This window comes from Lissotriton helveticus, chromosome 8 (assembly GCF_964261635.1).
Source record: "Lissotriton helveticus chromosome 8, aLisHel1.1, whole genome shotgun sequence".
Classification (NCBI taxonomy): Eukaryota; Metazoa; Chordata; class Amphibia; order Caudata; family Salamandridae; genus Lissotriton; species Lissotriton helveticus.
Genome location: NC_136069.1, coordinates 237,341,126 through 237,413,214, shown reverse-complemented (window position 1 = coordinate 237,413,214; position 72,089 = coordinate 237,341,126).

Sequence of the window (72,089 nt, the reverse complement as noted above, 5' to 3'; positions counted from 1 at the left end):
CAATCTTATTGACCTCTCGCAGGTCAATAACGAAATGGTAGATATCTTGGTGAGCATCAGAAGAATCTAAGGGCATCTTTTAAGGATAGAAAGAGTAGGGCTGTAACAAACATTAGCCACTGTCTCTTTAACTACACCAGACTTACTCAAATCCTGAATTATCTGTAGGAGAGCCTTTTCACCAGCCTGCGAAATCTTGTACAGAGAGATATTCAGCAATTTGACATTATCCTTGATCTGAATGAACACCTGCGGTATCTGAAGAAAACTCATATCCGTGTCCCCTGTAGCCCACAATGTGTGGGGTACTGTTCTAAATTCTGCTGGAAGTGGAGCATCCTTGGCAAACCATTGTTTGGCAAGGGCCAGCTGCGGGCCAATTGTCATATATACACCATCAGGGGAACAGAAAATTGTCACATGTAGACTTTTTAACAAATCTAATCCTAGCAAATTTTCCCTACAATTGGACGTCAATAAAAAAGGGGAATCAACCTTGAAGGGACCAATAGTCAATTTAAGAGGTTTGGAAATATGACTAGCAACCGACACACCTGAGAAACCAATTGAAACATTATTTTGGCCAGACAGAGCTCTCCACAGGATTAGTGAAAGGGAAACAGAGCTATTCATAGCCGCTGTGTCAACCAGAAATTTCTCTGTGATGCCCTGCAAATCAGCGGTGATGTAGGGTCCGCGTTGTTCTATAGGCACTGGAACTGGTCCCTCGCCCTGTCCCTGGCTGTCCTAGCTGTGGGACAACACAGTCACCTCATCAATGTCATAGTCCTTGTGATAATACTGCCGGCTCCGAGTGCCATCAAAATAATTTCCACTCTGTCTATGGAGCAATGCATCCCCGACTGCATCCCTTTTCGGCCTCCTCGTCCTCTTCCACGTCTCCAAATCATCGACCCCTCAGAGCCTCACCTTTTTGCAACAACTCCGGACACTAATTCCACCAGTGTCCCTCCTCTCTACAATTTGCACATTGGTTACTTCCCGGGAGGCACTTGAGGTACCACCCCTGTTAGTCCAAGGTTACCGCTGAGTTGATCCTGAACCCCCTCCTCTGCCCCTCGCAACTTGTAGCAGTAACACTCTTGTCTTTAAATCTTTTGCCTTTTTCCCCACCTTCTCTTTATCCTCATTCTCTCTATGCTCATAATACTGTGCCATACTCAAAATCACTGATGGGGAAGACGTAGTCCAAGTGCTCTCCAAAGCCTGCAGCCTAGCTGCAATCTCAGGAAGCAAATTAGTTACAAATCTATTAACAAACAAGCGAACACCACCTTCCTGCGATAAGTCTTGACCACTGAAATCACAAAACACTCCCTCAAATCTGGTAAAGAAATCAGACACACTTTCATCTTTCTTCTGGCGACGCTCAGTCAACTTATCCCAGTCCACTTCCTTTGGAGGAATAAGGGAGTGCATGTAAGTTATAATATGACCTGGTAAGGCTAACAGCTCTGCTTTCGGCTTGTCACCAGGCTTGCGTTCTCTATCCCATGCCTTAATCTCATCCCATGTGCCTCCCAATTCCAGTGCATGATCCTGCGTAAGAACCTGCCTCCATATATCTACTGGTACCAGCAGCCCGAACAATAATTCAATATCAGCGAGTGTCATCACGGTGGTGGAGGCCAGCTCTGTCAATTCCTTGTAATATGCAGTTGGGTTTTGTCGAGGGTCCGGCAGCTGGCTCTTTAGGGGCAGGACCTCACTCCTCTTCCAGGGAGTGTAGATCCACTGTTCCTAAAACCGAGTATCAACTCATGGGCGAATTATTGTATTTGTCAAGTTGCGCAGTTCTGGTACTTCAGGATGATAAATAGTATGGACTTCCCTCTTAGGGTGCTGTGCTCCTAATGGTCAGAACCTTTTGGAGCAGTCTGCCTCGGTAGCCCACTAATGTCACATTGGCAAAAACTTCATTTGGATCCATACCCGTAGCATAGACCCTGTCCTGAAAGTCATATATAATCTGCAGTGCAACACCCTGGGAACACTTCCCATAAGCCTATTAATGTATCTGACATGTGCTTAAGAGCAAGTTGCTGTAACAACGGCTCATAGTCTTTCATCACACTCCACATGTACTCTACAGTATAAATCGCATTCCAAGACCAGGGGGCTGCCTGATTCGCCACCATTGTCTGTTCCTCATCGCCCACAGCAAAACGCACCTATACTCCATACGATCTTGCGCTGCTGCCCAATATCCTTCAAGCATCCCGCCCACAGTCGTATCAACATTTGGCAGCGTTTGAGGTGTCACACCTAAGAGGGAAAGATTAGATGCTGAGAGAGGAATCATCATGTAAGGGACAGCGCTGTAGGTGTGGAAAGAGCTGTGGTTGCCGAAGCAGAATCAATGGACAGGGTAGGGCACCTAGCAGCAACCCCTCAGGTTACTGGCGTGTAGAAAAGGAAAGCAAAGGGGTCAGGCTGAGGCAGTAGAACTGGATGTAGGAAATTCTGGGAGGGTGGCATGAGGGGCCGGAAACCGGGACGTCGGCACTGTTGAGTATATCCGTTCAGGGGCATATAACGAGGTGGGGGACGAGAATCCAATAGCTCCTCAACAAAATCTTCAGTTTCTTCCCTCGCAAAATAACATTTATCAGTCTGTAAGCGAAACTTCCTCTTTGCACATTCTATGCCTTTCGCTAGCTTTTCCCTCTCATAGGCCACAGCTCTCTGTGTTATTGGCTGTGTCTGTTTTTTCCTGGCCTGTTTCTCTGCTCTCATACACTGCTGCTTCGCTTCTTTCTGTCACACTCTTAAAGAATCAAATATCGACTGCCTACTTTTTCTAGCAAACAATTTGTCCCGCAAGAATGTTTCCTCATCAAACGAGCCAGCAAGCGGCCATTGCAGTTCAGTATTGTCCCTCTTATATTTATGCCAAATCGCGCTAAACATAATAGGGGCAATACCGTGCTTCACGCGTACGTAAATATTTGGGGAACCCTCCCAAGGTGCAGGCTGGCTTTCTTCGAATCGAGTGTTAGTGGAACAACATCGACATCAAAACACCCAAACTTACTTAAAAAAGGCATCTTGATATTAGGCACATTCACTGTCCCCAATGGACAAATATAAAACCAACAAATAGGGAGAGCAAAGTAAACAAGAGAACAACAGTCCAAAACCAAAACGAAACAGACCACACACTGCAGCCTGAGGACTGCACTGCGTTCAAGAAGACAGGCTTTAGCCCCATACCTATTCAAACATAGAACGAATTACCAAGTGGCCTGTCAGATTACTCTGTGTCCTTTCCAAGGGCCTGAAAACCCCATAAATTTAAACAAAAATAGTCTGAAGACTGAACCAAAAGACACAGCTCATTGACTCTTGTCGTCCAAACAAGGCAGTCCGCAAACTGAACCCAAAACAGTCCGGAGATTGTACCAATACAAAGGAACAGGCCACAGACCCAGACCTTTTCAAATCCAAATCCAAATCCAAATTACCAATTGGTCTAGCAGATTACCTGAGAGCAGTCGCGGTACCTGGTCCGCCAAACTGACCAGACACCTCCCCGGTCCCTGTGACCCGATTACGGGTGAGAGGGCCACTCTTTGTGGGGTCCTTGTTCGGGCGCCAACTGAAGGTCAGGGCACTCTAAGTCCTGCGGGTTAGTCCGGCCTTCACCCTACGATGGTTGCCGAGCGGGACTAACTCCCCACGGCGTGCTAATACATTATAGACCCTTCTGCAGATTTCAGCCACGCCTCTTGTGGAAAAGTACTGGCTTCAACGTCTCCTAACGTGGGAGCAGAACTACACATGCAGAAAGGAATCAATGAAAAGAACATCTATTCATTAGCAAGTCAGGCTTCAACCTTGGACAGGAGAGAGAAAATAATAACAGTGTGCAGTTTTACAGTTCTGCGGAAGCAAGCGAAAAACAACATGACGCCTAGTGTGGATGCGTCCCTAACATACTTCCAGTAGCAGTAAAATACAGAATGGAGGCACACAAGCCAACAAAGCTTACGCAGAGAGGATAACTTAGTGGGTTGCATAATGCGAATACAAATGGCGTCTATTTAGCCACATAATGCTAACATAACATAGTACGTATAAAGGCACAGTAAGAAAGGAAATTTAAAACCTAACATACCACAGCAGGACAGCAAATCTACTCAACCAACAAGGCACACTTGGAGAGACATTATCTGGCTTTGTCCCACTCAGGGCATTTGACTGATGAAGGGTGTTACCCAGAAACCGGTCCCAGGATGCTTGTTTCTGGTTCACGGAAGACCTGGCTTGGCAGTTCGGGCTGGACTGTTCCCATGAGGCTCAGGGTCAAGACTGATTTGCATATAGCTGGGTCTGAAGTGAGGTCGAGAAGTGAGCTAAAGAATGATGATGAATTCAACCCACATCTGTGACTGGGGGTGAGTGTCTGAAAAGTTTCAGCACTCAGCCCATCATCGTCTTGTGTTTGCATTTGGTGCCAAAACCAGCAGCTTCATTAGGAGCTCAATAATGACATATCTGACTTTGAGGAACCCTCACCGGACATTGTCTTGGGCCATGCCTCCTTAATAGAAGATTTTAAGTTTCATTTCAGAGACTAAGTCCAAGTATAAAAAATGCCATTGTGATGATATACTTAGTATGCTCAACCTGTTTTTCATCTTGATCAGCCTCTGTTTCCCTTTGCCATACTTTAATGACCTGGTGTGTTTTTGGACATAGAGTTGCTCTCCATTTTTCAAAATTGGTTTGGGATTTTAATATGTTGTGTTTTTTACTTGAAAATGATTGGTCCCACTCAAATTTAAGACATACTATTCTGAAAATGGCATGCTGGTTCTGCAATAGCCGCCAGTGTCTGAGCAGAAATTCTCTCAGTTCTGTGGTTTGAGTGAATCAGAGATCACCTCCTCACAATTTAATAACCTAATTTATTATGGAGTTCAGATTTCATTATTCTATCTCATATTATATATTACAGATGGCAGCTGCAGATACAGATTGATCTGGGATCCCATCAAAAATAACAGGTATAAATAGTAAACACATTTTGGAGGTAATGTAGAACTTAATGAGGGTTTGGAAATTAGCTTTCTTAATAGAGGCTACTATATTGCGCAGAAAAGATTTCCAAAATAGTATTTGTGTTTCCAATCCTGATTTATATATATTGTTTTTGTTCTATTACCTTCTTAAATACTCATGAATTGCCACACCAGATGTGAAACTCTTTTCCTCAAACCAACTTTATTTGATGCTTTATTCATCTGCCCAACTTGTTCTCTAAAAGAAATTGTAATACTTCTGAAACTTACTAATGAAAATAAAACCTTTTTTCCCCCAGACCCCAGACCCAACTCCCTAGTCACTACGAGGTCTATACACAAACTGCATTTTGTAGTACGTTTAACAGTACCCCAACAGTACTACTAACATACTTCACTTGCCTTTTTTAGGAGTGGATATTTCTGCCCCAACTGTGGACTCTCTGCATACGTAATTACATGTTTTAGTTGTTAATGTGAGAGGGAAATGAAGGAGTGCCTGGAAAATTGAAAATATTTAGTACTGAATTGGAGGAACTAAGAGAGGAGAAAGAAGGGGTTTAGGGATGCTTAGGGAGGGGTTTGGTGAGGGATGTGTGCCCACCCACAAAAGAGTAGTCACAGACTGCATCAATAAAGTTACTAAATGCTAAAATGAATCAAAACAATAAATGTACTCCAGCTCAGGGTTCAGGACACAGAGTTTGAGTAAGCCCAGCCCCACACACAGTCAACTACTGCAACACCCTTCCATAGAAATTGATTTCGGTAGTGACTTAAAAACAAACCGTTAGGAAATAATATTACATTGAAATACATTATTTAAATTAGTGAAACATATAAACTAATTTAATTGCATGTTGAAAACAATCAAGTATTTTCTTTTAATATTTTCATTAACTTCTTTTGGTTTAAACATTAATATAATAATAAATGTATACAAACAAATGAAATTACTTTTATTTCATTTTGCTAATCACTTTTAATAATACATACTAAAACATGTATATGCTTAATTTAGGTGAGTTTTTTTAATGTACACTTCAGAAAACAATATTTTAATTTAAAGCAGGTTAATATATTAAAAATATTTTTCCTCACAATTCTTTTGAATGTAAATGAATATACGTATTCCTCGATTTTGCTTCAACAAATTCTCTTACGCTCTTTGGGAAAGGGTTGTGCATTGCATTCACTTGCTTTGGCATGCACAATTAGCTCCACTTGAAACTTTAATAGACTGTCATTTTATGTCCATGCGTTATTTACTTGGACAACATAATCAATTAGTAAGGTGAGCCTAGCCGATGGCAAAGAGCACTGCAACATTACAATGTAATCTAGAAACCGGAAGAAAAACTATCCATGTTTTGAATTGAATAAAACATTAACAGCAACAATTTTCATTCAACAAGCACACATTACCTTATGTAAGAAAGGCTTACACAAGTGATGTCTTTGGAAACAGCAGACTTGAGAACCTTTAGAATTTAATTAAAAAATTATCTGGCACTGTGGCTCATAAAAAACCCATGCAACTCGAATATCATTCATATCATCCAGTGCATTGGTTTTTAGTGGGCTTATTTAGACCAGGGAAAGTAAATGATATCCGGGAGAGGAGATTGTCCTTTAATTAAGCCTTAAAAGGTTGCAGTTACTAAAACAAAAGCTTGTGGCTGGTTTATTGATCTTGGTATCTGTCGCCAGTTCAGCACATTTAGTTGATGGTATTGATCGGAAAAGCACTAACAAATAATGGAACAATAAAAGAAAAATCCAATCCTCGAATACTGCAAGATCAATTAGCCGGAGGGAAAGAGCTGACTCTATCCTATTGTTAAGAAATGTGTAATATTAATTTATATTTCAAAGTCCATAAGAAGGAACAAAAATTGTAAGGTGTGTTAGTGAAGAGCAAGTGTATAGGTTTATTTACAAGCCCCGTGCACCACGAGTAGATCACTTTTAAGATGGGGGGAAGTGACATACTGGCAGCGCAAGGGGCTTGTAAATAAGCCCAGTTAGGATTAATCAGCGCTTGAAGACGTGCAGTGGTGGCTGGCATTATTATCGGGTGGCGGGTAGGGTGCACACTGCCGGGGGTTGAGAGGTGAGGAATAACATAACATCCAAACTGACCTTCACGCACCAGTCCCACGTCTCTGCTCCTGCTGTCCTTGTCAGACGCAGGCACAGGTAGCGCAGAAAAGGCCCCCCTGACCAATCACAATGCTGCAATGAAGTGTTGTGATTGGTAAGCACTCAGGTTCCCCAGATCAATCGCAACGCTGCAATGCAGCATTGTAATTGATTTGAAGCGTCCTGGTTGTACAATCAACCAGGGAATGGGAGCCTGGGTTTGTTCTCCATTCAAGCTGTAATGCAGCCCCCATGGAGAATGGGAAAGTGCGCATGACTGGTTTGGGTGGCCCGAGAGGTCCGACCAAACAGTCATTAGGCACATAGAATTGGGAGAGCAGAGCAGCCCTGCCCACCGCAAAGGAAACATAAAATGATAATAACTTCAAGTTATTATCATTTTATATTTACTTTACTTCACTGCTGTAAATCAGTGGGGCGATGCTCCTCCTTTATAGTGGAGGAGCCATCCCTTTATACTTGTTGTCAATGGACTATCAATACATTGATAACATGTTGTAGTTATGACACTTCTAGGTTATCATAACCTCCAGGTCAACGTGCATGCTTCACTCCATTTGCTGATGCCGGAATTAAACTCTATTGTCTATCCAAGCTAAAATGTCATCCCAGTCTCTCATTCTTTCATTTCTGTGCAATACATAAAAGTAATTAGTGCACTAGGAACATGTGATACGTGCGTACAAATTAACCAGACTAAACAACGTGTTACTTTTTACCCAGGGGAGAAAATGGCAAACATATAATAAGCAGTAAAACGAACAAGTCCCTATAGATACCACGCAATGGATTGTTATCAATATATCACCATAACTCAAGAGATCCTCACAAGAACAAACCACATTTTATTAAAAAAACATATGCAAATAGACAAAAGTAGTCTTATAAAATGTATACAATTTATTGCACGTAATATAAAATATCATTTGTAAATTACAGTGCCACAAGAAGAAATTAAAAGAGTGTAAGTACACTTCAATAATCATATAATACAATTAATAAAGAGACGATCAAAAACAAATAGTTGTAAAACAGTTAAAAACAAGTTGTCGACGCAGTGTTTCGTTTTTTTGTAATGACACCTTCATCAGGACAAGTTTCTATACAATAAGTAAAACATACAATTAGATACAGTAATTTCATCATTTTTTTTAAATACATTTTTGTTTATTCTATCTCTACAGATATTAAACACTATCATATAACAATAATGAGAGCATCTCTCACACTGAACAATATAACAGGGCACATTGAGAAGTGGTTTTTGGATTCTTGAGTTATGTGCGGTCTCCAAAAACAGTTCTAGGTTGTGTGAGCTAAAACTTTTTTAATAGCTACAAGGTCTTGATCTTAGGTGTACCTCTTAGTTGTACATACCTTATTAGTTGAAAAGATTTCATTAAAATTAAAATAAGTTCCTCTGTAATCAATTTGAGGGGCTTTTCATAAACCTTCAGGACACCTCCTTATGGTTTGGGTGTAGGTTTTCCGACATAGATACCTTTGTAAAAAATAAACCATAAAGACTCTCTAAGAGATCGTTTTCATACTGTTACGTTCGTGATCTTTTTGTGTCAGATTAGAATTTTAATCAATTCATCTACATGCCACTGAATTACCTTAAGGTTGGTTCTTGTCTTCTTTTTATATTTAGAGGGCAAAGGAGCCACCATAGTAGGGTTTTTTTCGAAGTTCTCTATGGTTTAAAAAAACAAACGATGATATCCTTTGTTTTTTGATTAACTAGATTTTAGTCACTTGTTTTTTCATTGTTATACCACACTTACCCTTAAAAGCAGGGATTCAGCGTAAGGGACTCGAGCATGACTGGATATTGTCAAGTATTTGCGAGCTGTCACTCAAGGGTTATAGAGAGCGGTCTTTTTCAATTCACCAACTCTGCAATAAAAATATATTTGCTTTTATCCATTCCCTATAGTGCAGCTCTCCATTATAGGCTACGTATTAAGAGTCAAATCACAGTTTCTTAGTTTAGAATGACTCTTCTTGTTGGGCCCATTTCTATTGGGTAACTGTCCCCCTATATCGTACCCATATACTTCTCTTTTTGCTTGCTCGAAATATACTCCTTCTACGCACAGCATTCTCAATTTTATTGTCAATGCTAGACCGTTCGTAATGGTGTTTATACAGTCGTCATTGTAGCTATGCTGGGCATTTCAAAATTCAAAAAACTAATGATCACCTTGCATTAGTATTAAAAATGCTAAAAAGACCGTAATGGTATTTAAACGGTCGCTATTCCTGCTATGTTAGTACTATCAAACTTTAAGAAAACAAACTGGTCACATAACATTTAACAAAAGCCGGCCTCCTAAGTTCTCGTATTAATTCTAAACTTAAACGGTAGACACCAGCGGACAGCTCTCTTTCCGTCGGGCTTACCTTTCTACTGGTATTCGGCCTTCCTGCTCCTATTGCACCTCGTCTGGTCGGGCTATCCATTAGTGGTGTTTGTTGGTATTAGTTTATATACCGACCAGAACCGCGCGTTTTTAATCGACCTCGCGACCTACTGGTGTACCTGAAGATTGTGATTCTCAAGGATATTTTTATACCGGTGATGGCTATTTTCTTTTCAATGGGATTTTATCAGTTATTATAGGTTTAAACCTAGACCCAGGTAGCCTAAACAGGCCATTGGAGCAATTGATGGAACCCATGTTGCTTTGGTACCACCACAGGCCAATGAACAGGTTTGTCACAACAAGAAACACTTCCACTCCATCAATATCCAGGTGGTGTGTTCGGCTGACATATCCTTCTCGCACGTCTGCACACAACACGTTTCCCTGGCTCGGCACATGATGCTTATATTCTGAGGAACAGCGTTATCCCCAATTTGATGTCTCAGCTGCAACAAGACTGGGTCTGGCTTGTTGGTAGGTGACGTTTTAAGCTGGTTGCTGACACCACTGCGCAACATTATCATCCCAGCAGAAGTGCGGTTTAATGAGGCCCATGGTAGGAGCAGGGAAGTGGTGGAACAGAATTGTGGGCTATTGAAAACCAGATTCCGCTGTCTGGAACGCATAGGAAGAGCCCTCCAATATGCCCCATTAAAGGTGTGCAAGATCAGCACAGCTTCCTGCATGCTCTACAACCTCGTAATACAGAAGGCAATACCGCTCATGCTGAATGACGGAGACCAGCAGCCACCAGAGAGGGAGGATCCAGGCTTGGGACATGATGACAGTGGTGATGAGGATGATGGCACAGATTTGAGACAAAAGCTTATCTACAACCTTTTCACATGAGTGTAAGTATGCAATGAGAGGAGGTGACAAACCCAAATTGTTTGTTTGTTGCTTGTGTACAATGTATATGTATGCCTGTGAGTATATGATAGTTGTCCTGAGGTTTTCATTGAGATTGTTCAATTACATTTGCAGGTTAACATATATACAGTGCTATCCTCAATCCTAGCTAGTGTTCACAGTGACATTTTATTGCTTTAACTGACATTGTGAGTTACCTTATTACCGAGTTCATGACTCTTTTCTATGTTTCTCCTTAACAGGGTACTTTGCCATGTCATCTGCAGAGTTGTGACATCATCAGACCTATGTTGCTGTGACATACTCCGACATTGAACTGTTGCGGAAACCCCTGGCATGCACTTCCTTCAGACCTGTTTGTCATTTGATGTGGTTTTTAGATCCTTTCAGTACTGTGATCATGGGCAGAGTCATTCTGCAGAAATTGGGGGATTGGATGACTGACAGGGGGGTGCTCTCGAATCTACAGTACGGATTTAGGCAACATAGAAGCACCATGGATCAATGCCTGAACCTACATCTTTTGATAAAAAAATACACCATAGTGAAAGAGGGTCTCCTATATCTTGGGTTCATGGACCTTTCGTCAGCTTTTGACCTGGTGAATCGTTCCAAACTGTGGAATATCCTCCTGGAATTGGGGATAGAAGCGTCTTTAGTTTACTTCTTAAGTGATCTCCATCAGAACCTTACTGCAGCAGTTGGGGTCACGCAGGAGGGAAGGTGCACAAGCCCTTTTAACTCTAGGCGGGGTGTCAGACAAGGCTGCATTCTGGCACCCCTCCTATTTACAATATACATCAACGGACTGGAGAAATCCTTGACTGGGGTTGGGGCAGACATTCCGCGTGCAGGGGGATCGGGTATCCCGGTCCTCCTGTACGTGGATGACGCAGTATTAATTGCCCGGACAGGGGTGGGCCTTCAGAGGCTGCTGGATAACTTTGGCACCTTTATGGAGTCATTAGATTTAAAAGTTAATAGCAGCAAATTACACGTAATGATTGCGGGACGCGGAAGGAAGATCAGTAAGGTCCCCACATTCAGATGCCTGGGTAACCACCTTTCCAGGGTACCAGCTTTCAATTACCTAGGTGTCCTATTCGATGAGAAAGGTAATTGGCTCCCCCAGGAAAAACACAAAAGTAATGCTGTTACAAGATCTACATCAGCTCTCCTTAACTTTGCAAAAAAATTGGGAGCGAGACCCATGGAAGCAATGCTAAAAATATACAAGTCCAAATGCTGTGCTATTGCATCCTATGGGGCCTCTATTTGGGGCTACGCCCCTGTAGGGAAAATTCAACTTGTGGAAAATAGATTCCTTAGGTCTCTGTTATCGGTCCCACAGTCAACACCAACTCTATCTATACACTCGGAGCTGGGCCTAGGCTACATTTCAGATCAATTAAAGATAGCGCCCCTGATTTGCTGGGCAAACACGTGGCTCAATGAGGAATTCACACTTAATCACCTCATTCTTAAAGACTGTCTGGTACTGGAGAAAGCTGAGGAAATCCCATGGCTGGCATACGTTAGAGCGGCGTGTGCCAGACTGGGCCGACCAGGATTGTATACAGCCCCAGAGAGTATTAAGAAAGAGGATGTGGCTTGGATCAAGCATAACTTTAGAATCTTGTTGGAGGCAGAAAGAGAGGAAGTGGAGCTAAAAAAAAGGGTGCTAGAAGTATTTACCTCTTGCAGTCGTCCCCTTTTATAGAACCTTACTTAAGGATTGTCACAAAACCTTTCCATCGTTTTTTGTTGACAAGATTTAGATTTAATTTAATTCATCACATTTTAGGTTCTTTCGTGCATTGGGCTAAACCGGAAGATTCTGCACCATGCTCCTGTGATAACTTCTCCACCCAAGATTCACTCCATTTAATTATGTTTTGTGAAAAGTACTCTGTGCCCCGTAAAAAAATGTATTGCCTGTATTAAGAGAAGCAGGATTTTTGCAAGTGAGACCAGCCCTCATATATTTGCAGCTATTGGGCAGTGTGCATATCATTTTTAGCGTAGCTAGCTTCCTGGTGGCAGCTGTGAGGATTAATAAAAGCTTTGGGAATACTTGCTTTTTACAGGATGCAGCAGAAGGGAATGGGGGTATTTAGCTTTTCTGAGCGCCCAATAGAGACGATACAAGGTGTTTTTCGAGAACAAATTGTAATTTGTAAACATGAGTGTATATATTTGAACATTTGTAATTTTTGCACATTCCGTCGTTCGTATAGAGTGTACATCGATAACGTGGTCGATTAAGTGCTGCTACAAAGTTTGCTATTTGCACAAAAATTTGCATAAATCATGAATTGTATATGTTTTGCATATGCTTTGAATAGCTGCTAAAAAACCAGACCTGTCCGTTTGTATATAATAACTTTTAAAAAATTTAAAATTTGTATGTATAAATTTTTGATGCTGCTTTTATGATTTTAATTAATCGAAATAAAGACTTTTGACTGACTGACAGTACTGTGTGATGTGATCTGACTTTGTGTTAAGGCGCTAGGTTGTATCTGGAGAACAAACCTGTGTTCCGCATTGAGGTGTGCCTTGTCTGTTAACACACAGCCAATGATTTTTAGAAACAATAATGGACCATTATGAGCTGGTTTGCTCATAATGCGGGTTGAATGTGCTGGCCAATGGTGATAGTTTTGTGTACATTAGACTTCCATTGAATCTGTACCAGGTACTATGGGTTGTGTGATAACCTGATTGTGTCTTTCTATAATGCTGTGCCAAGGTACATTAACTCACAAGCCCTTATTTTACTTTTTGGAAGTGATTTATTACCAATGTTGTTGACACTTTTTTCCTTGTGATTTGTGAGTCATTAAATTATATCCATTTTGGATTCAAAGTTACAACATGAACAAGTATTTTGTGAAAAGTGTTTTATTTTTGTGCATGAAGGTAGGAGATAATTCTACACATTGGTAGTGTGCTCAAAACCAAATAATAGAAAAGTGCAGATAGGATTTGAAAGTGTTTTCCACAGTTATTTTAGTCCAAAGTCCAACTTTGACCCTCCACCCAATGTGGACAGTTTGATGACAGTCAACAAAGTGAATGCTTGGCACACAATGGAGGATATCAGGGGCATATTGTCACTTTCTGGGGTTGATGCATTGTTCAACACCATGTAGCAGTGACAGTCTTCTTGTAAGTACATTACCCCACACTGCCAGGTAACCATATGCCCAGATAAGCGATTTGGGATGGGTGTGAGAAGGAGTGTTTGCTGTCACTACAACTCCCATCAGACCTGCACCCACACACCCACGTTCCCACACAGCGCAAACAGCACACCAGAAATAGTTACATTCAAACAATGAGGGGTAGTGTGGTATCAAGATGTCTAATAGTGGTGCCTGGTGTCAGAGTACACAACAAATCCCAGCATGATGCTCGGAAGCAAGCCACCGTGGCACTTGTTTCCTCAAGACTGGACTACTGCAATGCACTCTATGTGGGTATCAATAAGAGCCTTATCCATCGCTTGCAGATAGTTCAGAATGTGGCGGCTAAGATGGTCCTCAATCTTCCCAGGCTTTCCTCAGCATCATTGGCCAGAAGAAACCTGCATTGGCTGCCTATCCAGTCTAGGATCTCTTTTAAGATCCTTTGTCTCGCCCATGGGGCTTTGTACGGCACTGGCCCAGAGGGTATTAGGTCCCTCCTCCACTCTTATTCCCCCTGTAGAGTTCTCCGCTCATCCAACAAGAATCTTCTCTTCGTTCCCAGATTTACAAAAGCAACATGGGGAGGTAGAGCTTTTCTACTGTAGTACCTAGGTTATGGAACTCCCTTCCCCCTGAACTTGCAGGGCAACCTTCCCTTGTGCTTTTCCGTAAAGCATTAAAGACTTGGAGGCAGATTTACAAGGCACTTGCGCCACGTTCACGTCGCCGTTGCGTCACGCAACGGCGGCGTAAACGTGGCGCATCCCTGTGACCCATTTACAACGTGACGCATCTAGGCAGATGCGTCACGTTGCAAAGCCCTGCGGCACATGTGGGCGTTCCGGCGCAGGGTGGGCGTTCCGGGGCAGGCGCACCTCGCAAAAGTGATTGCGTGAAATCTACAAGATTTCACGCAGGCACTTGTGCGACGCTGCTACGTCAATTCCTTACGCCTGCTTGAAGCAGGCGTAAGGACTGACGCTGCACGTTAAGTATAGGGCACACCCGAGCATTGCTGGAGTCGCGTCGCGCTTGCAACGCGACTCCAGCGATGCGCCGCCCTTACGTCACGAGATGCGTCACGCATCTACCTACCCTTGCTCCACAGCGCGCCGCATTGTAAATGCGGCGCATCCGCTGTGACGCAAGGGTAGTTTTGCGTGACGCATTTGTTCTGGCGCATCCCTGCTGATTTGCAGAGATGCGCCAGAACTCATAAATATGCCCATTGGTTTTTTGTTGAGGCATACCCGTAATGGTACACAAGGAGAATTACAGACTAGATGATCTGCTTGGCGCCTTGATGTCCTTGGGCTAAGTTGCGCTGTATAAGTTTCCCTTCATTCATTCATTCATTCATTCTTCTGTTCAACAGTCCCCAGTGTCAGTCATATTGCCAGTACATTTCCACTCCCCATCAAACACAGCATGATCCCAGGTGTGCTGTTTGAGCTGGGTGAGAAGCTGTTTGTAGGACAGAGCTGATGGGAAATATAGTCAGTGCAAACAATCCTCCTCCCAGGCAGCCCAACAAGGCCACCAGGAAGAGTGATGTCCTGACAATGAGGAAAGTGTACATTCAAGATGTCTGACACTGGTGCCTGTTGTTTGTCTTGACTGCAACACCCATCAAGGCCATCTGCCCTAGACACCATGCAGCAGTGTTAGCCATCTTGCTAGTACATTTCCACTCACTGTCAGGAAAGCATAGTTCCCGGTGGGCTTGTTGGGCTGTGTTGTAGGAAAAGTGTTTGCTGTCACTACAACTCCCATCAGGCCCGTGCCCACACCCACCTTTCCAGACATCCCAAAAAGCCTACCGGTGACTCAGCTTTCCTGAGAGTGAGTGAAAATGTGCTGGGAAGATGGCTGATGTTGCTGACTGGTGTTTGGAGCACAAAGCCTTGTTATGAGTTTGTAAGAAGTATGTACATGGTAAGAGTTTTATGCATTTTCAATTTCATTTCAGGCCTGTTGTTTATCAGTGTGACATACACATCACATGCTCATTGACTCTAGTTCATTTTTAATTTGGAAACATTCATTTTTTATAACTGTATTCCTTACAGTGATGTCTTTAGAGGTGCAACTGGTAACTTTCGTGGAATGTCGAGTAGGTACTTACCAGACTCTGACGCTTCAGGTATTCCATATATGCAATCTGGCGGAAGGATGGCACGCACCTTCTCCTCCAGGAAGTGAAGTACAAAGATGGTGCAGGAGGTCCTCTGCCAGTCCACTGGCTTTTAGCATTTTCTTTAGCTAGCAGTTTTTTTACCCTCCTTCTCACATCATAATACCTACTCCCGATAGCTTCCATTGTGCGCAGGACAGGTGCTTCAGCATTGAGGCACTCTCAGACCAGGAGATCCGCCACTTGGAGACCTGGTGTTCCTAATTTGGAGGGAGTCATTTACAATGGAAAACTCCTTTGTTAGGGGAGACCACCAGGTCACACTCAAACTTCCTATAATGGAGAGTGGCTTAAGTGGGCTATATTGTATGTAGCAGTTGATGGTTCAGAGAGTCTCAAGGAAGAAGGAAGCATATTAAAAAAAAGATCAGGTAGCGCTAAAAAGGACTAGAGGCAGACCTCCTTGCATACTTCTAAAGGGGACAGGACTATTACAAATTAGGACATTGACAGGTGTTTGATGGCACTAAAGTTCTAAAAGACAAGCATTAAATTGATTAAATACTTACTTTGATATGTCTCTTTTCTTCCATTGGGATGCCTGCCTAAATGTTGTGTCCATTACACAGGCAAACAAACCTAGACCAGTACTGGAGCTGGAGTGCAACTATACGCTAACTTTATTGACCAGAGGTCTTACAATTCACAGTTAACAGGAACACAGGGGCACAGTGGAACATGGGGGACAAGATAGCCTGCACTACTGTTTTGCCACACACAGTACTAATTCTTGGGCAGAGCAAGCACCAACTAACATTGCTGTACAAGGTCACACAATCCATGACTAAGACAAATATGGAAGATGTGAGATAGGAATGGAAAATAAAGCTAAGGTACGTTTGAAGATATGGCTTTTGAGCTTCTTTCTCAAATACAATAGTGAAGTGGTGAGACTAATTTGTGGAAGTATGTTTTTAGATCATTGGCACATAGCACAAGACCACTTACTTTTGGCTTTTATGTGTTGCACTTCTACATTTCAAATGGGATTATGTTGTGGTTTTTGGTGTCTTGCTCTGGTCTCCTCGGAAAGTTAATTTTTCTGCAAGTTATGGTCAATCTCTGGCTTGTACTACTCTATAAGTGATGTAGGCAGGCTGGGGCAGCAGCCAGGTTGCATCTACTATGGTGTATTTTAATGGCATGAACTACAACAAAAAATGCACAACAATTTGGAAAGTGTTTCTCAATTTGCACCCCAGAAACCAAGCTATGTGATGTAAAAAAAAATCCAAACAAGCATGTTTCCTAAGAGGAGCCGAACAAAAGGTTCAAAGTCTGGAGAACATTCCCCTTTATGGATGGAATCTAGAAATTGAGTACCACAGTGCAGTCATTGACTTCAAATACCCTGGATGCTGAAGGAAAATTTCTATGAATCATAGCAAGCCCTCTCTCATGTATTGTAAAATAAAATTTCCTGAATTGCTTCTCAACATTTCTTGCTTATCAAGTACTCTAACATGGAACATGTTGCAGTGCCAAAGTCACTAAAAGTATTGTCCAGCCTACTCTCAAGGAGATGGTTCACATCTATACCAATTATGCTGAACACTTTGTAGACAAGTGTGTTCTCAGGCTCTAGTTTTTTGATTATGTCCATTATAGCAGTAATTTTTTCCTGTTAAAATCAAGGAATGCAGTAGAGTGTACTTTTCTCACATCACTATTAATAAATGACCGCAGATCCTCAAGTTTCTTGTCTTTGGCATCGTCACTAAGCAAAAACTCTGTAAACGGTCGCCCCATGGATAATATAACGTTCATGGCCTCTATGATTGCGAACTACCGGCTAAATGACACAGTTGGGATGACTTTTTCTTTGATGTCCCCAAAACACTGAGAGGCATATTTACAAGAAAGTGACGCATCTGTAGAGATGCGTCACTTTCCCTGAGCCACCATGCAAAACCCGTGCTTCACCATGAATGTGCCGTATTTACAATACGACGCACCATGGTGCAAGGATTGATGGATGTGTCAGAAATTCTGGCGCATCTGTTGACAGAAAAGAGGCGGATTTTTTCCTTCCGGAATGGCTGTCGACTGTGCTACCCAAGGGAGTTCCTAGGGACCCCACTGGCATATAGAAAGTTTCCACCACTAGCTGGGCCTGGGACAAGCTGCGACGGGTCACCGCGGCTCCCTTATTATACTGTTCCAACTTGCCAGTCCCAAACGCACGTTGGTTTCCAATCACTGGCGAAAAACTGATCCAGCACACCTTAACCAAGTTTGACATTACCACACTGTGGGATTTCTATCCGGAGGGGCATAATCTTTCACCGTCAGAGGATGCCCGTTTTCAGGCAAGCACATTAATGGACAACTTCATACTAAGTCGTATCCGTTCTTCACTGCGCTCTGCCCTGCCTGGCTTCCCCTCAAACCGGAATCCTTCCCCCACTTAACACTCATAATAGAAAGCCCTACTGGGGCGCACCTCATTTCCAAGCTAAGCAAAGCCTACGCTTCCCTATGGCCCTCGCATGACGACAGGGATCGCGCAGACTGGGAGACTGACTTGGGGCACCCTAGCACGGACAATCAGTGGGCTAAATGTTGCACAGTCTCACTAAATAGCAGACATAAGCTGCTCATTAAAAGTTCCTGCATCGAATTTACTCCACCCCAGCTAAAGCACACAGACCAGACCCTGCCAGACCACACACATGTCGCAAGTGCACAGCCCCGCACTCCGACTTCGCTCACCTCACATGGACTTGCCCCAAACTCCACACATACTGGGAGGAAGTACACTGCACATTAGGTGCCATTATGAAACTGACCCTTGCCCCCATCCCGGAAGTAGCATTGCTGGGAAATACCGTGAACTTTCCCAAAAAGGTCTGACGTTTTGCATCTCTCCGTTTATTGTTCGCCAAACGCGAAACTGCATTACTCTGGGGTCGCAGAGCCTTGCCCACCCTGGCAGGCTGGCTGCGAAGCCTGGCTTATTGCAACACTAATTGTGAGTTATATGCTTTTCTCCTACCCGGGACTTCTCGGCCAAAAGACATCTGGGGCCCCTTACAGACTGTACATAAACAATCTGCAGCAACATCCCAGCTCCCAGCTACACAACGGCATAGTCCCAGAAGGTATGGAGTGATGCGCTTACCTTCACGCATCATTGGTCTGGTATGTTCGGTTTGAATCCCTCAGGCGGTCTGCCTGGAAGTTTTTATGCCTTACGGTATCCAGGGATATATAAACGAGTTCGTATCTTAAGCCATTCAATGCTACCTATTGGACTTTGCTGAAATGGGTTAGCTTGGAGCACTTTCATCTCTTTGCAATGCGCTATTGTTCACCAGGGTATTTTCTACCTGCTTCATGTCGAAACTATGGTATAGTGTGGCACACAGTCCATGTGTTTCTCTCTCTACATACTCACTGTTGTCATGCCAAGAACGTATCTTTGTCCATCTATGCTTGTAATATTTGATCTATTGCCAAAACGATAAATAAAGTAAAACAACATATTTTTATGAGTTGATCTTGAGTGTTCAAAAAGAACTTATTCGACACAGAATACTTTTTAATAACAAATTCTGTTCTTTGCAGGGGTTAACTACCCGTGAATCACACAAAGTTTGAAAAAAGAGAGAGAAAATGGAATTGATGTTTTTTTCATCCTAAATAATATATTTAATAACAGGCATCATTTGAAACATATTGACAAATAAACACAATACAGAAAATGTGAAAACTATGAATCATTCATTTTCCTATTGTCTTTGTTACAGAATAATTTTAATGGAATTTGTAGACCCTCGAGTTCTATATGCAGATTGATGTTCCAGAACGACAGATCTTAACACAATGTGAGCTTTTCAGTTCTAGTTAAAGGACAGATTATATTATTTAGGGATTCTGATAAATGAGCTGGCTTTTTACTTTCAAAATAACAGAATTGCATTAGATTACAAATATCTAAGCAAACACAAAATGTAAATACTTCTTGCTGTTTAGCAACCGAGCATTCACTTTAAGATTTCGTTTCACTCGGTCAAATCTCCCTGTGTTGTGCACAATTACCGCGCAAACATGGCTACAGAATACTGGAGTATGACATTCTGGCAAGCTGCCTATTAGAAATATATGATACATTCTTCCTTTCGTTCCTTGCTGACTCACGGTTTGTTTTTGCTTTTTCTACACTAATGATCTTCTAATTTGAATAATTGCACTCTGCACAGCCATGGAAAAGCGACACAAATGTTGAGTATAGGCATTTGCATATGTGATGCTAATAAGACCCCAAGGGGCAGTATGTGTGTTTTTATTTTAGAAGATTCTCAGAGCAGGGTACATCCCTTGTGATTTTGTATGCATCCGTCTTTTTTACAGTATACTAAGTAGCTTTGTGCTGAGTTTTCTGAGGATACTTCTTTTCTGATATGCTGCAACTGTATATTGTCAACAAGCGTGGAAGAAGAAAAGAAAGACTTTTACATTGTTTTTGGATATGGATATAATTACATTTACCCTTGTAATTCGCACCCAGACACTGTGTTATATTTATAATTGAATTATGCGCCCATGTTTGCTCTGTCATTCTTTCTGTATCCCTAAAAACATTTTAGCACTGTTCTCAGCAACCCTATAATTCCCTCTTTCACTGTTTTCTTTTATTCCATAATATTTCTTCATTGATCTTGTGCATGTTTTTATGCTCTGTGTCCTATTCAGATATGGGAGGCCTACACATGTTATTGTTATCAACTCTTTGCTTTTAGGACACACTCTTCCCGAAATAAACATTACATCACATTTAATGTTTATATTTTAAATACCGTGTTCTAGTGGTTGAAAATACCTTATTCTAAGGGTTTTATTACGAGTTTGGCTGTGCTCCCGCGGAGTGTCACACCAGCGCTCCAGGGGAGGACAGCCAAACCCATCTACACACCACCAGCCAGATCAGGAGTTCAAACCTAGTCTGGCGGGCGGTGCGGTGCTGGAGTGGTCCCATGACAGTGCCTTTTAAAAGCTCATAGGAGAGCCTTAGCAAGGCACCTCCATGGGACCACCGCAGCGCATTCAGGCATGGCTTGGAATGCACTATGTTCTGCTGTCCATGCTGGGCAGGAACTTGGGGTGCAAACATACAGGGGTGAACAACATGTGCCCCCCTGCACACCTTCCCAGCCCAGAGGAAACAGGGGGCCCACCTCACCACCATTCTTTCCATGGCAGGCACACCTCCATGGAAATGATGGCGGTGAGGCAACTGGTAATAGGCTTGGCGGTGCCGCAGAGGCACCGCCAGGATATTACTGCCTCTGACCGCTCCACTGTACAACTGCTACAGGATAATGGATCTTCAGCAGTTGCAGTTGTTCTGTGGTGGTCCAACCGCCAAGTCAGAATATGGTGGTTGGACCACCAGTCTGGTGGTTGACAGACTGCCAAAGTGAATATGGACTGCTGTAGTCGTAATAAGGCTCCAAGTCTCAAACACATAGCTCACACATAAACCAAATAAGTGCAGTGTAGTTATAAGAAATTACCACAAAATTATACATAGTTATGCTCTAAAAAATCAAACTTGAAAATGTTCAAAACACTATTGTTCACATTCAGATTTGAGGTTTTAACTACGCTAGCTACAATCAAAAGCGGCTCCCCAAGTGACCCGGTGCCCTTACGCAGCCTAAAAAAAGTGGCCCCGACGATCGCCCCTCCTTTAACCAACCTCATCAACTCCTCACTGCTCCAGGGAATAGTCCCCCCTAGCTGGAAAAAGGCCGCTGTCAAGGCGCTCCTTAAAAAACCCTCATTAGACCCCCTGGACATGGCCAGTTATAGGCCAATCTCCCTCCTCCCCGGAATAAGCAAAATCAGTGAAAAGCTAGTCAACAGAAAGCTCTCGCAGTTTCTGGAGTCCAACAAATTGCTCAGAAGCTCGCAAACCGGATTCCGTCCTGGTCAGGGCACGGACATTGCCCTGCTCGCGGCAGTGGAGGAGGCCAGAATCATTTTGGATGCAGGAGGATCAGTGGCAGTGATCCTCCTGGACCTCAGTGTGGCCTTTGACACTGTCAACCATCGGGTCTTAATCCAGCGACTAAAGAACATTGGTGTGGAGGGCACTGCCCTGGCCTGGCTCACATCATTCCTAGACCACCGCTCCTTCCAGGTCTGGGAGAACGACACCCGCTCCCCCACAACCCTCCTCCAATGTGGAGTGCCCCAGGGCTCTTCATTAAGCCCAACATTATTCAATGTCTACATGTCCCCATTGGAGGAGGTGGTCATCCCGTTTGGTGTGAAAATTATCAACTACGCGGATGACACCCAATTAGTGGTGTCTCTATCTCATCCCAACCAGGAACCTGCAAACCTTCATAGCTGCCTCTCCGAAATTCAGGGTTGGATGAACAGTTCGTCGTTGAAACTCAACGGATCAAAAACAGATATCCTACTCCTTGGCCAAAAGGGGCCCTCCCTCCCCCCTAACATCTGGCCCCCCTGTGTGGGCGAACCACCAGCCCCCAAGACAGAGATCAAGAGCCTGGGAATCTGGCTAGAAAAAGACCTGTCCTTTAAGACCCACGCCAAAAAAATCGCTGGGGTCTGCTTCGGGCTCCTTAAATCTATTAGGAAAATTCTGCCCCTGCTCCCTTCCATCTCCCAGAAATTGCTCATCCAAGGCCTCATTCTTTCAAAGCTGGACTACGGCAATGCCATCTTTCTGGGGGCCCCCGACGCTACCTTAAACAAACTGCAAAGGATCCAGAACGCTGCGGCCCGGATTCTTACTAACACTCCGGCCAGATCCTCGGCCAAACCAGCCCTGAAGCTTCTTCACTGGCTCCCAGTGAGAGAACGAGTTACATTTAAGGCCCTTTGTCTGTCCCACAAACTCCTGCAGGATATAGGCCCCCCCATCCTTAAAAAAAATCATTAGGCCCTACAAAGCTACAAGATCTCTTCGCTCTGACCATGAACACCTTATCATTATTCCCAGAGTGAAGAAAGCGCGCACGGGCGGACGGCGCTTTTCCGTCAACGCGGCCCGCCTGTGGAATGCCCTACCCCGTAAGATAAGGATGGAACCAGAATACCTCCGTTCAGAAAACTTCTGAAAACCCACCTGTTCCCTTGATCTCCATCCCTCTCTTCTCTCCTTTTGTTATCCTCCTGATTGTCCTGATCTTAGCGCTGGGATGCTTATGGGTTACTACGCGCTTTACAAAACCCTAAATAAATAAATAAATTTGGTATTTTGCACAAATAATTACCTGAAAGGTCCATTCGGGTACAAAATATACATAAAATGTATGTTTATCGACCCAATTAAAGGAACTTCCTCTTACATTTAAAACACTCTTGGTAATCAGATTTATAGTTTCACACTCGAAAACAGTCAGCTCGGGTACGTAATCTACCTGAACTGACACTCGTGTTTATAAATTACCTAAACCGTAATTCTCGCAATAAAATCACTTCTCAAATTACATGCTGTGGTGTAATGGTATAACTCAGTAATTTTTTGTACATTTCATTACCCAAAATTACAAAAAATACACCATCCACTTCAGCATAAATAATATTTTGCAGCAGCGGCACCACCAGCATATCATGGGCCTCAGACAGCTGAGCCATCGCCAAGTATTGTGGATCCCTCGCGGCCGCAGTGGTCCTATAGAGGTCCAAACACCACAGTCCTAATGCTGCAGGTGGGCCACCAGTCTGGCAGTTTGCAAACCGCCAACACAGGTTAGGCAGTCCATTGGTCCGCCAAACTCATACTATGGGCCATCTTAAGACTTTTTGGGCTAAAATCATTGGAAAGATTGATTTAAGAATGGGGGTCTAATGGTCCCTCAAACAATGTTCTCCACACGCCTGACCTGCTTATAACCCTTAGGTGAATATGTGGGTTATGCCAACAACACAGAAAACTACAATTTGTATTTATTAGTTGTGTTGTGCTCTTCAGAGCAAGGTCCGTTCAGCAGGGTGCTATTACGACTGGCTCTCTTTGTTTTCTCTCTAAAATTACTTTTGTATGGAATGTTCCTGTGAACCTATCTCCAGACCTAGCTACTTCATATGTCTGTCTCCCTGTCTCAATACATTCCTGCCTCATGTAGTAATATTGGCAGAAACAATGACATATTTGAAATAATATATATTTTTTATGTTGGCTTCAGTTATAGCTCATTCATATTTAAACTGCAAGAGACTTCTAACAATATTTTTAAAAAGCCATAATGACATATACCCAAGCTCACAATGGCAATTTGATGAAAAAAAGTTCAAGGAACATTATGCATATCCAGTAATAATGTAATTGTGGTTGAATTAATGTGATGCTAACTGGCCATGGGAGTTAGGGAACAATTTAATTCTCTGTTTAGATGGCATAATAGAGTTTAGATGGCTATCATTTGAAGGAAAATGGCAGAGGCTCAAATTTTGAGGAAGGTGAGTCAACACCAGAAAATTGCAGATTGTTATAGATTTCCATTCACCAACTCATACTGCTAATATTGAAAGAAAAGTCAAAGGATTCTTTTCAAAATAAAGAAATCAGAAAGAAAACATCAATAGCAGAGGCAGCTGCAACAAAGTAAAGCTGCAGTGGGCCAGACTTGTGTCTCATAAAACATTGGCCCGGGAGGTGAAGTAACCACAAAGAGTGTGGTGTTTGCCTTTGGGAGCTGCAAGGACTGTGCTACAGTCTCATGGGTGCCCCTAAACCACACAAAAAATGTGTCACTTAGGTCTTCATTATAAATTTGTTGGTGCGGGACTGCCCGGTCCCACACCACCAAACCCATGGTTGAATCACCTGCCAGATAAGGAGTTTTCTCCTGTCTGGTGGCTGGACCTTTGGCTTTCCTATGGCAGGGCCTATGAAAATGGCACCACAATGGGAGCTTCAAAATCAGTACCTGCACGGCATGGACTACTGCAGTCCATATCGTGCAGGTATTAGGGTGCACGCACACAGGGGGGTTAAGATGTGTAAGCCTACATACACCCCATGGTGCAGATGCAGGAAGGGGCCCTGTAGGACCCCTTTGTTTCCTCATTAAATGGAACAATGGGCAGTACTACCATTAAAAGTGGGGTGATGAGGAAATTCATAATATGCTTGGTGGGGCCACAGCATCCCAGCCAAGCATATACGGCTGCCTCAAGACTGCCGTGCCACCACCAGCGATCCCGTATCTCTGTCAGTTGCAGTGGCCCCAGGGCGTACCTACCGCCTTGATCGTAATAGGGCTGTTGGAAGACCACCACTACCGCACTCCTGCGAGTTTAGCGGCTGTGGACCCCCAGACTCGTAATTTGGCCCTTAACATCTCCTGGAGTTGCACTGGTGTCATCTGGAGAAGTCTATCTTGCAATTAGACTTTTGAGATCTGTAAGGAAATCAGACACTGGTTGGGCGGGTGGTTGTGTATTGCTTGGGTATGAGTGAAAATACTGACAGGTTGCTAGGCAATCTGATGTAAAAAGAGAGGTATGGATTATCACTACAAAGTTAATTAGTAGTAAAATATTCATCATTGAAAATGTGTCCAACCCAGTAAGAAATGTGATTTTGATTGTAAAAGAGCTTAGATTATCATAGTGATTGTAATGTACTGAAACTGTCTTTTGATATTGAGCTGTTCATTCTTCGTGGTTGCATTTCTTGTGAATTAAAGTATGCCAAAGCTAATAGGTATGTGTATCTAATAGTGAAGAGAATGTTTTCAGTGACAAAATATCGAAATCACAAATATCATGGTATATAAATATCGGGTCAAAAATATTGTGCACAAAAATATGGTTTTTCTATACTTATAATGTAAATGACACTAATATAAATTACAATCATATCGATTTTAAACATATATATAATTATAAAGATAAAAATTAAATAAATTAACATTTAATAGTAATATAATGTAAATTAAATATATTGAAATAACTAGAAAATATATTTAATGTTAAGTTTATTTATAAACACACACACATGTATATGTGTATGTTTATTAAAACCGATACAATTTAAAACTATTATTAAAATAATAATTTTAATTTACATTATAATTTACTATTTTTTGTAAAGTTCATATATATATATATATATATATATATATATATATATATATATATATATATATATATATATATATATATATATATATATATTCACTGAAAAAAACATAGGTTTCACACTCGTTATAGTTAGGAATTAGCATTTAAAAAACCTTTCAAATTCACTGAAAAAACTATAGGTTTCACACCAGTTATAGTTAGCTGAACATTTTACTCATACAAAACCATTGAAATTCCCACGTTATAGTTAGTTGGACTCACTATAACTCGCGCGCCCGTAATCTACTGCTGATGATGTCACATATTACATCATTAATGATTACATTTTTTCCTGGTGCGCTCAGGGTGCGCGCACCGGTAAGCTCTCCCAAGATTGCACCGAGAGCGCTATTTCAGCGTTCGTAAAAAAAAATATCCATGAAAACAGAATAATAATGGAAGACATTTAGTATCATACTTATAAAAGCAGTATTTTTGATTTACGAAATGAAAATGATTTAGCATTTCCGTAAAGCTATCAAAACATCACTCAGGCGCGCCGCGTAAGCGCCCCCGGAAGCGCCTACGTTCACGCTGCGTGAGCGCCCCCGGAAGCGCCTACGTTCGCGCCGCATGAGTGCCCCCGGAAGTGCTCCGGTGCGTGCAGCGTAAGCGCGTCAAGTCGTGTGACCTTAAAATAACTCTTTTCATTGGTTGCTAACAGTTTTTTTTTACAAATAATGAAATCCCCACCCATTTCCTTCACTTCTTCTTTCACTTTTGTGACTGCAAGACCTGCCTTTTTGCTGTCGGATCTTTGTGGGAATAAAATCTTGGATTATCATGGCTGCCAGACCATCCAGCAGTGAAGATGACTCCAATGAATTTCTTGATGAATAGGCTCCTCAGCCGAAAGTAAAAGAACACTTTATTTGGAAGTTTTTTTCTATTCCTGATGACCAGAAGAAAGTAAATGCTCCAAAAGTGGAGTGCAGGATTTGAAACACTGTCGTGTCACGGGGTCTATAAGATTTCACTGCGTCACTTTAAGGACTCTGTTGTGTCAAAATCTTGCATCTGCCTCACAGCAGGCGTAAGTCTGATGCAGGTACTTTCACATGAGACTTGCCCCAATGTGAAAGGATGCATTGCTGGAAATTATTTGTGGGTAATAGAAAAAGACTGAGAAAAGTGGAGTGAATAAATTAGAAGACAGAGGATTTGAGAAAAGGAGTTATTGAAGTGAAGTAAGAAGAGTAAGAGAAAGTAAAAGATTGAAAAAGCAAAGGATGGGAAGAGAGAGGATGGTAAGTAAAAGAGAACGTATCAAAAAAGGAGAGTGTGTGACTATAACTAAGTTATAGGGAGAGATCTCGACAGAAGACGAGTGAGAGACTAAAGAGATGGAGAGAATGAGGTAAGGGGAGTGTAGAAGTAAGAGGACAGAGGGAGTAAGAGAAGGAGTTAGTGAAGTGGAGTAAGGAGAGTAAGGGAAGGGAAAAGAGTAAAGGAATGAAGGAAGGGAAGAGAGAGGAAGGAAAGTAAAGGAAAAGGTCTGAAAGAAGGTGAGTGTGAGAGAGGAGTGAGGAAAAGGGGAGTAAACGTGGGGATTCAGAATAAGTGAGGCAATCGCAATAAGGGAACAGAGGTGTGGGAGCATCAGAGAAGAGTAGTGAGGTTAAGGAAAATAGTATAGAGAAAATAAATATTCTACATCAAACTTACCTTATAAGTAATATCAATTTAGTTTGATATTTTCATTTAAATTTATATCTGTGAAAGACAAAACAAAATAAGTTACAATATTTATAATATATATTTTACAATACAAGAGACAAAGTAGGAGATTAACAAGGGTAAGTGAGGGTGAGTGAAATGCAGGAAGGTTGATGAAAAAGGAAAAATAAAGAGAGAATAAAAGCAAGTGAGCTTGAGACAAACGAAGTAAAGGAGTGAGAATATACAGCTAGTAAAGGAAAGAGTGACACAAAGGAACTGAGTAAGAGAGTAAAGCAAGGTAAGGAAGGGAGTGTGGGTCATTTTTTGGGAGTAAGCATGACGGAAGAGGAGTGATAGATTGAAAGGATCCAGAGACTGAAGCTAAGAGACAGGCTGTGATGGAAAGGGAGTGAGGATGTGAGAGGATATAGGAAAGGACAAAAGAAGTGAGTGATGTGTAATAAGGTGAATGAGATAAGGAGCATTATTGAGGGAATAAAGAAAAGAAACAAAGGGAAGGGGAGTGAAGTAGAGTGACTGACAGCTAGAAATTGGTGGATGGGAGAGAGGTAATGAGCCGTGAAGGAGTGGTTAATGAGAATAAGTGTGGAAAATGAAATAAAGGAAGGGAGGGGAGGGAGAGTCAAAAAAGGCAAGCGAGGGTAAGTTAAGAGAAGTGATAGAGGGTGGAAATAGGTAAGTGAGTATAAGAGAACGGGATAATATTATATATTTAATAATACAAAATACAAAATAATTTCAACAACATGTTAAATGGTTTATTTTTGCTATTTTCAGAATATATTGAATTTCACTTATAACAGTGACTTCAAAGGATATTGAGGTACATTTGGAGCATACTCTCTTCTTAACCTATTATATTCTTTTACACAATTTAGATCTGCATTAATCTTTGTCTCATCAAAATCAATCAAGTACAATCCAGATAAAGTTCTCACTCGAGATAAAGCAACATATGCCATGCCCTCCTTGAACACAGAATTTCCAATATTCACCAAAGCAGTATCAACACTTAAACCTTGAGATTTATGAATAGTTACTGCATTTGCTAAAGAAACAGGAAACTGTTTTCTGCAGACATATAAATCTTTCACTAGCAAAAAGCGAGCAGAACAACGAGTGATTTGTTGTACTTCTTCAATACCATCAAATTTAATTTTTATAATTCCAATTCCATCTCTATTTCGGAGATTCACAAAATCTACAACATGACCCATTGCTCCATTTACTAAACCTCTTTCCACATATAAATTACGTCGTAAAATTATACGACAATTTAAAGATGCATACAGAGTCTTTTCCATACCAGCAGTTTTGGATATTGTCTTCTCTAAAGAATCCAATTTTGTTTTCAATTTTTCTGACAAAATAATAGTGGCTCCTTCATGTTCTATTTTATCAATAGCTTCCAGTTTCACAATCTCTTGATTTTCCAACTTTAACATTTTGGTGTTGAAGATTGAACATTCTTGCAGAGTTGGCATCAAGCATATGACAGACTTGTTTTCAGGAATTTTCTTTAAAATATTCTCTGGAAGAATATTTTCCTTTGGAAACAAATTTGAAATTAATCGTGCATGTAACGCTTCTTTGCCATGCTCAGTTAGTTTTCCAATTCTTACATCTTGTAGAATATTTTTATAATCTTCATCCTTTGCCTGTCGCATATTTTGAAGCAGTTCTGCATATTTGAAATTTAGCCATATGTTAACATTTCCAATGCTTCCTAAACACTTCCTGGTATCTTCATGAGGAAGCATTTTAAACACTGGCTGTCCTTTCACTGGAGTTAGTTGCAGTAAATCTCCAAAAACAATGATGTGTTTTCCTCCAAATAACACATCGTAGTCTGTTTTAAGAGTTTCTTGCATTCTTAAATGCACAAAAGCAAGCATTATATTTGATACCATGCTTACTTCATCAATGATAAGAAGTTTAATTTTCTTTAGTACTCTTGAAACTTCACAACAAGCTTCTCCAGATAGCTTGTGGTATTGTAATTTGTTATCATGCTCCACTGGCAGCATCAATAAGCGGTGTAAAGTAATTCCTTTAATGTTGTGTGCTGCCAACCCAGTTGGAGCAGTAACAACACAAGAGAGCGATGATTCCGTTGTTTTCTGCAAAAATGTTGCAATCACTTTAATCAGGAAACTTTTCCCAGTTCCTGCTTCTCCACTGACATATAGTCGGATGGGCACAAATGATGTACATGAGCACTCTTTTTTCTCATGTGATAAACCATGCTCAATTTGTTGTGAGACTTCGTCATATATTTGTCTCTGCTCAACGTTTAGTTCTTTTTCCAAATCTTCTAAATCAAGTACATCCTCCTGAGCTTGTTCCATGGCTCTTTCAACTTCATCCATGGCAGTGGCAGCTTCATTTTGTATAATTGGTCCTCCTAGTGGATCCTGACTCAATGAAGCAGAACTCTGACTGTCTTGAAAACTGTCTCTAGCAATCTCTGCTGCAATTGTAGCTTCTTGCTGTATTTCCTCGTTCAACATTGGCAGATAACTTGAAAAAACAGGACATTCTATGGTATCTTTGGTTGCATTGAACGAATCTTCATAAGTAAGAAAATCTCCAAGTAGTTCCTCTTCTCTACGCCAAGGTTTAAAGAGTTGTAAAAGTGCTAAGTAATACAATTCACTTTTGTCTGGAGAATCACAACTCATTTTTCGATGATTAATCAAATGGCCTTTTCTTTGTTTTACTAAACAGCCTTCACATCCAATTACAGCATATACACCTTTATTGATGTCTTCTGTGACGTTCCTTTTAAAAGTGTAGGTTTGCAGAACTTCATAGAGACAAGCGTTCTCAAGGTGAGTACTTCTATTTGGATAGTATGTATCCAAAATGTTTGTCTTCAAAATATCTGTACTGTCTGGTTCTTTCTCCGCCAAATACTCAATTTCTTGTACAGATGTTAAAACTCGGTTTCGTGTTGCAGCAAGACCTAGACTCACCCAAATGATGGTTCTAGATTTGGCATATAGACTTGCTGATGACAACCGATCAGAACATTCATACGCTCCAATTTCTCGATGCGACAACATCTTTAGACTGTAACTGTATAATTTCTTGCTGAGACTCATTTCATGTGAAATTTCTTCCCACATTTCCTTCAGTTCCGTCTTTTCTGATTTTGTGATGTAAGACGTCACATATCGAGCCACAGCAATAGAGTTGTCAGCCACATATTGAATATCCATGTTCGCATTCCACATGGATAAAATGACTGGGTTGTAGTCATTTATGAATTTGGATTCCTCATTTCTTCTTAGGTTGTATGTATTTTTGGGTGATTTTCTTGTCACAGTATGTCGCAGAGAAGACATAAAATTGTTGACTCTCCCTTTCGATGTTACTGGACGTGGAAATGCAAAACGACATTTCGTGTAGAACTTGTCCTTGGATTTGTATTTTCAACGACAGTATTTCCCACAACGATGGCTTTGAAAGCGTAAAACTTGATGTCTTAAATTCTTTTCTTCTGTACTTTTCGGAACAGCACATGTAGAATACTGCTCAATAAAACTCATCACTTTCTCATCTGAATCTGTTCCAAATTTTGGTGCATCTTTAATCCATAGCAGCATATGTATATGAGGAGCACCTCTTGCTTGATACTCCTTTCTCCAAAAGAAATCCAACACCTCACCAAGCGGAGGATTTTTTATGTTTGTAATAAAAGACATCATAGCTTCAAACCTATGATTGAAATACCTGCATGCATTAACTGGATCCTAAGAGCACAGTTCTCCAGGTGTCTTGTATTCAATATTTTCAATGTTTTTATTTGCCTCTCGTAGAAATTCAAGTAAGTCTTCCCAAGCATACTCAGCACAGCTAAGAGTGAGGAACCATGTAGGAGTTCCTAAGTTTCTTAGCATACATTTCAATTCCCCATGACGACGGTACCAATACTCGTTAGTACCATGTTGACATGCCATGAGATTAATTAGCTGAGATTCCAAAACACTGTCTTGCAGTTTGACTTTATCCATAAAATCCCTTGCCGAAACATTTTGTAGATGTGCTCCACTTTTCAATATATGGTTTACTGCATAGGAAAGTCTAGACAAGTCACTCTCAAACAGTAGATGGAACAAATATGGAATGCATTGACGAAACCTTGGATCTTCTGCATATAATCTTGAAGTCCGGTATTCAGATGCAGGAATTTGAACAGGTCGGTCGTCATATCGTCCACCTTGACCTGTGGGAAACAATTGGGGGAAACAACGAGCTTCTAAACTTCCTTCCCATACACTAATGGGACTTCCTTCGGCTTTTTTCATCTGAAACAAGTCAATAGCATTCCCCATTACTTCTTTGGAATGCAATGGATGAACACTATAATGTTCGTAAATTTCTTCACTTCTAGAGACATCAACTTTTTCTATTTGTCCAGTAGAGACATCAGTGTCGTCTTATACAGTTGTTTCCTCATCTCCCACATACACATTTTTATAGTAATGATTATTTTTTACCAGATACAACATTGCCTTCTTGACTTTCCTAACATCCACTAATTCTTGCCAGATTTTCTTACTTTTTGTCGGAACACCATTAACTAGAATAACCAGAGGTTCCTCTTCTACTTTTTCAACACCAATGGTATCAATATTTTTCTTAAAATCTAGAGGCAAATTAACAACTCTTCCCTTTAATCCTCTCTGTAAATCTGAAGGAGGCAATTTCCCTGTCTTAGGCTCCATGCGAACAATAGCCTGAAAAGGATGCACACATTGAATCAGAATAGACTCAGAGGTATTTAAATCCATCAATTCAGAAGGAATGTCTACCAACTCCAGATTATTATGAACACCTCTAGCAGGCATTTTATTTTCATTTAATTTATTATAGCAATATGTACAAATACGTTGATCAGAGCCCAAATCTAAACAATTTTCAACCAACAAATAAGTTGCAAAATCCTTCCACTCATTATTATTTATCTTTTCGCTTTTTACATATAAATCAACTAATCTAGTCTGATGCTTATAATGAGTCCGTCGACAACAAACACAAGAAAAATTAGGCCTTTCACTTGAATTGACCTTAAACTTTATAATTTCATTTTCAAATTTGTCTGTACTTAAAATCTCTACATTCTCTTCTACATTACCTTCCATTACTGTATCAATTTCTGCACTAACCTCTTTTTCACCAAAGTAACAAAACTCAATTTCATCACAAATGTTTTTGACATCTAATTCAGTTCCATGCAAAAGAGCACTGTTTAACTGTTTTAGTTTAAGTGCTGGACTTTTTGCATAGTACAACCTTCTCACTAATTTCCTCACTTTATTATGATGCACTGCTAACATCCTAAAATGGTGAAAAACACTCTGACATACTTTTATTGAAAGACAAGCCAGTGAATGCCCTCACTCTACAAGGATCTAACTCTTGTAAAATTTTCATTTTTTGTTTCACAGTTTTCTTAGTACATGTCCGTAAGAAAGTGCAAAACAAATCAATTGATTCCTGGCGGACACTACAAATACTACTACAATTCCATGTATACACTGGAGCCTTAGGACATCTCCCTAAAACTTCATCAACTAACACCTCTTCTGTATTTCTAGGCACAATCTCTTTTTCAACCGGACAACCGTCCTTCGCCTCATATGCTCGACCACTGGTGTCAACTGCATGCACCAAATCATTATCCTGAAAGTAACTTTCTTCATTAAAAAATGGCTCAGAACTTGAACTATGCTTCCATTCTCCAGAAAAAACATCACAAAAATTAGTTTGATTAATTACTCTCCTCCACTTACATTTTGTTTTAAACACATTAATTATCGTATCAAGTGTACGAATTCTATTCATTACTAAACAAAACAATTTTATTTTCACTTTAAATGCTTCATCCACGATCTTAACTTTTGTTTATAACTTTTTATATTTTTGAATAAATTGGTTATAATCCTGTTGTAAAACATTTGTCTACGAATGGCAGAAAATTGTTTGCTTCTTCTATTGCATTTCAAAATATTGTCTCCTTGTACACGTCTAACAATTGTAGAAGGACATCCTGTCTTTTTTGAAATTACATGTGCTTCAGTCTTTTTATTTTAAAAACTTTTTTTTGCTTCAAATTTCAATAATTTCCTAAGAAAATTTGTACTTTGCTTACCAGGAGCATTTTTCTTTTTCTCTGAAGATTTTATTTTGGTTGGTTCTTGATTTTATTTTTCCTTAGACCTTAATTTTCTCTTATAATTTTTGGCTCTCCTTGTTTTAGAAGGCATCTTTCTCTTTGTTTGTATAGATGATTGTAATCTGTGGAAAACAAAAAATAACATATTATAGACCACAACAAACATATAACATAGCAATTACAATAAATAAACAATATATATACTAGTATACAACAAAAGGCTCATTTACATTACATGTGCTTTGCTTTTTGTCAAAAACGATTAACTAATTAATTTTTATGTCTTGTTTATATATAGGTGGTCTGTTTTCGGCCTGTAGATACAATGAAATAATTAGTGCAGAGACACACATAGTGCTTGCACAGACAGAGATGGTAGATTACATGTAATATCGTGCACATGTGCCTCAGATCACACCAAATCTATTGCATTTTCAATGCTTGTTTACCTTGCTTCCATCAAGAAAGCAGTCAGATGCGTCACACATTTGCCATAAATTTAGAATGTTAGCACTCTAGTTGCTCATTATTTCAAGCTTCACTCACAGTGTAATCTTAGACAGATTAATTGTTTTTTAGATATAATGTACCATGTCTGTCACTGCCAACAGTATGTGTGACACCGAGGGCGAGATCTATTGCATTTTCAATGCTTGTTTACTTTGATTCCATCAAGAAAGCATTCAGATGTGTCACACATTTGCCATAAATTCTGAATGTTTGACATTAATGATGGTCCAGAGATAGTGTAAAGGTTTCATTGGCATATTTACAAACCGCTTGCACAATGTTAGATATAATTTACTAATTAATATTATATTTTCTTAATATATAGGTGGCCTGTTTTTGACCTGTAGCTACAGAGAAATAATTTGTGCAGAAACAAACATACTGCTTCCACAGACAGAGATGGTACATTACATGTAATATCATGGACATGTGCCTAAAATCACACCAATCTATTGCATTTTCAATGCTTGTTTACTTAGGTTCCATCAACAAGACATTCAGATGTGTCACATATTTGCCAATGTTTGATATTAATGCTGGTCCAGAAATAGTGTAAAGGTTTCATTGGCATACTTACAAACCGCTTCCACAATGTTAAATATTATTTATTATTTAATGTTATGTCTTGTTTATAGATAGGTTGTCTTTATTTCGCCTGAAAATAATTTGAAATAATATCAGCAGAAACATATATACTGCTTGCAGACAAAGAGATGGTAGATTACATGTAATATGGTGCACATGTGCCTAATATCACACCAAATCTATTGTATGTTCAATGCTTGTTTACTTTAGTTCCATCAAGAAGGCATTTAGATGTGTCACACATTTGCCATATATTCTAAATGTTAGCACTCTAGTTGTTCATTATAGCAAGCTTCACTCACAGTGTGAATTTAGACAGATTAATAGGATTTTAGATCTAATGTACCATGTCTGTCCCTGCCGACAGTATATGTGACTCTGCCTAACATCACAATAATAGGTGAATCAAGCTTCAGTCACAGAGTGATCTTTGGCACATAATCAGAATGTTAGATATAATGTACCATGTCTGTCTCTGCCAACAGTATGTGTTACTCTGCTTACGATCACAGTGATGGGTGAATGAAGCTTCACTCACAGTGTGATCTTAGGCACATGATCAGAATGTTAGATATAATGTACCATGTCTGTCTCTGCAAGCAGTATGTGTGTCTCTGCTCATATTATTTCACTTTCTCTACAGACGAAAAACAGGCCACCTATATATAAGCAACACATAACTTTAATTTCTCATTACATGTAACATCCTGCTAATCTGCCTAAGATCACACTGTGAGTAATGCTTAATTCACCCATCAGTGTGATCTTAGGCACATGTCCACGATATTAATATATATAAGGTAGACTCTCACAATGTTAACATCTCTCACAGCATTGGTGGGAAAATGCATAAACACACAACTATGTCAAAGATTACGGACGCATATTGTAAATATGTTTCTCTTTTTTTGTATATTCTATCTCAATTTATACCATTTAAAAAAATAATTTCCAGCAATGCATCCTTTCACATGTGACAAGCTCTATGGGAAAGGGCCTGCGTCAGTCTTATACCTGCTGTGGGGCAGCTGCAAAATTTTGACTAACAGCGTCCTAAAAGTGATGCAGTGAAATCTCATAGATTTCACTGCGTCATTTGTACAACCCTTCTTTGCGTCAATATGCCCCCTTTGCATACATTACACCTGACGCACATATCATATGGCACAGGGCTTTACAAAGTGACGCATCTAACTAGATGCGTCACTTTATAAATATAACTCAACAAGGTGCAATTTTTACACCACTGCTGTGTCACAAAAAGTGACGCACCGGCGGCATAAAAGTGACGCATGGCGTCATAAATGAGGCCCTCAAGCGCACCACAGGGAAAAACAGTGTAAAAAATTGTAGAAAAAAAATGATTTCCAGCAATGCATCCTTTCACATGGGGCAATCCCATGACCTTACCTTATGTAATGTGAGAGATGTTAACATTGTGAGAGTCTACCTTATAAACACACAGCTATGTCAAAGATTGTGTACACAGCTTGTAAATATACACCCAGACAAGAATATAAAATACCGTGAGAGATCCTATAACTGTGAGAATCTACCTTATAGACACACAGCTATGTCAAAGATTGCTTTGTCTGCCTGCATATTTACAAGCTGCGTGCACAATCTTTGACATAGCTGTGTGTTTACGCATCTCCCCACCATTTCATATGGTTTTCTATCTGCTATTCCTATCCCTCTCCAGATATTCACTCCTTCCACCCATGCTACAGGTTGCACAATGTGCTTCCAAAAAAATGACCACATTTACAACTCCAATGAAACCATTACACAATTTATGAACCAGCATTGAATCCAAGCATAAAAAACAATTTATAAATAAGTCTACCTTATAAATACACAGCTATGTCAAAGATTGCACACGCAGCTTGTAAATATGTCTCTCTTTTTTTGTATATTCTATCTCAATTTATGCCATTTAAAAAAATAATTTCCAGCAATGCATCCTTTCACATGGGGCAAGCTCTATGTGAAAGGGCCTGCGTCAGTCTTACACCTGCTGTGAGGCAGGTGCAAAGTTTTTAAACAAAAACGTCCTAAAAGTGAGGCAGTGAAATCTCATAGATTTCACTGCGTCATTTGTACAACCCTTCTTTGCGTCAATATGCCCCCTTTGCATACATTACACCTGACGCACATATAATATGGCACAGGTCTTTACAAAGTGACGCATCTAACTAGATGGGTCACTTTGTAAATATAACTCAACAAGGTGCAATTTTTACATCACTGCTGTGTCACAAAAAGTGAGGCACCGGCGGCATAAAAGTGACGCATGGCCTCATAAATGAGGCCCTCAAGCGCACCACAGGTAAAAACTGTGTAAAAAATTGTAGAAAAAAATAATTTCCAGCAATGCATCCTTTCACATGGGACAATCCCATGACCTTACCTTATGTAATGTGAGAGATGTTAACATTGTAAGAGTCTACTTTATAAACACACACCTATGTCAAAGATTGTGCACACAGCTTGTAAATATACTCCCAGAGAAGAATATGAAATGCCGTGAGAGATCTTATAACTGTGAAAGTCTACCTTATAAACACACAGCTATGTCAAAGATTGCTTTGTCTGCCTGCATATTTACAAGCTGCGTGCACAATCTTTGACATAGCTGTGTGTTTATGCATCTCCCCACCATTTCATATGGGTTTCTATCTGCTATTCCTATCCCTCTCCAGACAGTCACTCCTTCCACCCATGCTACAGGTTGCACAATGTGCTTCAAAAAAAATGACCATATTTACAACTCCAATGAAACCATTACACAATTTATAAACCAGCATTGAATCCAAGCATGAAAAAACAATTTATAAAGAAGTCTACCTTATAAATAGACAGCTATGTCAAAGATTGCACACGCAGCTTGTAAATATGTAATGTAATGTGATTAATGTAAATACGCATCTACCTAAATGCGTCACTTTGTAAATATAACTCAACAAGGTGCAATTTTTACATCACTGCTGTGTCACAAAAAGTGATATATATATATATATATATATCACATAAATACAACTCCCTCTAAAACAAACACAGAGTTCACAAGTTCATTTAACTATGTTGCAAAAAAATCCATCAAGCCTGCTTGATCCCTCAGTCTACTAGCTAATAAAATGCAATGTTTCTTTAAATGACTTTTTCTCAACCATTGAAATGACTTCTTACAAAAAAAAAACATGCAGACTAATTTTCAGTGGAGATTTTTAAGAAAGCTCCAATCATTTCTACTTATTCATCTGCACTGATTCTCAAACACTTTTTTTCATAATCAAACTGCCATTTCATTTCCACAACTCATCTGACTAGAAGCACACCTACCTTCACACACCTATCTTCAAAATGACAAAAGTCTGGTTTGTGGGGCATAGCTATATCCACTGGGCTCAAACATATGCAACTAACAGAGGTATTTACAACCTTGATTTACCAAATGTAGACATCGTATGGATTGGAGAAAGAGGATTGAGAAGTCACCAATTGATACCATTGGTAAAATCCTTTATGCATTTACCACACCCTGACCTTATAATTGTGCACTGTGGTGGAAATGATTTAGGCACATTGAGTGGGGTAGGTCTGGAAATGCTTTTAAAGGACATCTTTGGACAATTGAAGTTACTTTTTCCAAAAACTGCCTTGGTATTTTTTAATTTATGCCAAAGGCAAAAATGGAACTGGTCCAACCAATTTTGTCCACAGATTGAGAAATCAAGGAAACATGTAAATAAATCTGTTTCTGCTTACATGAGAGACTATGGTATGGGTTCCATTTACCACAACAACTTGTGTTACAACATGCAAGACATCTATAGGAGAGATGGTATTCATTTTACAGATGAGGGGAATAGAGTTTTCCTCTTGAATATAAGACTCTGCATTGGTACCTACTTGTAGGTACAAAAACACCCACTTAACACAACAGCTTTTTTCAGAGCTAACTTACCACTAAACACTCTACATTATTTTTTTACTCTATTTTTTTACACTGTTTTTCCCCGTGGTGCGCTCAGGGTGCGCGTACCGGAGAGCGCACCGGTGAGCGCAGCCAGCGCTTACCCCGCAATTTTTTTTTTTAAAAAAACAAAATGTTTTTTTTCCCTTCAGGGTCCTTCGAGGCCCGCCTCAGAAAAACCAGGGAGTCAAGCGGTGTCTACTCTGCCCCCTTTTAATTATATCCCCCTTTCTTTTTTCACCTCTTGTGTCTCGATTCTACCGAGACACAAGATGGCGGACTCTCCAGACTGTTTAAAATGTTGACAGACACCCGACAGCCAATCAGCTTTCCGCTCGCGCAGTCCCGTAGCGCGCCGGGTGCGCTCCCCGGTACGAGCACCCGTGAGCGCTCGGAGAGCGTTTATAGATATATATGTGTTTTTGAAGTTAATTTTCAAAAAAAACACTGCAGCAATTTTCAGCAAACATAGCAAAGGCACATCTGCGTACCAGTCCCTACAATTTTGCCAAGTTTGGCGTAATTCCGTTCAGCGGTTCGGGCTGTAGACTTGTCAGACCGTCCTATGGAAATTAACATGGGGAAAACACATTTTGGGACCCCCTTTTTTCTCATCCCCCCACTTCACAAATCCCCCCGAAACTTTCAGGGAACGAGCGCAGCGGAGCTGGCCCAAATTTTGGAAAATTTCACACAAATTCCTCAACCGGCGCCAGAGTTATTCCCAATAGAATGTTGTGGATTTCCTATGGAAAACAATCCTAACTATAACTACCTAATATATATATATATATATATATTCACTGAAAAAAACATAGGTTTCAGGCCCTACATAGTTAGGAATTAGTATTTAAAAAAACCTTTAAAATTCAATAAAAAAACTATACGTTTTAGGGGTGTTATAGTTAGCTGGACATTTCACTCATACAAAACCATTGAAATTGCTCCTATCTAGTTAGTTGTACTAACTATATTTCGCACACCCGCAATCCACTGATGATGATGTCATATATTACATCATTCTTGACATGGTCAGTGATATCACTGATGACATCTCAAATGAGCAGCTTCGGATTCTCTTAACCAAGCTGCGGAGCTACACAATAATACATTATTCTGGGCTACGGTTAATTCTCCCTTCCTCAGTGAGGATAATATCCCTGTATTAAGCTCTAATGTCCCTAGTGATTGCTGGGTAATGCATTTTTCTAAAATTTTTAATTCTGATTGCGGCCCAGTTACTACCCCATGCAGCTGGCCCGTTCTACCTTTAAACTTTACTGTGGCCGAGGTCGAGTCAGGAATCCGTGCAAGCAAGGGAGGGAAAGCTCAGGGACCCGATGGGGTTCCTATTGATGTTTACAAAGCAGTCCCGGAGATCTGGAGCCCCCTCCTTGCCAATGTTTTTAATGCAGCTGTATGCTCAGACGCTCCAAATACCTGGGGGGAATCTATTATCATCCCAATCTTCAAGAAGGGTAATAGGTCTAAAGTAAAAAATTATCGCCCCATTTCCCTCCTGGACTCCTCTGTAAAGGTTATGAGCCGAGTCATGTTAGCCAGGCTCGAGGAGTGGGTTGATGAAAAGGGAATCCTGGCAGACAGCCAGTTTGGATTTAGGAAAGGTAGGGGCACATTAGACCAATGTTTAAATCTTGACCTCATAATTGGCAAATATGCCGAAGCTGGTATCTTCAAATTTGCAGCAAAAATTGGGAATAGGCGAACCAGGGACATGTTGCAAATTTACCAAGCTAGATGTGCCACTATTGCATTGTATGGGGTCACAGCTGCGATCATAAATTGCAGTTGGAGGAAAATACTTTCCTGAAAAAACTTTTATGTTTGCCCACCGCTGCCGCCACTGTATTGATCCATCGGGAATTAGACATCAATTATTTGAATGATCTTTTATCCTTAAGACCTTTAATGTTATGGCACTCCATATGGCTCCAGGACGAAAAGACCCTCAACAGATCTATAATTGAGGATTGTCTTTCATTGGACTTGTATAGGAAAATCCCATGGATAAAATATGTCTCTGATTGTTATTTACAAATATTTAATCTTCATGTTTTGATCGACCCTAAGGCTACCTTGACGATACCAAAAGCAGAGTTGAAAGCAATATTTCTGGATAATTTGGCAAAGAAAAGGGCTTCTGCCAGTCGGTCCATGTTAACTGTCACATTTTCTAGCAGATATTCCCTCACAGAAGGTTTTCCTCCATACTTAGCACTGGTCACCAGGCAATTGCATAAGTTTGTCCTGACCAGACTAAGGTTTGGAATAGTACATGATCTGGTGGCACTGCCTAACCTTAAGCAACATCCTAAAGGACCTTGTCTGTGTGAAGATATATCAAAACAGAGCACCTTGCACTTTTTATTAATATGCAAACTGTACCTGAATTTTTGAATTATGTACCTAAAACCTTTGTTTGTTAAATATGGGGTACGTACAGTTGACGAGGTAATGAGTCTTATTTTCAACATGAAATCTGCTGACATCTGTTTTAATACTGCTGTGTTTTTAAACAAATCTATTAGTGTGCGTAAAAGCATGATATTTTAGTGTATTTGGTCTGTGTCCCATCAAATTCATTTTAAATCGATGATTTATGTATTGTGTACTTTTTACATGTGCGTTTATGGTCATTTCTTTTGTACCGAATAAAGCTTCATGAATTGAATTGAAATTGAGTGAATTTCAAAGGTTTTTTAAATGCTAATTCCTAACTATATATGGCCTGAAACCTATGGTTTTTTCAGTGAATTTCAAAGGTTTTTTAAATGCTAATTCCTAACTATATAACGCCTGCAACCTATGGGTTTTTCAGTGAATTTTCAAGGTTTTTTAAATGTTAATTCCTAACTATATAAGGCGTAAAACCTATGTTTTTTCAGTGAATTTCAAAAGTTTTTTAAATGCTAATTCTTAACTACATAACGCCTGAAACCTATGGGTTTTTCAGTGAATTTCAATGGTACTTTAAATGCTAATTCGTAACTATATCAGACCTGAAACCTATGGTTTTTTCATTGAATTTCAAAGGTTTTTTAAATGCTAATTTCTAACTATGACGTGTGTGAAACCAATGTTTTTTTCTGTGAATTTCAAAGATTTTTAAATGCTAAATTATAACTATGACGTGTGTGAAGCTATGATTTTCTAGTGAATTTTCAGTATTTTTAAAATGCTAATTTGTAAATCAATATTTAATTTTAAATTTATTTTTCAACAAACTGCCTTTGTATATTGTAATAAATTGACTGTATTATGCAATATGCAACAGCACATGTATTTTTTATAATTTACATAAAGTTGAACATTATACTCTACATCTTCAATCCACATGTAAACAGTCACATTTGTTTATATTTTTTTGTGTGTTTTTTCAGAGGTGCGCGTTTTTTTGGGCCGTTGGGGTCCTTAAAGGACCCCCTGAGAAAACCTAGGGGGTCAGGGAGTCTCTTCCTTGCCTTCTTTCCACGTTCTCCACTATAGTTTTTCCCAGTTTTGTGCCTCGTAGGTGCGCGCTACATGATGTAAACACTGATTCACTTCATAAGTAAGTTGAAGGTACAGCAACAGTGTCTGAGCAGAGTAGAAAATCATACAGTCACTGCTGTTTCTCAGTTTATGGCAGTGCAGTGGTGTTTCAACATTATAGGGGAATTTCCTTAAAATGGTGTTTCAAGGTTCTGAACAGTGCAGTGGTGTTTAGACAGCGTAGGAAGTCATGGTGAGATTCATATTTCTGACTTTAGAGCAATACAATTGTGCTTGGGCAGTGTATAGTATCATGCAAGGGCTAGGAGTATAAAGCACTGCATGTCCTAAACTCGAACTCACTCCATGAGTACATGTATTCCCATGTCTTAAAACACATACACCGAGGAAGAGAAATGATTACTACATGCTACAGAGAGACTTGCTATGGCATTTCTACAGCACGGCCAGGATCTTCAGTACACAGCATGGAGACTATTTCCAAATTAAGAGGCCTGACAGACATACTACATAGCAGTTTCTAGTACTACATACCCTAAACCCTAACACACTTCATCAGAACATGTATTCCCATATTTTTTAAACACATCAACAAACCAAATATTACAATACTACAAAAAGACTAACTCAAATAATTTTTAGTTATAAATTATAAATGTATTCATCAAACATTTCGTTTTCCAATAAAACCTCCAACATCACTTCGTCCGGTATTTCATTTTGATTTTCCACAAATTAAAAATTTTGATCTTCAAATTCAAAATCTTCCACCGCTTCCAGTAATTCACTGTCCAAAGTCTCATCAAAGAAATCTGCATTTTCTTTATTAATTTCCTCTGCAAAAGGCCCATCTATCAGGTCCTCTATTAGTTCGTCTGACATGTCAAAATTTAAAGCAAAGTTCTCCTGATGCTCTTCTATTGCACCAATATGATAATATTGTTGCACCTTGCAAAAAAATATAAACACTTAATTATATAATTTTCTCTAATAGATAATAAAAAACTACCTTTCTCAATTTTATAACTACATATATTCCCATATTTTTAAACACACTAACTACGCAAATTATTCTGCCACCTTCCTCTTAAATGTAAGCAGACTCACACTGTGATCTTACACACATAACACTATCCCTTCCAATTCAGTAAAATGATTACTACAATCAAAGGGAGTCTTGCTGGGAATATTCTTTCATGCTTTACAACACTGCAGTTGTATTTGCAAGAGTTTTGAATATTTTTCTAGGAATGGAGTTTCAGGATTTAGGACAATGAAGTGAAATTAAAGCAGTGTAGTGAAGGTGTGACTGAGAATGTACAAATGAAATTCACTGAAACGATTACTACATGCTACAGACACAGTTGCTTTTGCATTTCAACAGCACATCAAACATCTAAATTGCACAGCATAAGCACAATTTGAAAATTAAGATGCCTGAAACACATACTGCATAGGACTTTCTACAACTACATCACCTAAATCATGACTCACTTCTTGATTTAGGTGATTTAGGATTTCGACCGCAATTACGTCATCGCGGTTTGTCATCTTGCACAGCGAGAGTTTGACAACGCGAGTACGTCATAAGGGCCCGCGATCACGCATCGCGGGAGTAAACAATGCCGAACACGTAGAGGCGGCACGCAGCTGATATCCGGCGGGAGATTTGAACAGCTCGCTTTCCCGAATTTGCAAAAATTGCAATTCTGCACAAGAAATCCACCGCAGGCAGCATAAACCTTCTGAAAATCATGATTTTGATCAGAATAACTCCTCAGATTGAGATTTGGCTGCACTTTTTTGTGGAAGGAGTCCATTTTTGGGGGGGTGGGAGGAAGGAAGTGCCCCAGAGTCTCCAACTTCCTGTTCCTGTCCAGCAGGCTCCTCCCAGTGCTTTGTCCATCTCCTGGTCACTTTTCATTTGGATCTGGAGCTGGAAGGATTACTTTTTGTGTCTGCTGCTGGATATTTGTATTTGAGGACTTTTTGGACTTCACTTTTGGATTTGAGATTTTACAAGTAGGTTGGTGTTGTTTGTTTGGGGCATTGCAGTTGCTGCAACTACAATTTTAAAACTTTTTCACAACTTTGAAAAAAATATTTTGTGGTTAGCCACAGTATCCAGTAGGCCCAGGGTTAGTCATGGGTGCATGATACAACTGTTTCTGTGAGTTTTGATGAACTTAAATATCATTTATGTCATTGAATTTTAGCTCACTATATGTGTATTTTTATTTTCTATGTTGTGGTGCCAGTAAAGCCTCACTAGCCAGTAGGCCCAGTGGTAGTGAGTGGTGCATGGGCCAAGTCTTTCTGTGGGGTGTCTTGAATTTAAACATCATTAAGGGCATGGATGGCATTGGATTGTGGTGATTTTTGTGTGTTTTTCGACTTTTTGGGGTGGTGTTGGGGCCTGGCCATGTGGGTGGGGGCCATTTTGAGGCCTGGTCCAGGCAGGGCCGGGCCATGTGGTGGGGTCAAAGGGGCCATTTTGAAGCCAGGCAGTGTGCTCAGGCCTGCAACCAGGTTGCCTTGCTTTCATCCATTAGGCCCAGTGGTAGTGAGTGGTTCATGGGCCAAGTCTTTCTGTGGGGTGTCTTGAATTTAAACATCATTAAGGGCATGGATTGCATTGGATTGTGGTGATTTTTGTGTGTTTTTCGACTTGTTGGGGTGGTGTTGGGGCCTGGCCATGTGGGTGGGGGCCATTTGGAGGCCTGGTCCAGGCAGGGCCGGGCCATGTGGTGGGGGTCAAAGGGGCCATTTTGAAGCCAGGCAGTGTGCTCAGGCCTGAACCCAGGTTGCCTTGCTTTCATCCATTAGGCCCAGTGGTAGTGAGTGGTGCATGGGCCAAGTCTTTCTGTGGGGTGTCTTGAATTTAAACATCATTAAGGGCATGGATGGCATTGGATTGTGGTGATTTTATGTGTGTTTATCGAATTTCTGGGGTGGTGTTGGGGCCTGGCCATGTGGGTGGGGGCCATTTTGAGGCCTGGTCCAGGCAGGGCCGGGCCATGTGGTAGGGGTCAAGGGGCCATTTTGAAGCCAGGCAGTGTGCTCAGGCCTGCACCCAGGTTGCCTTGCTTTCATCCATTAGGCCCAGTAGTAGTGAGTGGTGCATGGGCCAAGTCTTTCTGTGGTGTGTCTTGAATTTAAACATCATTGAGGGCATGTATGGCATTGGATTGTGGTGATTTTTGTCTGATTTTTGGGGTGGTGTTGGGGCCTGGCCATGTGGGTGGGGGCCATTTTGAGGCCTGGTCCAGGCAGGGCCTGGCCATGTAGCTGCGGGTCAAGGGCCCATTTTGAAGCCAGGCAGTGTGCTCTGAGGCATAGGCCTGCACCCAGTCTGCCCTGCTTTTATCCATTATGCCCAGGGGTAGTGAGTGGTGCATGTAGCAAGGCTTTGTTTGGGGCCTCTTGAATTCAAACATCATTGAAGGCATGGATGGCATTGGATTGAGGTGATTTTTGTGTGTTTTTCGACTTTTTGGGGTGGTGTTGGGGCTTGGCCATGTGTGTGGGGGCCATTTTGAGGCCTGGTCCAGGCAGGGCCTGGCCATGTGGTGGGGGTCAAGGGGCCATTTTGAAGCCAGCCAGTGTGCTCAGGCCTGCACCCAGGTTGCCTTGCTTTCATCCATTAGGCCCAGTGGTAGTGAGTGGTGCATGGGCCAAGTCTTTCTGTGGGGTTTCTTGAATTTAAACATCATTGAGGGCATGGATGGCATTGTATTGTGGTGATTATTGTGTGTTTTTCGACTTTTTGGGGTGTTTAACTGATGTTCCTCTGGCTTCCATTGCTTTTAGGTGCTCAAGAGAACCACCAGTGCCAGGAAGAAGTCCTGCAACGGTGTGTGCAGCACAACGTCACGTGACATCACGTGTGGCCACAGACAAGACAACTCTGCAACTCGTGCAACTGCGGCCTGCTGTTCTGACATCTGAAGAAGATGGCCCCAAAGAAAGGTGGCCGTAGCGCCTCAGTGAAAAAAGCTGCCAGTGCCACTGCCAGTAAGAAGGAGCAGAAGAAGCAAGTGGCACCACCTACCAAGGAGACTGGTGTGCCCACCGACACCTTTTTTGGGAGAAAAAAACCCACGCCTGAAGCTGCAGTGGTTTCCGACGGGGACCAAGCTGGAAGCAGCACCTCCGCTTCATTGGGCTCAGTGCCACCACGCCAAGTTAGGTCCAAGACCATGAGTGCTGCTGCAGCAGCCACTTTGGTTGTTCAATCACCATCGACCAGTGATGTTGGCTCCTCACAAGAAAGTAACATCCAATCAACGCAGGGTGTAACACTCAGCTGACGAGTGTTCAACAACCAGAGCCTCAACGACAACCACAGGTGCAACTAGTACAAGCGCAAGTACATGGGTAAGGAGAGGCGCAAGTACATGCACAAGGAGAGGCGCAAGTACATGCGCAAGTACATGCGCAAGTAGAGGCGCAAGGAGAGGCGCATCGAGAGGCTCATCGAGAGGCGCATCGAGAGGCACAACTAGAGGCGCATGGAGCGGCACAACTGCCCACAATGCTTGTTCCTCCAGAAGTAGGGGCACATCAGGAAATCGAGATTGAAGCGGAGGTATCATGCGAGGAAGCCACTCCTCCTGATGTTGATCCATTATCTTCCACATCCCCAGCAAGAAAAAGGTCAAGGAGGGCTACTACTACTACAAGTTCTTCTTCAAGCCCCCTTCATTCTGATGACCTTGATCCTGATTGGAACCCACAAATGCAGTCTGAGAGTGAGGCACGCCATGAGCCGACAAAGGTAGCTAAGCCTAAAAGGAAGGTTCCCGCAAGGCTTTGACTTATGGGTGATGACGACGAACAAGAAGTGGTGTCTTCTGCTGCTGATGAACAGTCTGACGATGACCCAGTCATCACAGACGTCACTCCAGCCCCAGTGGGCATGCAGCAGACTGACATTTTCACCCTATCCTGAATGGCTGCTGAGCGGGATGTGGGCGGCGTGGCACTGGTACCACCACCAAAGCAGTTAACTACAACACCAAAACGACCTACAGCTTCCATATTCAGAAGGGCCGGCAGGGACCTCCATCCAGCTCGACCTCCATTACCTCATGTAGTAATGCTGTAAGTGAACAACAGAAACAAATTCATCCACGCCCATTCTCCACTTCATCTGGCATTGAAAGTCAAAGTAGCACCTCCACCACCAGCAGACATCTCCAGTCCCCAGTTTGGGACTTCTTTACTGTTAGCCGAAAGGCGGCAAACATGGTTGTTTGTTCGATTTGTAAAGTATCAGTTAGTCGGGGTAAGCTTGGTACCAACTATGGTACCGGAGGCCAGAGAGGTCATCTCAAAAAACACCACCCTATCGAGTGGTATGCGCACCTAAGTAAGATCGAGGAAGTCCAAAGTAGAACTGATCCAAATGTATCCATTCACATTGCATCTGATGCTGACGACGAGGGGCTGATTGTGCAGGGGGGAAGTCAAGAACCGACCGACATTTTTTCTGGTACACCCAGTACCCCTGGCATCAGCACTGCAGTGGTAGCGCCCACACCCTCTACCCCTGCAACATGTATGAGGCACACTAAGAGTCTGGGACAAACATCATGTTCCACTTCTGAATCCGTGGCCGAAGGGAGTCACTTTCCCTCACAGCCGTTAACGATACCAGCAACCGTGTCATCATCATCCTTACCTGCACCAGGCCCCAAAAAAATATTGTCAGAAGCGGATTGGCTAACTCAGCATGGGTTTGCTCGGTCCACTGCTGCAAAGGCCACAGATTTTATGCAAAATGGAGCAACCCTGGAGAACCTTGAGTCGGTGGTGCAGGCCTATCTGGATGATCCAACAGAGGTCTGTCTTAATGAGAACCCATTGGTGTATTGGTATAGGAAAAGGTCTGTATGGCGACTGATCAGAAACCTGGCAAGACAATTTATTAGTCTTGCCCACTCGCAAGTGTTTCTTCTGAACGTGTTTTCAGTGCTGCTGGTGCCATTGTAACTTCAAAAAGGACCCGCCTCTCGCCCAAAAATGTGGAGAGGTTAACATTAATCAAGATGAATCAGCACTTCATACCACCCGATTACAAAGTACGTGAATGCACGCAGGAAGAAGAGGACACCGACTTAGGTGACGCCGACGGAAGTTCTTCTCTGTCACCAGACCTACTCCCGTCTTAATTCATAGACTTTGAGGACGAGCTCTACTTCCCTGACACCGAGGCCTGAAAATGACTTCCTTTTTTTCCGTACTTATTCACTTTTATTCCTGTGTGCCTTTCTTTGTTTTGCAACTTTTACCACAACAAAACTCTAATCACCTAATCACAACAAGTCCATCATCAGCACTGTCTTCATCGTATTTTCCTTATTGATTTGAAGGTGTCGCAGTCTGCTTTCCTGATGTTCACAAGTTCACAACTCAATCATGCTCCTCTATCCTCCTCCTCCAGACTCCCCCTATCCATTTCCCTGAAGGCAGATGGATGGATGGATTATGGAGAATAAATAAACTTTGTCTTCGTAGACGAGTCCCCTCAAGTGGGACTGAAATTACTGACTGACTACATGCTTGCTGATTGTTGACAGACTTACTTCTGAAATTGACAGGAGAGGCGGCCCTGTGGGCCCTCACTTTCCGAAGAAGATGCGGACAAAAAGTAGAACAGGTAATGAATAATGAGAAGATGGCATGCAGTGGACAGCAATGGCTGTCTGTCTCTGTTGAAACCAATTGCTGTTTGTTTTTTGTGAACAGCGCAATTTGCCATGTTTTGATTATACCAGTATTGCAGGTTTTTGGGGGTTTCTTTGGGGGTGTTCTAGATTTGCGGTGCTGGGTCGGGGGGTCTGGGAGCACTGCTGGCACAGTCTAATTTTGATTGCATTTGTTTTTAAGGAAATCCAAGGTGGAAAAGTGGAGTTATGGCCTAGCTGCAGAGCGCGTTTGGACAGAATTGAAAGAAGGCCGAAAATATTCTAAGTATGAGATTTTCCATTTTTGCTTTTTGCCTATTTGGGGGGGTTCTGCTTTTTTGACGGTGGGTTGGCGGGTCTTGGGGCATTGCTGGGAAGATCTAATATCGGAATCAAGTGGTTTGGACTAAATACATGGTGGCATTTTTTTCTGTTTTTGCTCACTTGCCCGTTTTTGGGGGGCAGTTTGGGGGGTTCCTGGTGTTTGTCGGGGGGGATTGGGGGGTCTTGGCGCAACGCTGGGTATGGATAGTTTTGATTGCAAGTGGTTTGAAGAAAATCCATGGTGTCAAAGGGGAGTTAGGGCCTAGCTGCAGAGCACGCACGGAGTGTTTTTGGAACTGGGCCTCAATATTTCTAAGTGCCCGTTTTTGTATTTTTGCTTTTTGCCTGTTTGGGGGTTGACGGGTCTGGGTGCATTGCTGGGAAGGCCTAATACTGGATAAAAGTGTTTTGGAGTGTCATGGTTTCCCTCGCCCATGCCATCCACGGGCTACAGCGCGATCCTGCACAAACACGATCGGCGCCACCAAAGGACCGGGACTACGAATACCAGCATGCCGAGCGAGAGGATCGCGGACCGGAAACGCCTTCATAAGCGTAACTCAGCGAGGATGCAGCGTCGGATATTTCGAATCCTTGCCGACTTTGCCTACCGCCGCTGAACCCGGTACAGAGGTATCCCGTTCTTATCAGTAGACCAGAGGACTTCAGAAACGGAGGTAGGAGTGAGCGGCTGCTCTCTGCCCCCGCATCGTGATACTTTGTAAAGCTAGCGGAGACGCACACCATGGAGGTGTTAGCCGCGTCTCAGCTGAAAAGCACGGAAGGTACTTTACACCCCAGCAGAGAACGGAGGCGAGATTAAGCGGCTGCTCTCTGCCCCCGCTTGTTGATCCACTGGTAAAGGCCTGCTGAGAAGCACACCACGGAGGTGTTTGCCGCGTCTCAGCTGAGGGGCCCAGGAGGAGCTTTGCGCTATAGTAAAAGGAAGCAGAGGAAACGGAGGCAAGATTGAGCGGCTGCTCTCTGCCCCCGCTCCTTCCATAGTAAGCTTCCTTGGCAACACTAGCAGAGACGCACACCACGGAGGTGTTTGCGCGTCTCTGTTGAAAGACACGAGAGGCTGCGCGCTGGTCCATTAATGGAATCCTGGGGTTAGCTCTTTGCACAGAGAAGGTTGAGCAGCTGTTCCCTGACTCTGGTCACGAACTGCATGGTCGATTGCCCGGCCGGGCAATCCCAAGGTCGTTGTATAACTAAGAGCACCCACACAGGATCAGGAGCGATCTCACTGACATTATTCCCTTAGCAGCTGTCGAAAGGCATTTTCGGCCGTTTCTTAGCACGGTGCCCTCCGTTGGCAAACACCGGGACCGGTGTTCATGCGGAGGACGGTAAGAGCCCCAGGTGCTGCTAATGGGTATCTTTGACTTTACTTTACTTTCATGTACTGTATGATTTTCTATTCGGCTAGTTCTGTCATTTTCTTTTTATCCATTAAAGACAGCAATAGCCAATTCAAGTTTGTTTCTCTTGTTATATCCGGGCCTTCCCTGATCCCGGGAACATCAGGTTGTTACATGGAGACAATCCATGATGAAAAAGTTTTTCACTTTTCAGAGTTTTCGCTCACTTTCGTGTTTTCTGGGGCCTACTTGGGGGGGTCCCTGGTGTTTGGGGTGTTGGGGGGTCTTGGAGCAACGCTGGGTATGGATAGTTTTGATTGCAAGTGGTTTGAAGAAAATCCATGGTGGAAAAGATGAGATATGGCCTAGCTGCAGAGCGTGCTTGGAGTGATTTTGGAATGAGGCCTAAATATTTCTAAGTGCCCATTTTTGTATTTTTGATTTTTGCCTGTTTGAGGGTCTTCAACTTTTTTGCGGGTTGGTTCGCCGGTCTTGGGGCATTGCTGGGAAGGTCTAATATCGGAATCAAGTGGTTAGGACAAAATCCATGGTGAAAAAGTTTTTCCGTTTTTGCTCACTTGCCTCTTTTTGGGAGCTGTTTGTGGGGGGTTCCTGGTGTTTGGGTGTGGGTTTTGGGGTCTGGGAGCACTGCTGGCACAGTCTAATTTTGATTGCATTTGTTTTTCCGAAAATCCATGGTGGAAAAGGGGAGTTAGGGCCTAGCTGCAGAGCGCGCTTGGAGTGATTTTGGAAAGAGGCCTACATTTTTCTAAGTGTGAGTTTTTCCGGTTTTGCTTTTTGGCTGTTTGGGAGTGTTAATCTTGTTTTCGCCCAGGTTGGCGGGTCGGTGGGCATTGCTGGGAAGGTCTAATACCAGATAAAAGTGGTTGGAGAAAATCCATGGTGAAAAGCGTTTTGGCACTATTTTTAAATTAGGGCTCGTTAGGGTTAGCAGCAGTATTGCATGTGTTAGGGGGTGTTCTAGATTTTTGCAACTGAGTTCTGGGAGTGTCTAATTTTGTTTGCAAGTGGGAAAGGGGGGTTTTGGGAATATTTCTGAGTGCGTTTTGGCACGATTTGAAATTAGGCCTCTGCGAGGTAGCAGCAGTATTCTGCACGTTTTTGGGAGGGTAATGTGGGGTGTTCTAGATTATGGGGATTGTCATCTCTGAAACTGAAAGTGTAATTTTTGCACTACACAGCGTACCTTATATATTTTTTTCTCCGAGGTGTATTTATCACTTACTGTTGTGTTTTTCCATCAACAATTAAAGGCAGGCTTTTACCCTTTGCCATCGATGTACTACTCAGGCTTACAATTAGTGATCTGCAATTCCGCATCAGGCAGGCAGTGGACAGTGTGTCTGGTCACCAAGATTGATCGACGGAGCATCTGATGGAATGAGGGAGTACCGCGAATAAGAGGAATGGCTGGATGCATCAACTTCACATATTCAACGGGACGACCACAAAAAACAGTAACAGTATCCAAAATTCTCCTTATCTTTTAAATGATATTCTTGTGAACTTGAACTTACTTCTACGAGTGTGACTCTGTGCGTTTGTTTGATCTCTGCTTCAAATTCATCTCTCCAGCTATTTGATACGTCTTTGCTATGTTTAACACTAATTTAATGTTCTATGTGTTTATTCTCTCCGAGGGCATTGCGTAATGACTGCAGCCCTGTACTGTCAACTTGTTTCTTCGTAGTTACTAGTAAGTTGCAGTAAGTAGTAGTACTACTTTTCAGTAACCTAACCATCCATTTAGTAAACAACTTCTGGCATGCAGTGGTGAAATTCCTTTATGTCCCTTAAAAGATTTATCAATATGTTCAAATCCAAAGATTTGTTTCTCTTCATTTGTTGTTTGACTGTCCATGCTGTATTTTTTTTCCTCTCTACCAAACTTTCCCAAAAAACCCCATTCCCATCCAATTTTCAAACCCTAACCCTCTTCCCCCGGGATGTGTGGTATTTCATTGAGGTGTGACTTAAAACAACAATAAATTCCACACACTTGCTGGGGAGGATAAGGTCAAAGCAACCAAAATCATTAGTACAATCAGAAGTTCATGTGCGCCATCGTGGATTGATAAGAACATCCTCCTCCTACACGACGTGAACAATCAAATGCTTAATGCTTACCTTACCTTACGTTGGCACTGCTTAGGCTACAATTTAGGGCACTGTTCTGTACCGTACTATCTATTTTACTGTTTTTAATGCTACGCTCAGGCCACTCAATGTTTCATTTCCTTTTTTTTCATATGGTGATACTGCCAGTGTGTACTACTACTGCTACCAGCACAACAATGATATTGCATCCGTCGAGGATTCAAGTCAACAACCTACCTTAATCACCATTTGCAATGCAGCCAGCCCTAAGGCTACCCCGATTCTCAAACACAAATCACAGGTAAGATATATTGGAGAGGTAGTAGAATAATGAGCTAGGAGGACTAAGTTGGGAGGAGAGCAGAGACTGACAGTACTACTTGTAAAGTACAGTAGTAGGGCTACTAAATTTACTAACGCGGTTACTTGCATCTTGATACATTTCAGGACTAGATGTTTCATTCATGCTGGTAAGTTTGAAGAAAACAAATGTCCAGTAACCACCGCCAACCCCCACACAAAATAATATATGAACGCGTATAATGTCTTTTAGTAAGAAAAATAATTATTAAGAAATATATATTCATGTTGTTGTCAGCACAACAATAAAATAAATTACACAAACTCACCCCCCCTCCCTAACCCAACCAATGTCCAAAAATCCAAAAGTCCCCTTTCCTAAACACCCATTTCCCACCCCTCCAACAGTCTTTAAAAAAGGGGCAAGGGACAGTCACTTCCTCCAGTGGCGTAGTTTGGAAAGCTGTTGCTGCACGTCCCGCAGCTCTTTGCGGAGGTCCCGGAGCTGGCGCTGGTGTTTTTCGCCCAACCGCTCCAGGTAGTCCACTCTTGTACGTAGCCGGCGCACATGAACTATCCAGAATCTGGGGGGGGGCGCTGATTTTGTTGCTGCTGTGCGGCGGTGTCGGGAGGCTGTCGGGCCACGGCTCCATTTGGCTGGAGACTTCTGGCTGGTGGACCCGGGGGCCTTGGAGGAGGATGTAGAGGTTGATGTCTCCTCATGCTCCCGAGCCCACAACCGCCGATACTCGGCACAAATAGCCTCCAGCTTACGGGCCCTGGCCCGGACAGCCATCTCCTTGCGGGTGAGCTTTTTTGGAGTAGCATCTATGAAGAAAGAAAGAAAAATACTGTAGCCAATAGTCTTTAACATACAGTCAAAATAATTCAACGGAAAGTTGACACTCAGTAACACCAGCAAGTAGTAAACACAGTATAACATTTTGGCATGTATCTTTCCACCGTCCTTGTAAGCCTGTGACATTACTGGGAGTTTCAGGAATTCCACTAGCAGCACTATGGGTGGACTCACTACTACATACATAGTCAGAGAGTACTAAAAAAAGGCCTTTTTTACTTTTTTCCTCTTGTTTTGCAAAATAAATTACTGTTACGTGAACTTGTGGTAGCAGCCATAATGGCAGCTCACTCAGCTTTCACCCAAGAAATACAGACACAGGCCATGATGATGCAGACTCGCAGTACTTTAAGCAGTACAATGTCTTACTTTTCTATAGGGGTGGCTGGCACTGCCACTGGCCATACTTCATCCACTCAGTGTCTGCTCTACTACATCATACACCTCTGCTATCGATGAGGAGGATAAAGAAGATAACATCCAGGCTTCCAAAGTACGTCTATGATTCTTCTTAATGTCTCAAATGAACCAACATTTCTTTTTGTCAACAACCAACTAACACCCTTTTCATTGTATTTTGGAAACCGCCGTCTTCTTATGTTGAATTGCATTCAACAAAACCCTTCTTTACAGTCATAAATATTAAGACTCGCTCGTCCTTCGTTTCACCCTTCTTTAACTTTTCGTTCTTCACATCCCGAAACTACATCTGATATGACTTGGCTTCACAATAAGCTGAGTTGAAGTGAAATAGAGGGGGCCATTGTTTACCCAAGAAGTACCGCTGCTAATGCTATTACAAGTCAAGGTCGACTGTCTTCTCCGTGATAGCCCAAAAAGTAGTTCTAAATTAGTAACTGTTCTTAACAGTACAGTGTACTTATACTAGTGTACTGTGTACTACTGTGCAGTACATCATACAATCCTTTGCAAGCCTACTCAAAAAAATGTCAATAAGTAAGGAGTATAATAACTTACCACCGTCCGCCGCCGCTGAGTCTTCCCCCCCAGCTCCTCCTGTTGGCGCCGCCGCATCCAGAGTGGACCCCTCCGCACTGCTGGCCCCGGCACTGGTGGTCATCTGTGCCGCATCAGATGTTGTGACGTCTAGGAAAAACATGTCATATTTTCAGATGCCATACACAACCCCCTATTTTGTCTCGTAATGGAAGAAAATGTTACATAACACATTTTTTATTACTGGGAATGAAAAAGAGTAACGGTTTTGGGGAGGGTGTTAACCTTTTATATGCTTATTCCATTAAATGTTACACTTCTTCTTATGACAACTGATGAATGCTTGCTTAACGTGCACCATTTTTCTTATTACAGAAAGAAGATTCCATTGCCTTTCTGCCAGACGATTCACCAACTACTAGTAAGTCATCACCAGCAGTACTTCAAGTACTTTAAAGAAGGTGGGGGCTCCCGCACAGTTATTCTAATAATTTCATGTGTCTGTTAACTATTATTAAGTTTGAGTCATACTAATTTCATTCATGGGAATGTTGTTTAAACTTTAACGTCATCTTCATCCATCACCATTGCTTGCTCAGAATACTACGCTATTAAAAATAAAGAAATAATGTTTTCATTTCTTAATTGAAAATAAAACTTTAAAACTAACAAACACTGTGTGGTTTTTGTTCACGAGTGAGTGAGCGGAAAGGTTTGAACTACTGCACTTGGCAGTCATGTTTCAGTGACTCAGATAGGCCGGGACTCGGCGGTAGTCTTCTTCTGTTCTTCTGGGTTGTAAAATCATTGGTCAGACACACTAGATAGTCGGTCAGGGGATTGGGGGTTCAACTTCTGTTCGGACTGAGGTATGTCGAAAGTCGAACTGCACCTATCATCAACAATGTCATATTTATCTTGTCCATACTTCTTTGTGTGCAGAATAGTCCCTGAAACACTAGCGGTATGGGATGTGCTCCTCTCAAATCAAAAAGGCAACTGCTACCTTTTACTTGGTGTAAACAATGACATTTTGTTGTTGGAAATTGTCAAAGCACTTACATTAAGAAGACTGCAAAAAACAGCAAGGGCAACCCAGAGGACTGCACTCAGTGCCTAGAGCTATTTCTGTATCAGAGTTTTGTTTCACAACGTTTGCCGAATGGGCAAGCTTAGCTACCTACACAGACCGACTCATAATCGTAAATAGTAGTAGCACAGAGAGTGATGGTAGACGCAGGATAAGAATGTAGAAAGTAGTCTACATTAGAAGAAGATCAAAGACTATTTTGTAAAACATAGAGTTATTAGGAAACAGTTTGTAATGAATAGGAGCTGTAAAAGTTAGGGAAGTATAAGTATTAATATAACAATAGAACAACTTACTGGGGCCAGCAGAAGATCCTGCAAGGGACTGATCCTGTCCACCTACTGCCACCGGAGTCTCAGTCGCCGCCGGCGCCTTGCCTCTGGGAGGTGCTGGTGATCATGAAATAAAGAAAAACAACATGGATGATTGTTTTTTTGGAAATATTTTATTTCTTTGAACACAATCTAAAATTATGTTGGGGGAAACAAATTAACAACAATTGCATCTGATCTGGTCAACTAGGAGGATAGTAGTACAGTATTGCAGGATTCGCAGACCGTCTAATAGGAAAGTTATGTAATTCGCTAACTACATCAACAACAAAAAAGTTCTACTACGACTGCCATCACTCAGCAGCACGAGACGTCGCGTGACAGACACAGTCCATCATCATGATTGCAGACCACTAACAAATGTCCTATAACAAGTAATAAATAATATACTCAACGTATCAATCCACCACTATCTATTCAAAGTGGCAGCAGCAGGAGTACAAAGAAGGAATAGACTTGAGTCAACTGTCTCTAGGATTACGCAGTAATGCTCTCAAATGACTAAAAAGTTGCAAACAAGTAAGCATAGTAGCAACGCCAATAACTAGGCGAGCACCTGCAATGACAGAAGCTATTTAAACATTAATTTACCTGCAATGTAATTGAATCAGCAGCATTCGTACTCTTCAGGAAAAAAATAGATTAGCAATATAACAGAGCAGAAGAAAAAAAAGTAGTTATTAAATAGCTACATACCAAGGCCAGGGATCTCCAATCCTAGCAGGTCGAGCATGTCATGCTCCCGGTCCAGGATGTCAGTACACCGGTGCGTCGCTTGCTGGTAGGTGCGCCGGACCCCAGACTCCTTACACATGGCCCGGCACACCTTCTCCCACAGCTGGCGATGCTCCCGGAGGCCGTAACCGGAAGCAATCCACCCACCTGCTGCCACGGTCTTAGGGAGGTGGACTTGAACAAAAACCATCAAGGCGGCCACCTCCACCGCAGAGTAGATCTTCCTGGACTGGACTTTCTCCCCCCTCAAACGCCCGCAAGGGAGCCGGGTACGGGGTGCTGGGCACTTCCCCTTGCCCTTGTCCGCTCCCTTAGCCATGGTCCTGGGCACAAGAAGGAAAGAAGAATAGGTGTGAAAAAAATAAGAGATAGAGCAAAAGAAATAAAGTAGGTAATAAAGTAACAAAAAGTTTAAAAAAACACAAAATATAGATGTAGGAAATTGTAGAGATAGATAATGAGCAAAGAAAAGCAAAAAAAAGTTCAGAAAAACTTAGGATTGCAAAGATGTAAGATGGACAGAAAGGTAGCATGCCCAAAAACCATAGCAATGAATGAAAAACAAGATGGCCGCACCCATAGAGGACCGCATGGGTAAGTTTGCGCTATATTTCCCACGCGAGCACGCAAAAACGCCCGCAAACCCGTAAACGCGCCACGCACACAACCGAGCATGCAGCTAGTACACGGAACCAGAAATACGCAACGCCCACAAGATGGCCGCGCCCATGTACGACCGCATGGGTAACTTCGCGGTTGTTGGGCTGCAAGCGGCCCGCGAAGATGCAAAAAACCCTGCGAACACGCAAAAAAATATTCCGCAAATTCGCACGAAATTGCGGATTGCAAGTTCGATTTCGTGCCCCGCAAATCTCGCGAAATTGCAGAAGAACGAATTTTGCAAAACTGAAAGCACTTAGCAGGTGCAAAATTTCAAGCTAATTTGTAACCATTCCCTGTAGTGCTTCCTGAGGGGCCCCTCCAGAGTTCAGTTGCCTACTTGCAACTATTCTCTGACTGTGCTCTGACCCTCAAAGCAGGGTCAGAGAATAGTTACAAGTATAGCACAATGCTCCTGTAAAAAAAATTAAACTGCAAAAGGAAGCACTTACAGCTAAGGAAGCAGGTGCCAGACTTGAAGCTCAAATTCAGTGACACATTAACCAGCCCCAAATTAATTCATCTCAGTTGAGGCTGGGCAGGTGTGCTTTTCCCCCATAATCTACAGTGGTGAACCAGAGGGTGCTGTGATGAACCAGAGGGTGACAGTGCTGAACCAGAGGGTGGCAGGGGTGAACCAGAGGGTGGCAGTGGTGAACCAGAGAGTGGCAGTGGTGAACCACAGGGTGGCAGTGGTGAACCAGAGGGTGGCAGGGGTGAACCAGAGGGTGACAGTGGTGAACCAGAGGGTGCTGTGATGAACCAGAGGGTGGCAGTGGTGAACCAGAGGGTGACAGTGCTGAACCAGAGGGTGGCAGGGGTGAACCAGAGGGTGGCAGTGGTGAACCAGAGGGTGACAGTGCTGAACCAGAGGGTGGCAGGGGTGAACCAGAGGGTGGCAGTGGTCAACCAGAGGGTGCTGTGATGAACCAGAGGGTGACAGGGGTGAACCAGAGAGTGGCAGTGGTGAACCAGAGGGTGGCAGTGGTGAACCAGAGGGTGGCAGTGGCGAACCAGAGAGTGGCAGTGGTGAACCACAGGGTGGCAGTGATGAACCAGGGGGTGGCAGGGGTGAACCAGAGGATGGCAGTGGTGAACCAGAGAGTGCTGTGATGAACCAGAGGGTAACAGGGGTGAACCAGAGGGTGCTGTGATGAACCAGAGGGTGGCAGGGCTGAACCGGAAGTTGGCAGTGGTGAACCAGAAGGTGGCAGTGATGAACTAGAGGGTGGCAGTGATGAACCAGAGGGTGACATGGGTGAACCAGAGGGTGACAGTGGTGAACCAGTGGGTGCTATGATGAACCAGAGGATGGCAGTGATGAACCAGAGGGTGCTGTGATGAACTGGAGGGTGGCAGTGATGAACCAGAGGGTGACAATGATGATCCAAAGGGTGGCAGTGGAAAACCAGAGGGTGGCAGTGATGAACAAGAGGGTGGCAGTGATGAACCAGAGGGTGGCAGTAATGATCCAGAGGGTGGCAGTGGTGAACCAGAGGGTGGCAGTGATGAACCAGAGGGTGGCAGTAATGATCCAGAGGGTAGCAGTGGTGAATCAGAGGGTGACAGTGCTGAACCAGAGGGTGGCAGGGGTGAACCAGAGGGTGGCAGTGGTGAACCAGAGAGTGGCAGTGGTGAACCACAGGGTGGCAGTGGTGAACCAGAGGGTGGCAGGGGTGAACTAGAGGGTGGCATTGGTGAACCAGAGAGTGCTGTGATGAACTAGAGGGTGACAGGGGTGAACCAGAGGGTGACAGTGGTGAACCAGAAGGAGCTGTGATGAACCAGAGGGTGGGAGTGGTGAGTGTCGAACCAGAGGGTGGCAGGGGTGAACCAGAGGGTGTCAGTGGTGAACCAGAGGGTGCTGTGATGAACCAGAGGGTGGCAGGGGTGAACCAGAGGGTGACAGGGGTGAACCAGAGGGTGACAGGGGTGAACCAGAGGGTGACAGTGGTGAACCAGAGGGTGCTGTGATGAACCAGCGGGTGGCAGTGGTGAACCGGAGGGTGGCCGCGATAAACCACAGGGTTGCAAATAGGCTGGACACGTAGAAACAACATGGTCGCGACCGTTGCAACCACACAAGTAAGTTCGCGTTCCCAAACTTGTAAAAAACCCTCGCGAACTGCGAAAAATCCTTGCGAACACGAAAAAAAGAAAATCCGCAAATTCACGGATTTTGCGGATTGCGAGTTCAATTTCGCGCGAATTCGCGGAACGCGAATTCCCAAATTTCGCCCATACTTAGTCTGCTTGCACTGTCTGTCCCTGTACCTACAGTCCTCCGCCATCTATCCTCTGTGTGTACCATGTCTGTGTCTGCTTGCACTATCTGTGTCTCCGCTTGAACCATCTCACCCTCTCTCTGCACCATCTTTTCTGTGACTGCACCATCTGTCCCTCTGCCTGCAGTCCTACACCATCTATCCTCTGTGTGTACCATATCTGTGTTTGCTTGCACTATCTGTCCCTCTGCCTACAGCCCTCCACCATCTATCCTCTGTGTGTACCATGTCTGTGTCTGCTTGCACTATCTGTCCCTCTGCCTACAGCCCTCCATCTTCTATCCTCTATGTGTACCATGTCTGTGTCTGTTTGCATTATCTGAGTCTCTGCTTGAACCATGTCACCCTCTCTCTGCACCATCTTTTCTGTGACTGCACCATATGCCCCTCTGCCTGCAGCCCTACATCATCTATCCTTTATGTCTGCCATTTCTGTGTCTGCTTGCACTATCTGTCCCTCTGCCTACAGCCCTCCATCATCTATCCTCTCTGTGTACCATGTCTGTGTCTGTTTGCACTATCTGTGTCTCTGCTTGAACCATCTCACCCTCTCTCTGCACCATCTTTTCTGTGACTACACCATCTGTCCCTCTGCCTGCAGCCCTACACCATCTATCCTCTGTGTGTACCATAACTGTGTCTGCTTACACTAGCTGTCCCTCTGCCTACAGCCCTCCATCTTCTATCCTCTCTGTGTACCATGTCTGTGTCTGCTTGTACTATTTGAGTCTCTGCTTGAACCATCTCACCCTCTCTCTGCACCATCTTTTCTGTGACTGCACCATATGTCCCTCTGCCTTCAGCCCTACACCATCTACCCTCTGTGTGTACCATGTCTGTGTCTGCTTGCACTATCTGTCCCTCTGCCTACAGCCCTCCACCGTCTATCCTCTCTGTGTACCATGTCTGTGTCTGCTTGCACTATCTGTGTCTCCGCTTGAACCATCTCACCCTCTCTCTGCACCATCTTTTCTGTGACTACACCATCTGTCCCTCTGCCTGCAGCCCTACACCATCTATCCTCTGTGTGTACCATATCTGTGTCTGCTTGCACTATCTGTCCCTCTGCCTACAGCCCTCCACCATCTATCCTCTGTGTGTACCATGTCTGTGTCTGCTTGCACTATCTGTCCCTATGCCTACAGCCCTCCATCTTCTATCCTCTATGTATTCCATGTCTGTGTCTGCTTGCACTATCTGAGTCTCTGCTTGAACCATCTCACCCTCTCTCTGCACCATCTTTCATGTGACTGCACCATCTCTCCCTCTGCCTGCAGCCCTACACCATCTATCCTCTGTGTGTACCATGTCTGTGTCTGCTTGCACTATCTTTCCCTCTGCCTACAGCCCTCCATCTTCTATCCTCTCTGTCTACCACGTATGTGTCTGCTTGCACTATCTGTGTCTCTGCTTGAACCATCTCACCCTCTCTCTGCACCATCTTTTCTGTGACTGCACCATCTGTCCCTCGGCCTGCAGCCCTGCACCATCTATCCTCTGTATGTGCCATGTCTGTGTCTGCTTGCACTATCTGTCCCTCTGCCTAGAGCCCTCCACCATCTATCCTCTGTGTGTACCATGTCTGTGTCTGCTTGCACTATCTGTCCCTATGCCTACAGCCCTCCATGTTCTATCCTCTATGTATTCCATGTCTGTGTCTGCTTGCACTATCTGAGTCTCTGCTTGAACCATCTCACCCTCTCTCTGCACCATCTTTTATGTGACTGCACCATCTCTCCCTCTGCCTGCAGCCCTACACCATCTATCCTCTGTGTGTACCATGTCTGTGTCTGCTTGCACTATCTTTCCCTCTGCCTACAGCCCTCCATCTTCTATCCTCTGTGTCTACCATGTCTGTGTCTGCTTGTACTATCTGAGTGTCTACTTGAACCATCTCAACCTCTCTCTGCACCATCTTTTCTGTGACTGCACCATCTGTCCCGTTGCCTGCAGCCCTACCTCATCAACCCTCTGTGTGTACCATGTCTGTGTCTGCTTGCACTGTCTGTCCCTCTGCCTACAGCCCTCCACCATCTATCCTCTGTGTGTACCATGTCTGTGTCTGCTTGCACTATCTGTGTCTCCGCTTGAACCATCTCACCCTCTCTCTGCACCATCTTTTCTGTGACTGCACCATCTGTCCCTCTGCCTGCAGCCCTACACCATCTATCCTCTGTGTGTACCATATCTGTGTCTGCTTGCACTATCTGTCACTCTGCCTACAGCCCTCCACCATCTATCCTCTGTGTGTACCATGTCTGTGTCTGCTTGCACTATCTGTCCCTATGCCTACAGCCCTCCATCTTCTATCCTCTATGTAGTCCATGTCTGTGTCTGCTTGCACTATCTGAGTCTCTGCTTGAACCATCTCACCCTCTCTCTGCACCATCTTTTATGTGACTGCACCATCTCTCCCTCTGCCTGCAGCCCTACACCATCTATCCTCTGTGTGTACCATGTCTGTGTCTGCTTGCACTATCTTTCCCTCTGCCTACAGCCCTCCATCTTCTATCCTCTCTGTCTACCACGTATGTGTCTGCTTGCACTATCTGTGTCTCTGCTTGAACCATCTCACCCTCTCTCTGCACCATCTTTTCTGTGACTGCACCATCTGTCCCTCGGCCTGCAGCCCTGCACCATCTATCCTCTGTATGTGCCATGTCTGTGTCTGCTTGCACTATCTGTCCCTCTGCCTAGAGCCCTCCACCATCTATCCTCTGTGTGTACCATGTCTGTGTCTGCTTGCACTATCTGTCCCTATGCCTACAGCCCTCCATGTTCTATCCTCTATGTATTCCATGTCTGTGTCTGCTTGCACTATCTGAGTCTCTGCTTGAACCATCTCACCCTCTCTCTGCACCATCTTTTATGTGACTGCACCATCTCTCCCTCTGCCTGCAGCCCTACACCATCTATCCTCTGTGTGTACCATGTCTGTGTCTGCTTGCACTATCTTTCCCTCTGCCTACAGCCCTCCATCTTCTATCCTCTGTGTCTACCATGTCTGTGTCTGCTTGTACTATCTGAGTGTCTACTTGAACCATCTCAACCTCTCTCTGCACCATCTTTTCTGTGACTGCACCATCTGTCCCTCTGCCTGCAGCCCTACCTCATCAACCCTCTGTGTGTACCATGTCTGTGTCTGCTTGCACTATCTGTCCCTCTGCCTACAGCCCTCCACCATCTATCCTCTGTGTGTACCATGTCTGTGTCTGCTTGCACTATCTGTGTCTCCGCTTGAACCATCTCACCCTCTCTCTGCACCATTTTTTCTGTGACTGCACCATCTGTCCCTCTGCCTGCAGCCCTACACCATCTATCCTCTGTGTGTACCATGTCTGTGTCTGCTTGCACTAACTGTCCCTCTGCCTACAGCCCTCCATCTTCTATCCTCTATGTGTACCATGTCTGTGTCTGCTTGCACTATCTGAATCTCTGCTTGAACTATGTCACCCTCTCTCTGCACCATCTTTTCTGTGTCTGCACCATATGTGCCTCTGCCTGCAGCCCTACACCATCTATCCTTTGTGTCTGCCATGTCTGTGTCTGCTTGCACTATCTGTCCCTCTGTCTACAGCCCTCCATCCTCTATCCTCTATGTGTACCATGACTGTGTCTGCTTGCACTATCTGAGACTCTGCTTGAACCATGTCACCCTCTCTCTGCACCATAATTTCTGTGACTGCACCATCTGTCCCTCTGCCTACAGCCCTACACCATCTATCCTCTCGGTCTACCATGTATGTGTCTGCTTGCACTATCTGTGTCTCTGATTGAACCATCTCACCCTCTCTCTGCACCATCTTTTCTGTGACTGCACCATCTGTCCCTGGGCCTACAGCCCTACAACATCTATCCTCTGTATGTACCATGTCTGTGTCTGCTTGCACTATCTGTCCCTCTGCCTACAGCCCTCCACCATCTATCCTCTGTGTGTACCATGTCTGTGTCTGATTGCACTATCTGTCCCTCTGCCTACAGCCCTCCATCTTCTATCCTCTATGTGTACCATGTCTGTGTTTGCTTGCACTATCTGAGTCTCTGTTTGAACCATCTCACCCTCTTTCTGCACCATCTTTTATGTGACTGCACCATCTGTCCCTCTGCCTGCAGCCCTACACCATCTATCCTCTGTGTGTACCATGTCTGTGTCTGCTTGCACTATCTGTCCCTCTGCCTACAGCCCTCCATCTTCTATCCTCTGTGTGTACCATGTCTGTGTCTGCTTGTACTATCTGAGTCTCTGCTTGAACCATCTCACCCTCTCTCTGAACCATCTTTTCTGTGACTGCACCATCTGTCCCTCTGCCTGCAGCCCTACACCATCTACCCTCTGTGTGTACCATGTCTGTGTCTGCTTGCACTATCTGTCCCTCTGCCTACAGCCCTCCACCAGCTATCCTCTGTGTGTACCATGTCTGTGTCTGCTTGCACTATTTGTGTCTCCGCTTGAACCATCTCACCCTCTCTCTGCACCATCTTTTCTGTGACTGCACCATCTGTCCCTCTGCCTGCAGCCCTACACCATCTATCCTCTGTGTGTACCATATCTGTGTCTACTTGCACTATCTGTCCCTCTGCCTACAGCCCTCCACCATCTATCCTCTGTGTGTACCATGTCTGTGTCTGCTTGCACTAACTGTCCCTCTGCCTACAGCCCTCCATCTTCTATCCTCTATGTGTACCATGTCTGTGTCTGCTTGCACTATCTGAATCTCTGCTTGAACTATGTCACCCTCTCTCTGCACCATCTTTTCTGTGTCTGCACCATATGTGCCTCTGCCTGCAGCCCTACACCATCTATCCTTTGTGTCTGCCATGTCTGTGTCTGCTTGCACTATCTGTCCCTCTGTCTACAGCCCTCCATCTTCTATCCTCTATGTGTACCATGACTGTGTCTGCTTGCACTATCTGAGTCTCTGCTTGAACCATGTCACCCTCTCTCTGCACCATAATTTCTGTGACTGCACCATCTGTCCCTCTGCCTACAGCCCTACACCATCTATCCTCTCGGTCTACCATGTATGTGTCTGCTTGCACTATCTGTGTCTCTGCTTGAACCATCTCACCCTCTCTCTGCACCATCTTTTCTGTGACTGCACCATCTGTCCCTGGGCCTACAGCCCTACAACATCTATCCTCTGTATGTACCATGTCTGTGTCTGCTTGCACTATCTGTCCCTCTGCCTACAGCCCTCCACCATCTATCCTCTGTGTGTACCATGTCTGTGTCTGATTGCACTATCTGTCCCTCTGCCTACAGCCCTCCATCTTCTATCCTCTATGTGTACCATGTCTGTGTTTGCTTGCACTATCTGAGTCTCTGTTTGAACCATCTCACCCTCTTTCTGCACCATCTTTTATGTGACTGCACCATCTGTCCCTCTGCCTGCAGCCCTACACCATCTATCCTCTGTGTGTACCATGTCTGTGTCTGCTTGCACTATCTGTCCCTCTGCCTACAGCCCTCCATCTTCTATCCTCTGTGTGTACCATGTCTGTGTCTGCTTGTACTATCTGAGTCTCTGCTTGAACCATCTCACCCTCTCTCTGAACCATCTTTTCTGTGACTGCACCATCTGTCCCTCTGCCTGCAGCCCTACACCATCTACCCTCTGTGTGTACCATGTCTGTGTCTGCTTGCACTATCTGTCCCTCTGCCTGCAGCCCTCCACCATCTATCCTCTCTGTGAACCATGTCTGTGTCTGCTTGCACTATCTGTGTCTCCGCTTGAACCATCTCACCCTCTCTCTGCAACATCTTTTATGTGACTACACCATCTGTCCCTCTGCCTGCAGCCCTACACCATCTATCCTCTGTATGTACCATGTCTGTGTCTACTTGCACTATCTGTCCCTCTGCCTAGAGCCCTCCACCATCTATCCTCTGTGTGTACCATGTCTGTGTCTGCTTGCACTATCTGTCCCTATGCCTACAGCCCTCCATCTTCTATCCTCTCTGTCTACTATGTATGTGTCTGCTTGCACTATCTGTGTCTCTGCTTGAACCATCTCACCCTCTCTCTGCACTATCTTTTCTGTGACTGCGCCATCTGTCCCTCGGCCTGCAGCCCTGCACCATCTATCCTCTGTATGTACCATGTCTGTGTCTGCTTGCACTATCTGTCCCTCTGCCTACAGCCCTCCACCATCTATCCTCTGTGTGTACCATGTCTGTGTCTGATTGCACTATCTGTCCCTCTGCCTACAGCCCTCCATCTTCTATCCTCTATGTGTACCATGTCTGTGTTTGCTTGCACTATCTGAGTCTCTGTTTGAACCATCTCACCCTCTTTCTGCACCATCTTTTATGTGACTGCACCATCTGTCCCTCTGCCTGCAGCCCTACACCATCTATCCTCTGTGTGTACCATGTCTGTGTCTGCTTGCACTATCTGTCCCTCTGCCTACAGCCCTCCATCTTCTATCCTCTGTGTGTACCATGTCTGTGTCTGCTTGTACTATCTGAGTCTCTGCTTGAACCATCTCACCCTCTCTCTGAACCATCTTTTCTGTGACTGCACCATCTGTCCCTCTGCCTGCAGCCCTACACCATCTACCCTCTGTGTGTACCATGTCTGTGTCTGCTTGCACTATCTGTCCCTCTGCCTGCAGCCCTCCACCATCTATCCTCTCTGTGAACCATGTCTGTGTCTGCTTGCACTATCTGTGTCTCCGCTTGAACCATCTCACCCTCTCTCTGCAACATCTTTTATGTGACTACACCATCTGTCCCTCTGCCTGCAGCCCTACACCATCTATCCTCTGTGTGTACCATATCTGTGTCTACTTGCACTATCTGTCCCTCTGCCTACAGCCCTCCACCATCTATCCTCTGTGTGTACCATGTCTGTGTCTGCTTGCACTAACTGTCCCTCTGCCTACAGCCCTCCATCTTCTATCCTCTATGTGTACCATGTCTGTGTCTGCTTGCACTATCTGAATCTCTGCTTGAACTATGTCACCCTCTCTCTGCACCATCTTTTCTGTGTCTGCACCATATGTGCCTCTGCCTGCAGCCCTACACCATCTATCCTTTGTGTCTGCCATGTCTGTGTCTGCTTGCACTATCTGTCCCTCTGTCTACAGCCCTCCATCTTCTATCCTCTATGTGTACCATGACTGTGTCTGCTTGCACTATCTGAGTCTCTGCTTGAACCATGTCACCCTCTCTCTGCACCATAATTTCTGTGACTGCACCATCTGTCCCTCTGCCTACAGCCCTACACCATCTATCCTCTCGGTCTACCATGTATGTGTCTGCTTGCACTATCTGTGTCTCTGCTTGAACCATCTCACCCTCTCTCTGCACCATCTTTTCTGTGACTGCACCATCTGTCCCTGGGCCTACAGCCCTACAACATCTATCCTCTGTATGTACCATGTCTGTGTCTGCTTGCACTATCTGTCCCTCTGCCTACAGCCCTCCACCATCTATCCTCTGTGTGTACCATGTCTGTGTCTGATTGCACTATCTGTCCCTCTGCCTACAGCCCTCCATCTTCTATCCTCTATGTGTACCATGTCTGTGTTTGCTTGCACTATCTGAGTCTCTGTTTGAACCATCTCACCCTCTTTCTGCACCATCTTTTATGTGACTGCACCATCTGTCCCTCTGCCTGCAGCCCTACACCATCTATCCTCTGTGTGTACCATGTCTGTGTCTGCTTGCACTATCTGTCCCTCTGCCTACAGCCCTCCATCTTCTATCCTCTGTGTGTACCATGTCTGTGTCTGCTTGTACTATCTGAGTCTCTGCTTGAACCATCTCACCCTCTCTCTGAACCATCTTTTCTGTGACTGCACCATCTGTCCCTCTGCCTGCAGCCCTACACCATCTACCCTCTGTGTGTACCATGTCTGTGTCTGCTTGCACTATCTGTCCCTCTGCCTGCAGCCCTCCACCATCTATCCTCTCTGTGAACCATGTCTGTGTCTGCTTGCACTATCTGTGTCTCCGCTTGAACCATCTCACCCTCTCTCTGCAACATCTTTTATGTGACTACACCATCTGTCCCTCTGCCTGCAGCCCTACACCATCTATCCTCTGTATGTACCATGTCTGTGTCTACTTGCACTATCTGTCCCTCTGCCTAGAGCCCTCCACCATCTATCCTCTGTGTGTACCATGTCTGTGTCTGCTTGCACTATCTGTCCCTATGCCTACAGCCCTCCATCTTCTATCCTCTCTGTCTACTATGTATGTGTCTGCTTGCACTATCTGTGTCTCTGCTTGAACCATCTCACCCTCTCTCTGCACTATCTTTTCTGTGACTGCGCCATCTGTCCCTCGGCCTGCAGCCCTGCACCATCTATCCTCTGTATGTACCATGTCTGTGTCTGCTTGCACTATCTGTCCCTCTGCCTACAGCCCTCCACCATCTATCCTCTGTGTGTACCATGTCTGTGTCTGATTGCACTATCTGTCCCTCTGCCTACAGCCCTCCATCTTCTATCCTCTATGTGTACCATGTCTGTGTTTGCTTGCACTATCTGAGTCTCTGTTTGAACCATCTCACCCTCTTTCTGCACCATCTTTTATGTGACTGCACCATCTGTCCCTCTGCCTGCAGCCCTACACCATCTATCCTCTGTGTGTACCATGTCTGTGTCTGCTTGCACTATCTGTCCCTCTGCCTACAGCCCTCCATCTTCTATCCTCTGTGTGTACCATGTCTGTGTCTGCTTGTACTATCTGAGTCTCTGCTTGAACCATCTCACCCTCTCTCTGAACCATCTTTTCTGTGACTGCACCATCTGTCCCTCTGCCTGCAGCCCTACACCATCTACCCTCTGTGTGTACCATGTCTGTGTCTGCTTGCACTATCTGTCCCTCTGCCTGCAGCCCTCCACCATCTATCCTCTCTGTGAACCATGTCTGTGTCTGCTTGCACTATCTGTGTCTCCGCTTGAACCATCTCACCCTCTCTCTGCAACATCTTTTATGTGACTACACCATCTGTCCCTCTGCCTGCAGCCCTACACCATCTATCCTCTGTATGTACCATGTCTGTGTCTACTTGCACTATCTGTCCCTCTGCCTAGAGCCCTCCACCATCTATCCTCTGTGTGTACCATGTCTGTGTCTGCTTGCACTATCTGTCCCTATGCCTACAGCCCTCCATCTTCTATCCTCTCTGTCTACTATGTATGTGTCTGCTTGCACTATCTGTGTCTCTGCTTGAACCATCTCACCCTCTCTCTGCACCATCTTTTCTGTGACTGCACCATCTGTCCCTCTGCCTGCAGCCCTACACCATCTATCCTCTGTGTGTACCATGTCTGTGTCTGCTTGCACTATCTGTCCCTCTGCCTACAGCCCTCCACCATCTATCCTCTGTGTGTACCATGTCTGTGTCTGCTTGCACTAACTGTCCCTCTGCCTACAGCCCTCCATCTTCTATCCTCTATGTGTACCATGTCTGTGTCTGCTTGCACTATCTGAATCTCTGCTTGAACTATGTCACCCTCTCTCTGCACCATCTTTTCTGTGTCTGCACCATATGTGCCTCTGCCTGCAGCCCTACACCATCTATCCTTTGCGTCTGCCATGTCTGTGTCTGCTTGCACTATCTGTCCCTCTGTCTACAGCCCTCCATCCTCTATCCTCTATGTGTACCATGACTGTGTCTGCTTGCACTATCTGAGTCTCTGCTTGAACCATGTCACCCTCTCTCTGCACCATAATTTCTGTGACTGCACCATCTGTCCCTCTGCCTACAGCCCTACACCATCTATCCTCTCGGTCTACCATGTATGTGTCTGCTTGCACTATCTGTGTCTCTGATTGAACCATCTCACCCTCTCTCTGCACCATCTTTTCTGTGACTGCACCATCTGTCCCTGGGCCTACAGCCCTACAACATCTATCCTCTGTATGTACCATGTCTGTGTCTGCTTGCACTATCTGTCCCTCTGCCTACAGCCCTCCACCATCTATCCTCTGTGCGTACCATGTCTGTGTCTGATTGCACTATCTGTCCCTCTGCCTACAGCCCTCCATCTTCTATCCTCTATGTGTACCATGTCTGTGTTTGCTTGCACTATCTGAGTCTCTGTTTGAACCATCTCACCCTCTTTCTGCACCATCTTTTATGTGACTGCACCATCTGTCCCTCTGCCTGCAGCCCTACACCATCTATCCTCTGTGTGTACCATGTCTGTGTCTGCTTGCACTATCTGTCCCTCTGCCTACAGCCCTCCATCTTTTATCCTCTGTGTGTACCATGTCTGTGTCTGCTTGTACTATCTGAGTCTCTGCTTGAACCATCTCACCCTCTCTCTGAACCATCTTTTCTGTGACTGCACCATCTGTCCCTCTGCCTGCAGCCCTACACCATCTACCCTCTGTGTGTACCATGTCTGTGTCTGCTTGCACTATCTGTCCCTCTGCCTACAGCCCTCCACCATCTATCCTCTGTGTGTACCATGTCTGTGTCTGATTGCACTATCTGTCCCTCTGCCTACAGCCCTCCATCTTCTATCCTCTATGTGTACCATGTCTGTGTTTGCTTGCACTATCTGAGTCTCTGATTGAACCATCTCACCCTCTCTCTGCACCATCTTTTCTGTGACTGCACCATCTGTCCCTGGGCCTACAGCCCTACAACATCTATCCTCTGTATGTACCATGTCTGTGTCTGCTTGCACTATCTGTCCCTCTGCCTACAGCCCTCCACCATCTATCCTCTGTGTGTACCATGTCTGTGTCTGATTGCACTATCTGTCCCTCTGCCTACAGCCCTACAACATCTATCCTCTGTATGTACCATGTCTGTGTCTGCTTGCACTATCTGTCCCTCTGCCTACAGCCCTCCACCATCTATCCTCTGTGTGTACCATGTCTGTGTCTGATTGCACTATCTGTCCCTCTGCCTACAGCCCTCCATCTTCTATCCTCTATGTGTACCATGTCTGTGTTTGCTTGCACTATCTGAGTCTCTGATTGAACCATCTCACCCTCTCTCTGCACCATCTTTTCTGTGACTGCACCATCTGTCCCTGGGCCTACAGCCCTACAACATCTATCCTCTGTATGTACCATGTCTGTGTCTGCTTGCACTATCTGTCCCTCTGCCTACAGCCCTCCACCATCTATCCTCTGTGTGTACCATGTCTGTGTCTGATTGCACTATCTGTCCCTCTGCCTACAGCCCTCCATCTTCTATCCTCTATGTGTACCATGTCTGTGTTTGCTTGCACTATCTGAGTCTCTGTTTGAACCATCTCACCCTCTTTCTGCACCATCTTTTATGTGACTGCACCATCTGTCCCTCTGCCTGCAGCCCTACACCATCTATCCTCTGTGTGTACCATGTCTGTGTCTGCTTGCACTATCTGTCCCTCTGCCTACAGCCCTCCATCTTCTATCCTCTGTGTGTACCATGTCTGTGTCTGCTTGTACTATCTGAGTCTCTGCTTGAACCATCTCACCCTCTCTCTGAACCATCTTTTCTGTGACTGCACCATCTGTCCCTCTGCCTGCAGCCCTACACCATCTACCCTCTGTGTGTACCATGTCTGTGTCTGCTTGCACTATCTGTCCCTCTGCCTACAGCCCTCCACCAGCTATCCTCTGTGTGTACCATGTCTGTGTCTGCTTGCACTATTTGTGTCTCCGCTTGAACCATCTCACCCTCTCTCTGCACCATCTTTTCTGTGACTGCACCATCTGTCCCTCTGCCTGCAGCCCTACACCATCTATCCTCTGTGTGTACCATATCTGTGTCTACTTGCACTATCTGTCCCTCTGCCTACAGCCCTCCACCATCTATCCTCTGTGTGTACCATGTCTGTGTCTGCTTGCACTAACTGTCCCTCTGCCTACAGCCCTCCATCTTCTATCCTCTATGTGTACCATGTCTGTGTCTGCTTGCACTATCTGAATCTCTGCTTGAACTATGTCACCCTCTCTCTGCACCATCTTTTCTGT